Genomic DNA, 60,948 nt, shown 5'->3' with positions numbered 1-60,948 from the left:
ATGGGCCTGGGAATCAGCCACTGAGAAAGTGGGTCTCTTGGGTCCCTGAACTCTTTTTCTGAGTCCCTGCAGCAGTGAAAAAGACACAAAGGCACATAGAGAGTTAGAGAGAGAGAGAGAGAGAGAGACAAAGAGAGAGACAGAGAGAGAGGAGAGGCATGGGGCAGAATGAGAACAGATTCAGGAGTTAGAACTCCTGGGTTCTTTTAAAACAATTTTTCTTTTAAAGACAAGGTCTTGTTGTGTTGCCCAGGCTGGAGCACAGTGGCTATTCCTAGGCATAATCATGGTGCACTGCAGCCTTGAACTCCTGGGCTCAAGCGATCCTTCTATCTCAGTCTCCCAAGGACCTGGGACCATAGGCATGCACCACTGTGCCTGGGTTTTGCCTGGTTTGGAACTGAGACAGGATGACTTGAGCTCTTAGCCATTAATTGATGCTGTATCTCGTTAACTGAGGATTTGCTATGTGCTGGACACTGGGTTAATAGTGCCGAACATATTGTCATTTTTAATCTTCACAAACAAACAGTATTTGTATAAGAGTGTTTTCTTTTGTTTCTTTTTTTGAAACAGAGTCTCACTCTGCTGCCCAGGCTGGAGTGCAGTGGCTTGATCTTGGCTCACCGCAACCTCCGCCTCCCGGGTTCAAGTGATTCTCCTGCCTCAGCCTCTCAAGTACCTGCGATTACAGGCAAGCACCACCATGCCCAGCTAATTTTTCTATTTTTAGTAGCAACAAGGTTTCACCATGTTGGCCAGGCTGGTCTCGAACTCCTGACCTCAGGTGATCCACCCACCTTGGCCTCCCTAAGTGCCATGCCTGGCTATTTTTTTTTTTTTTTTTTTTTTTTTTTGAGATGGAGAGTCTTGCTCTGTCACCCAGGCTGGAGTGCAGTGACGCAATCTCGACTCAGTGCAAGCTCCGCCTCTTGGGTTGACGCCATTCTCCTGCCTTAGCCTCTGGAGTAGCTGGGACTACAGGCACTGGCCACCACGCCTGGCTAATTTTTTTGTATTTTTAGTTGAGATCAGGTTTCACCATATTAGCCAGGATGGTCTTGATCTCCTGAGCTCATGATCCGTCTGCCTCTGCCTCCCAAAGTTCTGGGATTACAGGCGCGTGCCACCGCGCCTGGCCTAATTTTGTATTTTTAGTAGAGATGGGGTTTCACCACATTGAACAAGCTGGTCTGCAACTGCCGACCTCCTATGATCCACCTGCCTCAGCCTTCCAAAGTGCTGGGATTACAGGCATGAGCCACCTCGCCCAGCCTGTATAGAAATATTATTATCCCCAGTTGACAGAGAAATAAACTGAGGTTTCAAATGATGAAGTTTAGCCAAATAGTGGAGGTGCAAGATTCAAACTCAGGTCGGCTAGAACCCAAAGTCTATTAATGGGTGGATGTGGAGGTAGAGGGAGGACTGGTAAAATGTTTGCTGAACGAATGAATGGGGTGTGTGTGAGTGAAGAGACATGGATTCAGAGCCCGGGGTTCAGAGGAGGAGGGAGAGGGAGAAGGAGGGAGCCCTGAAGGCTGAATCTGCTCAGGCGACAAATATTTATCAGGTGCCTACTATGTACCAAGCACTGTTTTAGGGCACTTGCAATTAGTGGTGAACAACACGGTCTCTACTCCAAGGGGCTCATATTCTTGTGCAGAAAACAGAAATGAACAAATAAACCCACAAGATCATTTCCCATGGTGGTGAGAGCTGGGATGAAAATAAAACAGCGTGGCAGGGAGGAGGCAAATGTGAGTCTGGAGGGTTCCTGGAGAATGGGGCCTGAGGCGTGACCACCCCCTTCCTCTCTGGGGGGACTGCCTGCCGCCCCCGCAGACACCCATGGTTCAGTGCCCTCCAGGCCCCTGCCTACCCCAGCATCCCCTGCGCGAAGCTGGGTGCCCCGAGGAGTCTGACCACCATGCCACCTCCTTGCCTCCTCTTCTTCCTCCTCTTCCTCACCCCCATGGAAGTCAGGCCCCAGGAACCTCTAGTGGTGAAGGTGGAAGGTATGTCCAAAGGGCAGAAAGGGAAGGGATGGAGGCTGGTAACTTGGGTTGTGGCTGGGTGTCCTTGGCTGAGTAACTTACCCTCTCTGAGCCTCCATTTTCTTATTTGTGAAATTCAGGGAGGGGTTGGAAGGACTCTGCCGGCTCCTCCACTCCCAGTTTTTGGAGTCCTCTGATCTATAACCTGGTGTGAGGAGTGGGGGGGCTTGGAGGTCCCTCCGTCATGCCCACACCTCTCTCCCTCTCTCTCCACAGAGGGAGATAACGCTGTGCTGCAGTGCCTCGGGGGGACCTCAGATGGCCCCACTCAGCAGCTGGTCTGGTGTCGGGACTCCCCGTTTGAACCCTTCTTAAATCTCAGCCTGGGGCTGCCAGGCATGGGAATCCGCATGGGGCCCCTGGGCATCTGGCTTTTAATCTTCAACGTCTCTAACCAGACGGGGGGCTTCTACCTATGCCAGCCGGGGCTCCCCTCTGAGAAGGCCTGGCAGCCTGGCTGGACAGTCAGTGTGGAGGGCAGCGGTGAGGGCCGGGCTGGCCGGGCTAGGGCAGGGGCAGGAGGAGAGAAGGGAGGCCACCATGGACAGAAGAGGTCCGCGGCCACAATGGAGCTGGAGAGAGGGGCTGGAGGGATTGAGGGCGAAACTCGGAGCTAGGTGGGCAGACTCCTGGGGCTTCGTGGCTTCAGCATGAGCTGCTTCCTGTCCCTCCACCTCTCACTGCCTTCTCTCTCTGTCTCTCTCTCTCTGAGTCTTTGTCTCTATTTATCTCTGCCTTTGAGTCTCTCTCTCCCTCTCCTGGGTGTCTCTGCATTTGGTTCTGGGTCTCTTCCCAGGGGAGCTGTTCCGGTGGAATGTTTCGGACTTAGGTGGCCTGGGCTGTGGCCTGAAGAACAGGTCCTCAGAGGGCCCCAGCTCCCCTTCTGGGAAACTCAGCAGCTCCCAGCTGTATGTGTGGGCCAAAGACAGACCTGAGATCTGGGAGGGAGAGCCTGTGTGTGGCCCACCGAGGGACAGCCTGAACCAGAGCCTGAGCCAGGGTAAGGTGATGACTGGGGAGGTGCCGGGAAATGGGGGTCCAGAGACGGAGGGGAGGGGAAACTGAAGAGGTGTGCGACCCTGAGGATCAGGCTTTCCTCGTCTTATCTCTCCCTGCCCCAGACCTCACCATGGCCCCTGGCTCCACACTCTGGCTGTCCTGTGGGGTACCCCCTGACTCTGTGTCCAGGGGCCCCCTCTCCTGGACCCATGTGCGCCCCAAGGGGCCTAAGTCCTCATTGTTGAGCCTAGAGCTGAAGGACGATCGCCCAGACAGAGATATGTGGGTAGTGGACACGGGTCTGTTGTTGACCCGGGCCACAGCTCAAGACGCTGGGAAGTATTATTGTCACCGTGGCAACTGGACCAAGTCATTCTACCTGGAGATCACTGCTCGGCCAGGTAGAGTTTCTCTCAACTGGGAGGCATCTGTGTGGGGGTACTGGCAAGAAGCGGAAGCCAGTCAATCTTAGGTTCCCCCAACCTGAGGGCTACTTCCAGCCTCACCCCAAACCCCAACTTCCACACAGAACATTGACTCCAAGTCTTTTTTTTTTTTGACAGAGTCTTGCTCTGTCGCCTAGGCTGGAGTGCAGTGGTGCCATCTTGTCTTGGCTCACTGCAACCTCCGCCTCCCAGGTTCAAGCGATTCTCCTGCCTCAGCCTCCTGAATAGCTGGGATTACAGGTGCCCACCACCATACCTGGCTAATTTTTTTTTTTGAGAGGAGTCTTTCACTGTCACCCAGGCTGGAGTGCAATGGTGCAATCTCAGCTCACTGCAACTTTCGCCTTCCAAGTTCAAGTGATTCTCCTGCCTCAGCCTCCCAAGTAGCTGGGATTACAGGCGCTCGCCACCACGCCTGGCTAATTTTTTGTATTTTTTTTTTTTTTTGAGACGGAGTCTTGCTCTGTCGCCCAGGCTGGAGTGCAGTGGCCGGATCTCAGCTCACTGCAAGCTCCGCCTCCCGGGTTTACGCCATTCTCCTGCCTCAGCCTCCCGAGTAGCTGGGACTATAGGCACCCGCCACCTCACCCGGCTAGTTTTTTGTATTTTTTAGTAGAGACGGCGTTTCACCGTGTTAGCCAGGATGGTCTCGATCTCCTGACCTCGTGATCTGCCCATCTCGGCCTCCCAAAGTGCTGGGATTACAGGCTTGAGCCACTGTGCCCGGCCAATTTTTTGTATTTTTAGTAGAGACGGGGTTTCATTATGTTGGCCAGGTTGGTCTCGAACTCCTGACCTCGTGATCCACCCGTCTCGGCCTCCCAAAGTGCTGGGATTACAGGCATGAGCCACAGGGCAGGGTCAGGCCTAATTTTTGTATTTTTAGTAGAGATGGGGTTTCTCCATGTTGGACCAGGCTGGTCTTGAACTCCTGACTTCAGGTGATCCGCCTGCCTTGGCCTCCCAAAGTACTGGGATTACAGGCGTGAGCCACCACACCTGGCCTAGACTTCAAGTCTTTCTTCCCTCGCTTCCAATACACTACTTTTCTGGGTCTTCATCTACCATTGCTTGTGCCTGCCCACCAGCTTGGGTGGAGTCTTCCTTCCTCCCCAACTCCTCACTCTTGGAGCCCTGGGCCCTCTTCTTATCCCTGTCTGCACGCTTTCCCATTTGACCTTGACTCCCAATGGCTTTTTGGGTCACTATGCCTTGGTGACTCTATTCCAGGCTCCATATTCAGCCGTCCCCTGTGCCATTTGATGTCCTATGGACACCTCAGGCTCAACAGATACAAAATCAAACTCAATGTCTTCCCCAAGTATAGTCTTCTTGGTGGCCCTGTGCAAGCAGAGGGCACCACCACCTGCTCCCTTGCCCAGGCTAAGAACCTGGGCATCCTTCCTTTTCCTCACCCTGTCCAGCAAACTGGTCACAGTGTTCTGCCAGTTCTCTCTCCTTCATACAATCCTATCATGCTATCCTAACCGCAATTTACAAACCCAACTCCAACTTTCACTCAAAACTTGATCCAAGCAATGTGCTGGATCCCAACTGTAACCTTGCAAACTCAACTCTGCCCTTCACTTTGACTGTGACTGTCCTTAATTGCAGCAGGAAACTGATCATTATGCTCTCCTCAATCCACACATTGCCTCTAAATACAGCCATGGTTTGTCTGTGATTTACTCAAAAGACACTGCCCCATGTCATGTGCCAGGCTCTGTGACAATCCCTGACCTCCTGGGACATGACTCCTTAGAGAGAGGAGAGCCTTTCTCACAGTTTGGGACTTTGAGTGTGTCTTTTTTTTTTTTTCTCTTGGGACAGAATTTCGCTCTTGTTGCCCAGGCTGGAGTGCAGTGATCTCTGCTCACTGAAATCTCCACTCCCGGGTTCAAGCGATTCTCCTGCCTCAGCCTCCCAAGTAGCTGGGATTACAGGCGCCCGCCACCATGCCTAGCTATTTTTCTTGTATTTTTAGTAGAGACAGGGTTTCACCATGTTGGCCAGGCTGGTCTCCAACTCCTGACCTCAGGTGATCCACCCGCCTTGGCCTCCCAAAGTGCTGGGATTACAGGCGTGGACCACCGCACCTCGCCAAGTCTGTGTCTTGCCTCTGTGCCCCAGACTTGTGGTTCTTTGAGATCTCGGGATTGGAACGTAAGATGCCAGCCTGGGGTCCTCATCTCATAGCCCCTTCCCCCTAGCACTATGGCACTGGCTGCTGAGGATTGGTGGCTGGAAGGTCCCAGCTGTGACTTTGACTTATCTGATCTTCTGCCTGTGCTCCCTTGTGGGCATTCTTCAACTTCAAAGAGGTGAGTCATGTCCCCAGTGGGTCTGTCCAAACCCTACTCCATCTTCCCCAGGATAAGCCGGCTTTGGCCAGTCTGACAACCATCTTTCTTTCCTCCCATCCCTCCCTGCAAGACCCCAGAATCCTGTTCCCCCCAGTCTTCCTCTAGCCTCCCTCAAACTTCCCAAGCCTCTTGCATTTTTTTTTTTTTTTTTTTTTTTGAGACAGGGTTTCATTCTGTCACCCCAGCTGGAGTGTAGTGGCACAATCTGAGCTCACTGTAACCTCTGCCTCCCAGGCTCAACTGATTCTTGTGCCTCAGCCTCCTGAGTATCTGGGACTACAAGTGTGTGCCACCGCGCCCAGCGATTTTTTATATTTTTAGTAGAGACAGGGTTTCGCCACGTTGCCCACGCTGGTCTTGAACTCCTGAGCTTAGGCAATTCGCTGGCCTCATCTTCCTAAAGTGCTGGGATTATAGGCGTGAGCTACAGCGCCTGGCTCCCTCAAACTTTTTTTTTTTTTTTTTGAGATGGAGTTTTTGCTCTGTTGCCCATGTTGGAGTGCAATGGCATGATCTCTGCTCACTGCAACCTCCACCTCCTGGGTTCAAGCGATTCTCTTGCCTCAGCCTCCCTAGTAGCTAGAATTACAGGCGCCCACCACCACGTCCGGCTAATTTTTATATTTTTAGTAAAGACGAGGTTTCACCATGTTGGCCAGGCTGGTCTCGAACTCTTGAGTTCAAATGATCCGCCCACCTCGGCCTCCCAAAGTGCTGGGGTTACAGGCACTAGCCACCGCGCCCGTCCCCCTTGCAATTTGAACTCCTGTCTTCTCTGTTGAACCAAGTGACCTCCGCAGTACCTGGCCCCACAAATCCTCACCCTGCCAAGCAGCGCCTCCTCTGATCACTCCCTTTAACTCCCACCAGCCCTGGTCCTGAGGAGGAAAAGAAAGCGAATGACTGACCCCACCAGGAGGTAATGCAACCAGTGCACCCCTCGGTAACACCCTCCACCTTCACTTTATGCCTTGCACTTACTGTTTCCTCTGCCCAGGGGTTCTTTGCTCCGTCTCTACTGTTTCAAATACTGCCCAACCTCAAAGCCCAGCTCCAAAGCTACCTCCTCTGTGAAGACCTCCTTGGAAATGATCATCTCAGACTCCTCTATTGGCTGCCCCAGCACAAGTGATCACGTTTAACCTCTGAAGGCCTGGACAGAATCTTGAGTGGGTCCGCCATTCCATTCCAAGTCGGCCCTCACCGTGCACTTCCCCTTCTCCCGCCAGGTTCTTCAAAGTGACGCCTCCCCCAGGAAGCGGGCCCCAGAACCAGTATGGGAACGTGCTATCTCTCCCCACACCCACCTCGGGCCTCGGTAAGAGGCACCGCCCCTCCAGCCTATAGCTCCGCCCCAGATCCAGGGCTCCACCCACACTGTCCTCATCCCTCCAATCCGCTGTGCGCCATGCCTTCTGGAGCTCCGAACTCCGCCACCGGGGAGGGCAGTCCCGCCCATCTATGAGCCCCACCCCTAGAACCAGGCCCCGCCTCCAGGGCTCAGAGCCACGCCCCCAGGACCCAGAGCCTGAAGTCCAAATCAGAAGCAGAACCTCGCCCCAGAACTGAAGGCCTAGGCCCTAGATTTAGATCCTACCCTATGGTTCAAGGCCAGGTTCCTAGACTCAGAGTCCATTCGCAGAGGCCAAAGCATTCTCTCCCCGTGCCCCGCCGCGCGGATCCTTAGCCTCGACCGCCCCCATCTCTTCTGACCCCGTATTACAACGCCCGCCCCTCTCGCCAGGACGCGCCCAGCGTTGGGCCGCAGGCCTGGGGGGCACCGCCCCGTCTTACGGAAATCCAAGCAGCGACGTCCAGGTGGATGGAGCCGTGGGGTCCCGGAGCCCTCCGGGAGCGGGTGAATGATTGCGGGAGGGAAGGGTCGTTCCCCACATGGAGGGGGTTGGAGCGGTCTATGGCCCAAATAGTGGACTGGGGCCTGGAGGAGAGGGGGCGTAACTCGGTTCCCCATCCCTATCCCGAAACCCCTAGGCCCAGAAGAAGAAGAAGGGGAGGGCTATGAGGAGCCCGACAGTGAGGAGGGCTCCGAGTTCTATGAGAACGACTCCAACTTTGGGCAGGACCAGCTCTCCCAGGGTAAGGCTGCCCTCCTCCGTGGCCCCCCACCTCTCTGCGGTGGCCTGTGGACTCCCATGGACACCCCTCCTTCTCCACCAGATGGCAGCGGCTATGAGAACCCTGAGGACGAGCCCCTGGGTCCTGAGGATGAAGACTCTTTCTCCAACGGTAACTTGGGGCCTTTGTGGGACCTCAGAGACTTAGGTGTAATTGCAGCGCTGTGACACCCCTAGAAGGGGTCCCTGGAGTTCTCTCTCTTCTGCCACAGCTGAGTCTTATGAGAACGAGGATGAAGAGCTGACCCAGCCGGTCGCCAGGACAATGGGTGTGTGTGAGGATGGCAACAGTCTAGGGGGGAGGTGGAGGACGCCTGGAGGCCAGGAGGAATAGTAACCTCCCTCTTCCCTTTCCAGACTTCCTGAGCCCCCATGGGTCAGCCTGGGACCCCAGCCGGGAAGCAACTTCCCTGGGTGAGAGATACTTTCGACCAGACTGCCTTACCCAGCTTGGGTGACCTGGCCTGAGCTCTGACACCAGACCCAACTTTGACCTGACCTTGACCCCAAACCCGAACCCAATCCTGACCTTGGATTTGACTCCTCTCACCTCAATACTAAGCCCCATCCCCCATCCTGACCCCCAATATTTACCCCCTCCCTAACTATGAATATCAACACCGATCCTGATCCAGTATCAACCTGGACTTGACCTCCACCTCACCTCAGCCCCTCAGTGCAGACCTCAACTTGGACCCCAGCTCACTCTGCAGCTTCTTCATGACTCTGACTCCTTCCAGTTTTTTCTTTTCTCTCTTTTTTTTTTTTTTTTTTTTTGAATTGGAGTCTCGCTCTGTCGCCCAGGCTGTAGTGCAGTTGCCACCTCTGCCTCCCAGGTTCAAGCAATTCTCATGCCTCAGCCTCCTGAGTAGCTGGGATTACAGATGCTTGCCACCACACCTGGCTAATTTTTGTATCTTCAGTAGAGACAGGGTTTCGCCATGTTGGCCAGACTGGTCTCAGACTCCTTACCTCTAATGATCTGCCCGCCTCGGCCTCCCAAAGTGCCGGGATTACAGGTGTGAGCCACCATGCCCAGCCCAGTTCTGTTCATGACCCCTTCTCTAGCCATAACCTAACCCATATCTAGCCGTGACTCTACAGCTAACCGGGGCCCCAAACCCGATGCTGACCGAATCACCCCTTCCCAGCACAGCATAGGTGATGCCCCTCACCTTCCTCTGCCCGTCATTCTTCCTCCTTACCATAGGCTGTACTTCCCGTGCCCTAGCCTCCAATTCTCCATCCCCCGCCCAAGCAGGGTCCCAGTCCTATGAGGATATGAGAGGGCTCCTGTATGCAGCCCCCCAGCTCCGCTCCATTCGGGGCCAGCCTGGACCCAATCATGAGGAAGGTGGGTGCTTCTGCCGCTGTCCCCTGCTGTCCCCTGGGCTGACTTTGCCTCCCAGCCTACTTCCAGTACCACCCGCGTTCTCCTCCCTGGTCCTATCCAGATGCAGACTCTTATGAGAATATGGATAATCCCGATGGGCCAGACCCAGCCTGGGGCGGAGGCGGCCGCATGGGCACCTGGAGTGCCAGGTGATCCTCAGGTGGCCAGGTGAGCTGGGACTGCCCCTAGGGAAAGGGGGGAGGGAGGGAGATAGGCACAAATGACAGTGGCTGCTGGCTCTCAGGGAGGGAGAGGGAACAGGGCTCCTAGGGCCTGGTGGGCAAGGGGAGGGCTGCTGGACCCCTCCCCATCACTGTTTCTTCTTCATAGCCTGGATCTCTTCAAGTCCCCAAGATCCACACCTGACTCTGAAATCTGAAGTCCTCGAGCAGATGATGCCAACCTCTGGAGCAATGTTGCTTAGGATGTGTGCATGTGTGTACGTGTGTGTGTGGGGGTATACATGCCAGTGACACTTCCAGTCCCTTTTGTATTCCTTAAATAAACTCAATGAGCTCTTCCAATCCTATGAAGTAGTGCCCTTGTGTGGGAAGGGAAGGAAAGGCGTCTTAAATCCCATGGAGGAGGGAGGGCTGCCTTCTGCATACAAAGGGCCTTTTCCTGGTGCGGTGGCCCACACTTGTAATCCCAGCACTTTGGGAGGCCAAGCAGGTGGATCATTTGAGGTCAGGAGTTCGAGACCAGCCTGGCCAACCTGGTGAAACCCTGTCTCTACTAAAAATACAAAAATTAGCCAGGTGTGGTGGCAAGCCTGTAGTCCCAGCTACTCAGAAGGCTGAGGTTGGAGAATCACTGGAACCTGGGAGGCGGAGGTTGCAGTGAGCGGAGATGGTGCCACTACACTTCAGCCTGGGCGACAGAGCGAGACTCCATCTCAACAAGAAAGGAAAAGAAGAAGAAAACAAAGGGGCTTTCCCTTTCCATGGCCTAGCCTTCACCTACTGCCCTCTTTTGCCCACTGCCAATGGATCCCTCACTATCAGCCCCCTCCTACCATCCAGCTACCCAATTATCATTCATTCAGCAGTTGCATGCTGGGTGCCCAGTGGAGGAAAAACAGCCCAGGAATTAGCAGTCTAGTTAGAAGATGCTATTCGTTGTCACTGAGTACTTACTTATTGAGCATCTATTATATATATATATATTTTGAGACAGACTCTCGCTTTGTTGCCCAGGCTGGAGTGCAGTGGTGCAATCATGGCTCACTGCAGCCTCGACCTCCCAGGCTCAAGAGTTTCTCTCACCTCAGTCTCCCAAGTAGCTGGGACTACAGGTGTGCAACACTATGCCCAGCTCTATCTTTTTTTTTTTTTTTTGAGATGGAGTCTCGTATTGTCCCCTGGGCTGGAGTTCAGTGGTGCAATCTCAGCTCACTGCAACCTCCACTTCCCAGGTTCAAGCAATTCTCCTGCCTCAGCCTCCCGAGTAGCTGGGGTTACAGGTGCCTGCCACCACGCCCAGCTAATTTTTCATATTTTTAGTAGAGACGGGGTTTCACTATGCTGGCCAGGCTGGTCTTGAATACCTGGGCTCCAGTGATCCTACCAACCTTGGCCTCCCAAAGTGCTGAGATTACAGGCGCCCACTACCACACCCAGCTAATTTTGTATTTTTAGTAGAGACGGGGTTTCCCCATGCTGGCCAGGTTGGTCTCGAACTCCTGACCTCAGGTGATCCACCTGCCTCAGCCTCCTAAAGTTCTGGGATTACAGGTGTGAGCCACAGAGTGCCCGACCTTACTATGTTCTAAGCACTAATATCAATGAGCAAATTTTATCCTTACAATAACTTCACAAAGATATTAAACACCTACTATGTGCCAGGATTGTATTCAAATATTTTATGTATATTTTATGGATATGTTATGTATGTCTGTGTATATTCATTCATTTTATCTTTACCAACCCTATGAGGTAGGTATACTATTAATATTATTTTCACCATTTCTTTTCTTTTTTTTTTTTTGAGACAGGGTCTCACTGTGTCACCCAGGCTGGAGTGGGTGGTGCCATCTCGGCTTACTGCAACCTCTGCCTCCTGGGTTCAAGCGATTCTCCTGCCTCAGTCTCCCAAGTAGCTGGAATTACAGGCCTGCGCTACCACGCCTGGCTAATATTTATATTTTTGGAAGAGATGGAGTTTCTCCATGTTGGCCAGGCTGGTCTCGATCTCCTGGTCCCCAGTTAACAGCCCCTGCCTCGGCCTCCCACCCTGTGTTTTTTTTTTTTTGAGACGGAGTCTGGCTCTGTCCCCCAGGCTGGAGTGCAGTGGTGTGATCTTGGCTTGCTGCAAGCTCCGTCCCCCGGGTTCACGCCATTCTCCTGCCTCAGCCCCCCGAGTAGCTGGGACTACAGGCACCTGCCACCACGCCTGGCTAATTTTTTGTATTTTTAGTAGAGATGGGTTTTCACCATGTTAGCCAGGATGGTGTCGATCTCCTGACCTCGTGATCCACCCGCCTCGGCCTCCCAAAGTGCTGGGATTACAGGCGTGAGCCACCGTGCCCGGCCCCCACCCTGTTTTTGTTGTAGAGATTTCTTCTTTATCTCAGCATGTAAAACTTACTTCATCTTTTTTTTTTTTTCTTTTTTTTTTGAGACAGAGTCTTGCTCTGTCACCCAGGCTGGAGTGCAGTGGCATCGTCTCGGCTCACTGCAACCTCTGTCTCCCCTATTCAAGCGATTCTCCTGCGTCTGCCTCCTGACTAGCTGGGATTATAGGCACGCGCCACCACACTTGGCTAATTTTTGTATGTTTAGTAGAGACATGGTTTCACCACGTTGGCCAGGCTGGTGTCGAACTCCTGACCTCAGGTGATCCGCCCGCCTCAGCCTCCCAAAGTGTTGGGATTACAGGCATGAGCCACTGCGCCTGGCCTATCTTTTTTTTTTTTTTTTTTTTGAAGACAGAGTCTTGTTCTGTCACCCAGGCTGGAGTGCAGTGGCTCGATCATAGCTCACTGCAACTCCTGGGCTCAAGCGATCTGCCTACCTTGGCCTCCCAGGGTGCTGGGATTACAGGCACCCAGCCCCTAAAACTTATTTTATCTGTATTAACATTACTACGATGTGCCAGGCATTGTACCATTCTCACTGGTGGCGACTCATTTTATTTTTACCACCGTCCTATGAGGAAAATACACTAAAATTATTATTATTTCACAGCTCAGGAGACTGGGGCACAGATAAATTAAATACATCAATTGCTAACTGACTTAAGGCAACTTAACCTGACCCTCCATGCCTCAGCTGTAAAATCCCATTAAGGCGGAGGCATGCTGTAGTTACTATTACCTTTACGTGGCGTGCAAAAGAAGTCAAAGAAACCTTCCATGGAGGCAGGGAGCAGTGGCTTATGTCTGTAATCCCAGCACTTTTGGAGGCCAAGGTGGGCGCGATCAACTGAGGTCAGGAGATCGAGACCAGTCTGGCCAACATGGTGAAACCCTGTCTCTACTAAAAATACAAAAATTAGCCAGGCGTGGTCGCACGTGCCTATAATTACAGCTACCTGGGAGGCTGAGGCAGGAGAATTGCTTGAATCTGGGAGGCGGAGGTTGCAGTGAGCCTGGGCAACAGAACAAGACTCCCTCTCAAAACAATAACAACAACAACAACAACAACAATCTTCCATAGTGACCCCATGAGCCATGAGAATGGAAGTCCCCATGGAAAGTTTCTTTGATTTCGCGGAAGATGTCTTTGACTTCTTTGTGTTTCTCCTGCCTGTGACCGCCTCATGGGTTCCTGGGGTCCTACTGACTACCCCTGGGGCCGGCTTGCTTTGGCTCCTGCCACAGTCTTACAGGCTGCACAAAATTCTGACCATTTTATCTATGAGTTCCTCAGAACAGGTTTCTGCACCAGAGGTTTGGGCTAACTCCAAGCCTATACTTTGGTCAGCCTTGGGGTTCTGAGTGTCTGAATGGCTTTTTCCATCCACTCTCAGGTGGCTCGCTTCTACATCGTGTGGCAGGGCCTGGTGGATGGATTTTTTTTTTTTTTTTTTTTTTTTAAGATGAAGTCTTGCTCTGTTGCCCAGGCTGGAATGCAGTGATGCGATCTCAGTTCACTGCAATCTCCACCACCTGGGTTCAAGCGAGTCTCCTGCCTCAGCCTCCTGAGTGGCTTGGATTACAGGTGCGTGCCACTACACCCATTAATTTTTCTATTTTTAGCAGAGACAGGGTTTCTCCATGTTGGTCAGGCTGGTCTCGAACTCTTGGCCTCAAGTGATCCACCCGTCTCAGCCTCCCAAAGCCCAAAGTGCTGGGATTACAGTCCAGGCTGGAGTGTAGTGGTATGATCTCGGCTCACTGCAACTTCTGCCTCCTGGGTTTAAGTGATTTTCCTGCCTCAGCCTCCTGAGTAGCTTGGATTACAGGTGCCTGCCACCATGCCTGGCTAATTTTTGTATTTTTAGGAGAGACAGGGGGTGGGGGTTTACACTATGTTGGCCAATCTGGTCTTGAACTCCTGACCTCCTGATCCACCCACCTTGGCCTCCCAAAGTGCTGGGATTACAGGCGTGAGCCACCTTGCCCGGCCCCTGTGTGGGTGTTAAAATGCCAGTCATAGGGGATTCCTGCATTCCCATAGACAGCTTGACTTCACTGTCCCCACTGCTCCCACCACTGTGGCTTTGATTTTCCTCCTTATTTCTGGAACCAATAAGATTCTGTCTTCCTTTTAAGCTTAGCTACCTATTAAAAAAAAAAGAAAAAAAAAAAAGCAGCACTCCTCATTGTATTTTGCTTAGTGTATGCATGCATTTGGAATACAAACCTCTAGCACTTCTTCATGCTTGCATCTTGAACACAAGTTTCTGAGACTCTAAAAAAAAAAAAAAAAAAAAAATTTTCCAGATCATGTGGTGCAGCATTGCTCTGCTCCCCACCAGCTGCTCGCATTGCCATAATCCCCTACCTTAACCTTCAGCTAAAATAAGCTCTCACATGGCTGTAATCCTTGCCGTTCCCTACTACCTTTCTCCCAGCCTGCTTCATTCATCTTGGTTTCCTGCCTGTCTGAAGCACCTGAGCCTGTGACTCTTGGTGAAAATATCCTGTTGGCCAGGCTTGGTGGCTCACGCCTGCGATCCCAGCACTTTGGGAGGCCGAGGCGGGTGGATCTTGAGGTCAGGAGTTCGAGATCAGCCTGGCCAACATGGTGAAACCCCGTCTCTACTAAAAATACAAAAATTAGCCAGGCATGGTGGCTTGCGCCTGTAGTCCCAGATACCTGGGAGGCTGAGGCATGAGAATTGCTCAAACACAGGAGGCGGAGGTTGCAGTGAGCCGAGATCGGGCCATTGCACTCTAGCTTGGGCAACAGAGGGAGACTCTGTCTCAAAAAATAGAGAACAAAAAGAACACATCCTGTCTTGCTGGGGTCAGATCCATGTCCAAGTCATCTCTGTGCCCCTGCTCCCCAGCTGGGGGATGAGAAGGGTCAGGGAATGAGTGGGGAAGGAGGAGGAGGAGTGAATGAAGGGCTGTGGGAAGTGCTGTGATGCGTGCTTTATGCATTCAGGGTGCAGAGGAAGGAGACACCCTCGTGAGCTCTGCCACTCTGGGGAGTCTCCCAGAAGTTGAGGTTGGAACAAAGGTGTGCTGCCTCCCACCAAGCGCCCTGGAATCAGACTAGCTGTTTGTTTTTTTTTTTTTTTTTGAGACGGAGTCTGGCTCTGTCGCCCAGGCTGGAGTACAGTGGTGCAATCTTGGCTCACTGCAACCTTTACTTCCCAGGTTCAAGCGATTCTCCTGCCTCAGCCTCCTGAGTAGCTGGGACTACAGGCACACACCACCATGTCCAGTTAGATTTTTTTTGTTTGTTTGTATTTTTAGTAGAGAGGGGGTTTCGTCATGTTGGCCAGACTGGTCTTGAACGCCTGACCTCAGATGATCTGGCTGCCTCAGCCTCCCAAAGTGGTGGGTTTACAGGCGTGAGCCACTGCGCCTGGCCCTGACTAGCTGGGTTTATGTGAATCCCGGCTCCACCCCTTTCCAGCTACATGACAAGCTCTCTGAACTGTAGTTTCCTGGTCTGTAAAATAGACCATGAAATAGTAATTCAGAAAATGAGGACGTTATTAATGAGTCTTAAATGACATGTAAAGCATACAACAATGTCTTAGCAAAGACTCAAACATGAGTTTTTATTATTTGACATCTTTTTTTTTTTTTTTTTTTTTTTGAGACAGGGTCTCACTAGGCTAGGCTAGGCCAGGTTAGAGGGTAATGGCACAATCATAGCCCACTGTAACTTTGAACTCCTGGACTCAAGTAATTCTCCCGCCCCAGCCTCCCGAGTAGCTGTTACTATAGGCGTGCACCACCACACCCAGTTGGCTAACTTCTGTATTTTTGGGTAGAGAAGGGGTTTTGCCCTGTTGCCCAGGCTGGTCTCAAGCTCTTGGCCTCAAGTGATCCTCCCACCTCGGCCTCCCAAAGGGCTGGGATTACAGTCGTGAGCCACTGCGCCTGGCCAAAAAATACTTCTTTTCTTTTTTTTTTTTTTTTAAAGAGATGAGGTCTCGACTGGGCACGGGGTAATCTTAGCACTTTGGGAGGCTGAGTGGGAGATAACGAAGTCAAGAGATCGAGACCATCCTGGCCAACATGGTGAAACCCCGCCTCTACTAAAAATATAAAAATTAGCTGGGCGTGGTGGCACACGCCTGTAGTCCCCAGCTACTTGAGAGGCTGAGGCAGGAGAATCGCTTGAACCCAGGAGGCGGAGGTTGCAGTGAGCCGAGATCACACCACTGTACTCTAGCCTGGCGACAGAGCAAGACTCTGTCTCAAACAAAAACCAAAACCAAAACCAGAGATGAGGTCTCTCTATGTTTGCCAGACTAGCCTTGAGCTCTTGGACTCAAGCAATCTTCCCATCTCACCGTTCCTAGTAGCTGGGACTTACAGGTGAACTTTCAGCTCTTGAGCAAGGTTTGGGGAAAGGAGACTTGAAAATTTCAGACTCTCAGGGTCACCTCCTGCTTGCAGTTTGCAGTGGCTTCCCGGGGGCGCCCAAGGTTGGCCTGCAGCCTGGCTACCGAGAGGGGGCTGAAGGCCTCCTGGGGCTGGGAAGTCGGTGGAATCCAGGAGCCTCCGTTCCCTGGAAAACAGCTCCACCTGCTGGCTGTTGTGCGCCTGCAGTCTTGACCTTGGCCGAGTTTGCACGGGGAAGGGAAATGCGTGCTGGTCCAGCTCGGGGGCGCATGGAGGAGACATCGGTGCCGCGGTTGGGATGGAGGCGTATGGGATGGGACGAGGGCAGAGGTCGACATGCCGTTCTGCGTGGATGTATGAGGCGCGAGTTTTGTGAGCACCGTGGGTGTGCGAGCAGCATGTGGTATTGGGTGTGTGCCGTGTGGGTATCCTGCGCGACGTATGGCGTAGGACGTAAGTGTGAGGCGGCAGGGGGTTATGCGGTTGGAGGCAAAGTGGGAAGCGTGAAGTGTTGAAGGGGCGTGTTTGTGTTGTGTTGGGATATATGTTGTGCAAGAGTTGCCAACGCTGTGGATGTGTGGAGGGCGTGTAGTCTCTGAGGTGCACAATATTGTTGGTAGGAGGTGTTGGGGAGTGTGTTCGGGAAATATAATTAAGAAACAAAATATCTCAACCCAACAAACTTCTCCACATAGTAGAGACAGAAAACAATTTTGTTATTATTTTTGATTAAAAAGTTGTGAAATGGGCCGGGCGTGGTGGCTCATGCCTGTAATCCCAGCACTTTGGGAGGTTGAGGCAGGCGGATCATCCGAGGTCGGGAGTTCTAGACCAGCCTGACCAACATGGAGAAACCCCGTCTCTACTAAAAGTACAAAAAATTAGCCAGGCATGGTGGAGCATGTCTGTAATCCCAGCTTCTCAGGAGGCTGAGGCAGGAGAATCACTTGAACCCGGGAGGTGGAGGTTGCAGTGATGCGAGATTTGCGCCACTGCACTCCAGCCTGGGCAACAAAAGCAAAACTCTATCTCAAAAAAAAAAAGGTTTTAAAATGTATTATTATTTTTCATACAGTTGGGGGTTTTACTATATTGCCCAGGCAGGTCTTAATGCTCAGCCTGAAGTGATCCTCCCACCTTGGCCTCCCAAAGTGCTGGGATTACAGATGTGAACCACTGTGCCTGGCCTTAAATTGTATGTATTTATTTATTTTTAGAGAGAGGGTCTTGCTCTGTTGCCCAGGCTAGAGTGCAGCGGTGAGATCATAGCTCACTGCAGCCTTGAACTCCTGGGCTCAATCAGCCTCCCAAGGACTACAGGTGTGCATCACCACACCCACTAATTATTATTACTTTTTGTAGAGACAGGGTCTTGCTATATTGCCCAGGCTGGCCTCGAACCCTAGACCTCTAGTGATCCTCCCACCTCAGGCTCCCAGTGCTGGGATTACAAGCATAAGCCACCGTGCCTGGGCTGGTTTTATTATTGAATAAGCATAATTTTTCTTTCTTTTTTGACATGGAGTTTCACTCTTGTTGCCCAGGCTGGAGTGCAATGGCACAATCTCAGCTCACTGGAACCTCCGCCTCCTGGGTTCAAGTGATCCTCCTGCCTCAGGCTCCCGAGTAGCTGGGATTACAGGTGCCAACCACAACGCCTGGCTAATTTTTTGTATTTTTAGTAGAAAAATACACCACCGGCTGGGCGCGGTGGCTCAAGCCTGTAATCCCAGCACTTTGGGAGGCCGAGACGGGTGGATCACGAGGTCAGAAGATCGAGACCATCCTGGCTAACACAGTGAAACCCCATCTCTAATAAAACTACAAAAAAAATAGCCGGGCGAGGTGGCGGGCGCCTGTAGTCCCAGCTACTCGGGAGGCTGAGGCAGGAGAATGGCATGAACCTGGGAGGCGGAGCTTGCAGTGAGCTGAGATCCGGCCACTGCACTCCAGCCTGGGTGACAGAGCAAGACTCCGTCTCAAAAAAAAAAAAAAAAAAAGAAAAAAAAAAAAGAAAAATACACCACCATATTGGCCAGGCTGGTGTCGAACTCCTGATCTCAGGCGATACACCCGCCTCAGCCTCCCAAAGTACTGGGATTACAGGCGTGAGCCACTGCGCCCAGCTTGAATAAACATTAAGTTAGAATCATCACTGGCAATCTGCTAAAAGATTGCAAAGGCAGAAAGAAATATCTCATCCTTCATTACAGCCAAGCAGGTATAAACCATTATCCTGTTTTCAAGATAAAATTTCAAATTCCATACTGTTACAGGAGTTGCAGGTTCACATGCCCACTGTGTAGTCACAGCTCTGTGACTCTGAGACCGTGGGGACGCAGCAGAGAGAGTTTAATGATCGCAGGGTGCCGAGCGAGGTGATGGGAGGAGACCCTCAAATCTCTCTCCAAGGAGTTCTGGGCTGGGGCTTTTAAGGGGTTTGTGGAGGGTGATAGGCTGGAAAATTGGGGTCATTGATTGGTTGGGAAGGCGGATGAAATCGTCAGGGTGTAGAAGCTGCATTTCGCGGGGAGTCAGCTCCTTGTGGGGTCCTTCATCTCAGCTGAGTCAGTAGTTCCATCAAGACCTGAAGGAATATCTCAAACGGAATACCTAACGTGATGTCCAAGCTGTGATTCGAGGGCAGTTAGGGGGAACTATAATCTTGTGACAGGAGCTATGTGACTGTGGGGCCACAGGCACCGGATGGCTTTGGGGAAGCAGGTCAGGGAGCAGCTGCCCTGAGATCAATGCTGAGTGCACCGCAAGCTTGGTTTCTTTACATTTCTCCTGCTTTCTTCTTCCCAAGTTTATAGGGGCGGTTGCAATACTATGTTTTCAAGATAAACAATGACTGGTCCTCAAGTAAGAGGACTTGACAACATCTTTAGTCAAACGTAGTTCAGCCTTTTTTTTTTTTTTTTTTTTTTGAGACGGAGTCTTGCTCTGTTGCCCAGGCTGGAGTGCAGTGGCGTGATCTCGGCTCAGTGGAAGCTCTGCCTCCTGGGTTCACGCCATTCTCCCGCCTCAGCCTCCCGAGTAGGTGGGACTATAGGTGCCTGCCACCTCACCTGGCTAATTTTTTGTATTTTTAGTAGAGAAGGGGTTTCACCGTGTTAGCCAGGACGGTCTTGATCTCCTGACCTCGTGATCTGCCCGCCTCAGCCTTCCAAAGTGCTGGGATTACAGGCGTGAGCCACCGCGCCTGGCCTTATTTATTTATTTTTTTTTTTTGAGGCGGAGTCTCGCTCTGTCGCCCAGGCTGGAGTGCAGTGGCCAGATCTCAGCTCACTGCAAGGTCCGCCTCCCGGGTTCCCGCCATTCTCCTGCCTCAGCCTCCCGAGTAGCTGGGACTACAGGCGCCCGCCACGTCGCCCGGCTAGATTTTTGTATTTTTTTTTAGTAGAGACGGGGTTTCACCGTGTTAACCAGGATGGTCTTGATCTCCTGACCTCGTGATCCGCCCGTCTCGGCCTCCCAAAGTGCTGGGATTACAGGCTTGAGCCACCGCGCCCGGCCTATTTATTTATTTATTTATTTATTTTTTTTATTTTTTGTGACAGAGTCTGGCTCTGTCACCAAGGCTGGAGGGCAGTGGCTCGATCTCAGGCCACTGACACCTCCACCTCCCGGGTTCAAGCGATCCTCCTGTCTCAGCCTCCCAAGTAGCTGGGAATACAGGAGCACACCACCATGCCCAGCTAATTTTTTTTTTTTTTTTTTTTTTTTTTTGCATTTTAGTAGAAATGGGGTTTCACCATGTTGGCCAGGCTGGTCTCGAACTCCTGACTTCAGGTGATCCGCCCGCCTCGGCCTCCCAAAGTGCTGGGATTAGAGGCGTGAGCCACCGCGCCCGGCCAGCCTTATTATTTCTTTAAAGCATTTTTGAGACAGGGTCTGGCTCTGTCACCCAGGCTGGGGTGCAGTGGTGCGATCTCCGCCTCCCGGGCTCCAGCGAAACTCCCACCTCAGCCTCCTGAGTAGTTGGGACCACAGAGGGGTGCCACCACGCCGGGTAATTTTTGCATTCTTAGTAGAGAAGCGGTTTCGCCACATTGGCCAGGCTGGTCTCAAACTCCTGAGCTCAATCAATCTGCCCGTCTCAGCCTCTCAAAGTACCGGGATTACAGGTGTGAGGCACCGCGCCTGGTTAAATCCGCGGTTTCCACAAGGAATTCCAGGCCAGTCTTCCTCCTCCCGGAAACCTTACCACTCGAGGACTACATTTCCCAGGATGCCCTGCCCCTAACCAAGCCGGAAGATGGGTGTCTTGGATGGGCGGGTCCGGGAGAGGCTAAGCTATGGAGAGGAGGCCCAGCCAATGGGTGAGGCCGACTGAATCGAAACCTATGGTGATTGCTCCGAGGTGATTGGAATCTTTGGCGCCTTGGTTTCAGAGGTGGGAGCATGATGAGCGGGTACAGAGACCAATGAAAAGGTGGGAAGGCGGATCCCGCGCGTGTGGGCGTGAAGAGGTGCTGACGAGCAGGCTGTTTGTCCAATGCAAGGCGAAAGTCGCTGAAGGGGGCAGGGCGAGGCGAGAGGAGGCGGGCGTGTGTTGTGGAGGAACGTGTGCTATGGCGGAGCCTGTGGGGAAGCGGGGCCGCTTGTCCCGAGGTAGCGGTGCGGGCCGAGGGGGTCGGGGCGGCTGGGGCGGTCGGGGCCGGCGTCCTCGGGCCCAGCGGTCTCCATCCCGGGGCACTCTGGACGTCGTGTCTGTGGACTTGGTCAGCGACAGCGATGAGGAAATTGTGGAGGTCACCAGTGCTCGCTGTGTCGCCGACGAGGTTGAGGTTGCACCCTCGGAGCCCCCGGGGCCGGTCGCGTCCCGGGATGACAGCGACAGTGACAGCGAAGGGGCGGACGCGCGGCCCGCAGGACCCCCGCGGGAGCCGGTCAGGCGGCGGCGGCGGCTGGTACTGGATCCCGGGGAGGCGCCGCTGGTTCCGGTGTACTCGGGGAAGGTGCGTCCGGTCCCGGAGAGGGGACAGGCGGAAGGGCCAGGGGCTTGGCCTCCGGGGAGGGTAGGGCTGTAGGGGTGTTGAGGCTAGGGTTCTGGGGCTGGTCTTGGGGGGCTAGGGTGTTGGAGGCAGGGAGAGGCAGGGCTCCGGGACTTTCTGCAGACCGGGGTGGTGAAGGAGGGTGGGATGCTTTGGAAGTTTAGGATTTCTAGGAGCTAGAGTCTTGGGGGCACAAGGAGGCTGAAGAACTGGCGTTCTTGAGGGTTTGGAGAGGGACTGGGAGGACCTGGGGCCGTTGGATTTCGAGGTTGGGGCCCGTGGCAAATGAAGCCAGGGAGCTGGGGTATTGGGGGTTGGAGTCCATGCGGGTTCAGAGAGGACTGGGCAGCTCCAGGAGGCTGGGGTCCCCCGATGGTCGCGTGAGCTAGGGGGCTGAGAATCCCTAAGAGTCTGGGGTAGAGGGGCGACTAGTAACCTAGTTAAAAAGGACAAGGAAACACACATCTTCAGAGTGTCTTAGGCAGATGGAGGAAAGGGTGAAGGGTACTTCCATTCTGAATCCTGGGGAAGCTGGATTCCTAGGTTGCCAGGAGAGGGCCAAGGTGTCCACGATCTTAGGGAGGATTTGGGAACTGGGTGTTAGGGAAGAATCACCCCCAGTTTTTTCCTTCTGTAAGGGGAGGACTTGGGTCTGACCCCTCTCCCTCCTTGTCTTTGCAGGTTAAAAGTAGCCTTTGCCTTATCCCAGATGACCTATCCCTCCTGAAACTCTACCCTCCAGGGGATGAGGAAGGTAAGGGAGGGCGTCCAGGGAGAGGCATGCAGTGCTGGCTTCTCTTAGGAGACTTCCTGTGGTTTATATTCCTGCAGTCAGTTGTCTCCTGAGGCTCAAGGGAAGGGTGTGGGAGAGGGGATTCCTGCATCCCAGCCACAGGAGCTGGATTGTTAACAAGCATAGAATGTATTAATGTATACATTTCTGGTGCCACCTAAAGAGATGCTGATTCCGTAGTCCTGGGCGGCGCAGGAGGCAGTGAGGTGTTGAGAATCTGTGACACCTTGTTACATCTATAGCAAGTTCCTTGGGAACACTGGAGCCAGCAGGGTGTTCTCTGAATCTTATCAGGGATGCCCTGTCTTTGTCCTCCCCCAGTGATGCATTTTTTGCAAACTCAAGGGCAGGGAATAGGAATCAAGTCTAAGAAGGAAATAATCCAGTGGGCAAATGGAGACCTTGGACCAAGACGTGTGCCATGAGGGAGTATGGTGGGGTGATTAAAAGCAGATAGGAGCCATCTGACCTGGGTTTGAATCTCAGCTCTTGCTCTCTTTTTTTTTTTTTTTTTTTTGAGACAGAGTTTCGCTCTTGTTGCCCAAGCTGGAGTGCAATGGCGTGATCTCTGCTTGCTGGGTTCAAGCAATTCTCCTGCCCCAGCCTTCCCAGTAGCTGGGATTACAGGCGCGCACCACCACACCTGGCTAATTTTTTGTATTTTTTAGTAGAGATGGAGTTTCACCATGTTGGCCTGGCTGGTCTTGAACTCCTGACCTCAGGTGATCCGCCCATCTTGGCCTCCCGAAGTGCTGAGATTACAGGCGTGAGCCACTGTGCCCAGCCTCAGCCCTATCTCTTAATAGCTGTGTGATCTTAGGCAAGTTTCTTTTTTCTTTTTTTTTTTTTTGAGACAGTCTCACTTTGTCACCCAGGCTGGAGTGTAGTGGCGCGATCTCAGCTCACTGCAACCTCCATCTCCCAGGGTCAAGCCATTCTCCTGCCCCTCAGCCTCCTGAGTAGCAGGGATTACAGGTGCCCACCACCATATCTGGCTAATTTTTGTATTTTTAGTAGAGATGGGGTTTCATCATGTTGGCCAGGCTGATCTCGAACTCCTGACCTTAGGTGATCTGTCTACCTTGGCCTCCCAAAGTGCTGGGATTATAGGCGTGAGCCACCATGCCCGGCCTGGGCAAGTTTCTTAATTTCTCAATGCTTCAATTTCCTCATTATGAAAGTGGAGATAATAGTAGACCCCATTTTGGTGCAGATTTTGGTGAGAATTAACAAAAGGGAATATAGGGAGAGCTGCCTCTTGGCTAGATATATGCTTTAGGACAGTACCTAGGACATAGAAGTGCTATGCAAAAGGTACCCCTATCCCTGATACTCAAAACGTCGGCCCAGCTTGCTAGAAATGCAGAATCAGCTGGGCGCAGTGGCTCAAAGTGCTGTAATCCCAGCACTTTGGGAGGCTGAGATGGGAGGATTGCTGGAGCCCAGGAGTTCGAGACCAGCCTGCGCAATATGATGAGACCCTGTTTCTACAGAAAAATAAAAAACCAGGCATGGTGATGTGTACTTGTACACATCTACCTAGTAGTACTACCTAGTAGTACTCAGCTACTCAGGAGGCTGAGGTGGGAGAATCACCTGAGCTCAGGAAGTCGAGGCTGCAGTGAGCCATGATCATGCCACTGCACTCCATCCTGGGTGACACAGTAAGATCCGGTCTCAAAAAAGAAAAGAAAAAAAGAAATGTAGAATCACAGGCCTCTCGCAGCTGCTATATTTAGTTAGGACAGGATTTCACGACTTCAGCATTACTGGCATTTTTTGGACTGGAAAATTCTTTGGTGTTAGAAGCTGTCCTGTACATTGTAGAAAGTTTAGCGGCATCCTGACTTCCATCCCTGGGAAGTATTATACCTCAGCCCCCTCGCCCTCCACATTTTGATAACCAATATTGTCTCTAGACATTGCTACATGTCCCCTCAGAGGCAAAATTGTCCCTGGTTGAGAGCCACCGATCTAGGGTTTCTTATCATTTTTTAATTTTCACAGTATTTATTTTCGTGGTTTGTGATGATCTTTTATTGACAGTGGGCAAATAGAAATTTCTGTATTATAGAAAATAATACCTGGTTTCCTTTCATGAGAAATTTAAGTTAATTTTAAGTTAATATCAGCTATCTTTATACTAAATAGCAGTCTCATCCCCTGCCCCCTTTCCCAGTATTATCGTGTGGCCCTGTGTGTGCCAGGGGCTCCGTGGTCTCCTCCCTTCCTGGGATCTTCTTGAAGCCTCTGACTTGTTTCTTCTTGGACTTCGCTGGCCTCCCTTGGATAACCTCCTTCTACCTTCTCTTCCTTTGCCCCCAGAGGTGGAGCTGGCAGATTCGAGTGGTCTCTACCATGAGGGCTCGCCATCACCAGGCTCTCCCTGGAAGACAAAGCTGAGGACTAAGGATAAAGAAGAGAAGAAAAAGACAGAGATTCTGTGAGTGAGGCCAGGGCCCTTGGGCCCTGGGAGCAGGAAGTGAGTTGGAGGGGTAAGCGAAGGCAGGTAGGACCCTTGGGTGGCTCCTGAAAGGGTAAGAAGAAGGGATAGAAGGACTGTTGAGGTTCATGTGGGAAATGAAGTGCTTGGGAAAAGAGGTGGCTTACCCCGGGAGGTGACAATGAACCCTTCAGGACCACCCTTGGGTGTGGATTCTGAGACCCTAGTAATGCGAGCTTAAGGTGTGGTTCCAATCTGGCTTCCCTGTCCTCTCCATGCTTCTCTTTCTTCATCTGTAAAACCCCGTTTTACAGCCTGGGAAACAGAGAGAGACCCTGTCTCTATAAAAAGTAAAATAAAAATTAGCCTGGCGTGGTGGCATACTCCTGTAATCCCAGCTGCTCGGGAGGCTGAGGTGGGAAGATCACTTGATCCCAGGAGTTGGAGGCTGCAGTAAGCCATGATCGTGCCACTATACTCCAGCCTGGGTGACAGAGTGAGACCCTGTCTCTAAAAAGCAAACAAACAGACAGACAAAAAAACCCCCCAAACCTGGGAATAATAGTGGCACTTGTGTCAATGAATTGCTGAGTCAATCAAGAGTTAACACTTGACTGGGCACAATGGTTCTTGCCTGTAATCCCAGCACTTTGGGAGGCCAAGGGGAGTGAATCACCTGAGCCCAGGAGTTCAAGACCAGCCTGGGCAACACTGGACATATAGTAAGTACTTGCCGTCTGTCAGATATTATTGGACATTTTCCTGGGAAGTGACAATCTCAAAAGTGAGGCATTTTCTTCGCTAATATTCAGGTCATATAAATATAAAAATGATGCCTCAGTCTTTCCCTCTCCCCTACCCCTGCCTTCCAGTGAAATGGGGGTTATTGGAAGCTGCTCCCTCTTTATTTTTTAAATGTATTTTTACATTTTTAGAGATAGAGCCTCACTCCATTGCCCAGGCTGGAGTACGGTGGTGTGATCATAGCTTATTGCAGCCTCAAATTCCTGGGTTCAAGTGACCCTCCCACCTCAGCCTCCTGAGTAGCTGGGACTACAGCTGTGTTCCACTATGCCTGGCTAATTATGTAGAAATAGGGTCTCCCCATCTTGCGTAGCCTGGTCTTGGACTCCTGGGCTCGAGTGATTCTCCTGGCTCAGCCTCCCAAAGTGCTGGGATTACAGGTGTGATCCATTGTGTCCGACCGTGCTTCCTCTTGAGTGTCCAAGAATCTGGTTTTTAGGGATTTGTGGGGCCAGACTCCCTCCACTGCCTCCGTCCTACCGTCTCTTGCTTCTACAGGGATCTGGACAACTCTCCTCTGTCCCCACCTTCACCAAGGACCAAAAGCAGAAAGCATACTCGGGCACTCAAGAAATTAAGGTGCCAAGTGCAGGGGCTCTGGCTGGGATGGAAGAGGGCAATCCGGGAGGGTGGCTAACTCCAGTTGACCCAGAGTCCTGTCTGCACTGCAGTGAGGTGAACAAGCGCCTCCAGGATCTCCGTTCCTGCCTGAGCCCCAAGCCACCTCAGGGCCAAGAGCAGCAGGGCCAAGAGGACGAAGTGGTCTTGGTGGAAGGGCCCACCCTCCCAGAGACCCCCCGACTCTTCCCGCTCAAAATCCGTTGCCGGGCTGACCTGGTCAGATTGCCCCTCAGAATGGTGAGTGCCTGAGGCCCATGGGAGAAGGACCCAGGAGCTGCTTCTGGAGAGATGGTCGTGTCCAGCAGGGGTGTCCTGGCAGAAGGGACTGTCATCCTTTTCCCATCCTGCTCTCTGGAGCTGCCCATCATTCTTTTCAGTCTGTCCTGCTTTCACACTTTCTGTTTCCTCTGTCTGCATTTTCCCAATGCTCCCCTCTCTTTCTGGCAAACTTTCTACCCATTCTTCAAGGGTCCTCATAAGCATCCTGTGTTTGTTTTTTTTTTTTTTCCCTTCAAAAAGTGATCTCACTGTGTCCAGGCTGGTTCCAAAATTGTCCCCAAAGTGCTGAGATTCCAGGTGTGAAGCATCCTGTCAGTTCTCAGAAGCTTTTTTTGGGAGTCTCTCTTACCTTCCTCCCTAGGAACCTGGGCTTCCCTCTTGGACTTGCTCTCACTGCCCTGGACACAGCAGATGTCACTCAGTAACCCTGAGCTCCCCCAGCTTCCTGGCAAAGCCTGATACTTTTGTAGGGATAAACCTGTTTAAACACCAGGAATGATAACAGACGTTACCATTACTAATGCACTGTGCATCAGTCAAGCAACTAAGGCAGAGGTTGCAGACTGGCAGCCCATGGCTTTTTCAACCATATGTCTGCTTTCTTTGCCCTGTAGACTTATTTTATTTTATTTTATCATTTTTTATTATTTTTATTTTTTGAGACAGAGTCTCACTCTGTTGCCTAGGCTGGAGTGCAGTGGCACGATCTTGGCTCACTGAAAACTTCACCTCCCAGGTTCAAGCGATTCTCCCACCTCAGCCTCCTAAGTAGCTGGGACTACAGGTGCCCGCCACCATGCCCAACTAATTTTTGTATTTTTAGTAGAGGCAGGGCTTCACCATATTGGCCAGGCTGGTCTTGAACTCCTGATCTCAAGTGATCCCCTGAGTCGGCCTCCCAAAGTGTTGGTATTAGAGGCATAAGCCACTGTGCCTAGCCTATTTTATTTTTTAAACATAGAGATGGGGGCCAGGGATGGTGGCTCACTCCTGTAATCCCAGCACTTTGGAAGGCCAAGGTGAGAGGATCACTTAGAGGCCAGGAGTTCAAGACCAGCCTGGGCAAAATAGTGAGACCTTGTCTCTACTAAAAATAAAAAAATTAACCAGGCATGGTGGTGCAGACCTGTAGTCCCAGCAACTTGGGAGGCTGATGCAGGAGGATCTTCTGAGTCCAGGAGTTGAAGGCTACAGTGAGCTGTGATTGTGCCACTGCACTGCAGCCTGGGTGACAGAGCAAGACCCTGTCTCTAAAAAAAAAAAATGGAGGTGGGATCTTGCTTTGTTGCTCAGGCTGATCTTGAACTCCTGACCCCAAGCAAGCCTCCCGCCTTGGCCTCTCAAAATGCCGAGATTATAGATGTGAGCCACCATGCCTGACCAAGTGCTTTAAAAATATACAAGTTTGTTGTCACCTTTGTGATGGGTGATTTCATACAAAGGTCCAGATTTCTGGCTGGGTGCGGTGCCTCACGCCTGTAATCTCAGCACTTTTGGGAGGCCAAGGCAGGCAGATCACCTGAGGTCAGGAGTTTGAGACCAGCCTGGCCAACGTGATGAAACCCCATCTCTACTAAAAATACAAAAATTAGCTGGGCGTGGTGGTGGGTGCGTGTAATTTCAGCAACTCGGAGGCTGAGGCAGGAGAATCACTGGAACCCAGGGGGAGGAGGTTTCAGTGAGCCAAGATTGCGCCACTACCCTCCAGCCTGGGTGAAAGAGCAAGACTCTGCCTCAGATCTCACTTGAGATCAGGAGTTCAAGACCAGTCTGGCCAATATGGTGAAGCCCGTCTCTACTAAAATTATACAAAGAAAGGGAAAAAAAAAAAAAGGTCCAGATTTCTGGCTTCTCTTAAAAAATAGGAAGATGCGGCCAGGTGTGGTGGCTTACACCTGTAATCCCTGTACTTTGGGAGGCCAAGGCAGGTTGATCACCTGAATTCAAGAGTTCGAGACCAGCCTGGCAGGAGAATCACTTGAACCCGGGAGGCGGAGGTTGCAGTGAGCCGAGATTGCGCCTCTACACTCCAACCTGGTTAACAAGAGTGAAACTCCCTCTTAAAAAAAAAGAAAAAAAATAGGACGATGTCACACTGGCCCACGTTCCCACGCAGTGCCAATCAACTGGAGCTGTGTAACAGCCACCCTATCTAGGTGGCATGTGAGTTCCAGTTTGCTACAATCCCCCTCACCCCTTTCTTTGTCCTAACCCATGGCTGCTATATTTCTTTGTGTTACTTGCCTGTACCCCTTGCTGACACGATTTTATTCTATACCTTACTAGGTAAATATGATGAAACTCACAGCTGAGGAGCTTAGCAAGTAGCTAAGGCCAGAGCTTGTGTTTGGGTGGTGTGGGGGGCGGGTGTGTGGATTTCAAGGCAGGAAGACCTCTTTTGCTTCTTGTCCCCATCCCTAGTCGGAGCCCCTGCAGAGTGTGGTGGACCACATGGCCACCCACCTTGGGGTGTCCCCAAGCAGGATCCTTTTGCTTTTTGGAGAGACAGAGCTATCACCTACTGCCACTCCCAGGACCCTAAAGCTCGGAGTGGCTGACATCATTGGTGAGAGGAAGGCAGGGAGGTGGGGCCTTGAGGCATTTGCCAGGGGAAGGGGATACAGGGAGAGGTTCAGCACGGGCCCTGCTTCCAAGCCCCCATTTAGCCCTGGCTTCCTGATTCTGCCTCCCACAGACTGTGTGGTACTGGCAAGTTCTCCAGAGGCCACAGAGACATCCCGACAGCTCCAGCTCCGGGTGCAGGGAAAGGAGAAACACCAGACACTGGAAGTCTCACTGTCTCGAGTGAGTGGGAGAGATGGCTCTCCATGCCCTTCACCCTGTCCTCTGCTGCCTCTCGTCTCTCTTGTCAGTTAATGGAGGATGGATTCCCCTAATCTTGACTTGCAGGAGACACTGCCCTCCATGTTCTTGGGTTCCCAGCCATCCTAGGTAGTGGGAAAACCCATCGTTCAGCTTCCCTCCTCGGTACTGCTGGTACCGTCTGCCCTAGTCTGGGTGCCCCCTCGGTCTCCTGACTCCTTCTGATTAAAACAGAAAGGACCCTTGGATGGTAATCAGTAAAACCCATCAAAATAACAAGGCCACATGGCTAAGTGCCAGTCCCTGTGCCGAGGATAATTTCCTCACGTTCAGGATCTTATTTAATTTCACAACAATCTGATGTGGGAAAGCACTGTTATCCTCATTTGGCAATAAGAAGACTGAGTTCTAGAGAGGTGGAATAAGCAACTTGGTGCAGTCACTTTTTTTTTTTTTTTTTTTTTTGAGAGTCTCAGTCTGTCGCCCAGGCTGGAGTCTGGCACGATCTTGGCTCACTGCAGCCTCCGCCTTCCGAGTTTCAAGTGATTCTCCTGCCTCAGCCTCCCGAGTAGCTGGGATTACAGATGCACGTGCTGGGCTAATTTTTGTATTTTTAGTAGAGATGGGGTTTCACCATGTTGGCCAGGCTGGTCTCGAACTCCTGACCTCAAGTGATCCACCCGCCTTCGCCTCCCAAAGTGTTGGGATTACAGGTGTGAGCCACCACGCCTGGCCTGCTGCATTCATTTCTTAAGTCTACTGTAATAAAATACACAAACTGGGTGGCTTAAAACAATAGAAACCTATTCCCTTACACTTCTGGAGGCTAGAAGTCTGAATTGAAGGTGTTGGCAGGGCCTGGTTCCATCTGAGAATCTGGGTGGAAACCTTCCTTACCTGTTTCTAGCTTCTGCTGGTGGCCAGAGTTCCTTGGCTTGCAGCTGTGTCACTCCAGTCTCTCCCTCTGTGATCACATGGTGTTCTCCGTGTGTCTCTGTGTTCATCTCTCTTCTTGGAAAGACATAGGTCATGTTGGGCTAGCCCCACCCTAACCAAGCACAACCTCATCTCAACTTGATTATATCTGCAAAGTCCCTACTTTCAAATAAGGTTACATTCATATTTACTAGGGGTTAGGACCGCAAAGTACCTTTTCAGGAGAATACAGTTCAATCCTTAATGCACTGTTCTGTAGCCCCCATCAAATTCATGGCCTTCCCATCTGCAAAATATATACATCCCATTCCAGTATCCCTGCAAGTCTTAACCCATCCCAGCATCAACTCTTAAGCCCAAAATCTCATTTAAATATAATCAATTCAAGAAGTCCTAATTTTATTTTCTAAATCATTAAATCAGTTTTGGATGAGACTTGGTATGGTCCATTCTAGGACAAAATTCCTCTCTCTCTGTGGACCCATGAAATCTAGAAAATAAGTCATTCACTTCTAAAATACAGTAATGGGACAGACTTAGGATACACATTCCCATTTTAAAAGGGAGAAATTGGGCCAGGTGCGGTGGCTCACACCTGTAATCCCAACTCCTGTAGTCCTAGCTCCCCAGGTGGCTGAGGCAGGAGGATTGCTTGAGCCTGGGAGATCGAGGTTGTAGTGAGCCATGATTGCACCACCTTTATCGGAAAGTTTTATTCCAGTTACCAATAACATATTCCTCATTTCCTCCAGAGACCTCACCAGAAACACCTTTAATATTCATACTTCTAGCAGCCTTCTGTTCATAACAATATATGCATCCTCTTAAGATTATAGGAGCTTTCTCTGCACCTCTCCTCTTTGTGAGTCTGCAGGGACATTCCCTTTAATGTCCATATTTCTACCAGCAGTTTCTTCAAGGCAGTCTAGGTTTTTTCTTTTTTTTTTTTTTTTTTGAGACGGAGTCTTGCTCTGTAGCCCGGGCTGGACTGCAGTGGCCGGATCTCAGCTCACTGCAAGCTCCGCCTCCCGGGTTTACGCCATTCTCCTGCCTCAGCCTCCGGAGTAGCTGGGACTACAGGCGCCCGCCACCTCGCCCGGCTAGTTTTTTTTTTGTATTTTTAGTAGAGACGGGGTTTCACCGTGTTAGCCAGGATGGTCTCGATCTCCTGACCTCGTGATCCACCCGTCTCGGCCTCCCAAAGTGCTGGGATTACAGGCTTGAGCCACCGCGCCCGGCCCAGTCTAGGTTTTTTCTAACATGCATCTCAGAATTCTTCCAGCTTCAGCCAGGTGGGTGCCTCACCTTTGTAATCCTAACACTTTGAGAGGCCAACATGGACAGATTGCTTGAGCTCAGGAGTTCAAGACTGGCCCGGGCAACATAGTGAAACCCTGCCTCTACAAAAAATACAAAAATTAGCCCAGCATGCTGGCGCATACCTGTAGTTCCAGCTACCCAGGAGGCTGAGGTGTGAGGATCACTTGTGCCTAGGAGATTGAGGCTGCAGTGAGCCAAGACTGGGCCACTGCACTCCAGCCTGGGAGACAGAGCAAGACCCTAGCTCAAAAAAAAAAAAAAAAAAAAAAAAAAAAAAAATTCTTCCAGCCTTGATCCAATTCTAAATCCACTGTTACATTTAACTATTTATTCCAGCAGCACCCCACTTTTGTATTTTGGCTGTTGTAACAAAGTACCACAAATTGGGTAGGTTAAAACAACACAAATTTATTCTCTCATTGTTCTGGAGGGTAGAAGTCTGAAATCAAGGTGTTAGCTGAGCCAGGGTCTCTGAAGATATGGGGGAAAAAACAAACTCAGGATTTTTTTCTTTTTTTTTTTTAAAAGGTATGTGTGCACCTGTAGTCCCAGCTACTCAGGAGACTGAGGCAGAAGAATCACTTGAACCCGGGAGGCAGAGGTTGCAATGTGCCAAGATCAAGCCACTGCACTCCAGCCTGGGCGACAAAACTAGACTTTGTCTCAACAAAAAAGAAAGAGAGAGAGCCAGGGTCTTGCTCTGTTGCCTGGGCTGGAGTACAGTGGTGTGATCTTGGCTTACCACAGCCTCAAACTCCTGGGCTCAAGTGATCCTTCCACCTCAGCCTCCTGAGTAGCTGGGACTACAGGTGTGTGCCACTACCTTTGGTTAATTTTTTAATTTTTTTGTGTAGATGGGGTCTCACTGTGTTGCCCAGGCTGGACTCAAACTCCTGGACTCGGCCCAGCATGGTGGGTCACGCCTGTAATCCCAGCACTTTGGGAGGCCGAGTCGGGTGGATCATGAGGTCAGGAGATCGAGACCATCCTGGCTAACATGGTGAAACCCTTTCTCTACTGAAAATACAAAAAATTAGCCAGGTGTGATGGCAGGCACCTGTAGTCCCAGCTACTCGGGAGGCTGAGGCAGGAGAATGGCGTGAACCAGGGAAGCGGAGCTTGCAGTGAGCCGAAATAGAGCCACTGCACTCCAGCCTGGACAACAAAGCGAGACTCCATCTCAAAAAAAAAAAAAAGAATAAAAAAAAACTTCTGGGCTCAACCGATCCTCCCACCTCGGCCTCCAAAAGTGTTGGGATTACAGGCATGAGCCACTGTACCTGGTCCCCTCTTTGGGTTTAATTTGCTAGAGCAGCTTACAGAACTCAGGGAGACACTTGCATTTACTGGTTTATTATAAAGGATGTTAACAAAGGATACAGATGAAGAGATGTGTAGGGCACAGCATGGGAAAAGGGTGCAGAGCTTCCATACCTTCCCTGGGCATCATTCTCCAGGAATCACCACATGTTCAACTATTGGGAAGTTCTCCAAACCTTGTCCTCTGGATTTTTATGGAAGCTTTGTTATATAGGCATGACTGATTAAACCACGGACTACTGGTGGTAGCTCAACCTTCACTCTCTCCCTCCTTCTTGGAGGTTGGGGGGTGGGGAAAAAGTCCCAACTCTCTTATCCTACCTTGGTCTTTCTAGTGACCATCACCGTTCCTGAAGCTCTTTAGGGGCTGCCAGCCACCAGTCAACTAATTAGCATGCAAAAAGATACTTAACTCTTTCCCAGGGATTTTAGGAATTTTATACCAGGAAACATACAAAGACCAAATATATATTTGACAACATCACACAGTCCCTTGGGGTCTCTCTGTGGAACCTGCCCTGTCTCCTCCTGGCTCCTGCCAGTGGCCCGCAGCCCTTGGTGTTCTTGCTCTGTCATCATGTGTGCTCTCCCCTCATGTCTGTTTCTGTGTCTGTTTCGTGAGCATACCAGTCCCAGGCTGGGCGCAGGGGCTCACGCCTGTCATCCCAGCACTTTGGGAGGCCAAAGTGGGTAGATCATCTGAACTCAGGAAGTTTGAGACCAGCCTGGGCAACATAGAGAAACTCTGTCTCTACCAAAAATACAAAAACTTAACTGGGTGTGGTGGCCTGTGCCTATAGTCACAGCTACTCAGGAGGCTGAGGCGGGAGAATTGCTTGAACCCAGGAGGCAGAGGTTGCAATGAGCTGTCTACCAGTCCCACAGCGTTAGCACTCATTCTAATCCAGTACAATCTCAACTTGATTGCATCTGCAAAGGCCCCATCTCCAAATCAGATCACATTCACACTTAACCAGGGGTTAAGACCACAAGGTGTCTTCTCTGGGGGACATAACCTGTAACATTTTTTTAAGGTCACACATCTAATAGGTGCGAGAGCCTGGACTCCAGCTTGGCTCATCCTTACTCTAGAATCTGGGCTCTCTTAGTCATTGGTACACACTTCCGTTTCATAGGGGAGGAGGCCGAGGCTGGGAGGACTTGCCTGACTCAGAGCCTACACCCCTAAGCCTTGGGCTTGTGGCCCTCACCCTCTACCTGAGCAACTTGGAGCCCAGAGGGATGACAGGATTTGTCCCAGCTCCCAGAGGAGCCCGGCTGGGCTGGCTTCTTTGTCCTCTCTCCTTTCCCCACATGGGGCCCTGACTTTATTGTTTCCGCCCCTTCCCCTGTCCTCCGTGTCCCAAGTTCCCTGTCTGTCCCTACAGGATCCCCACCCCCTTTCATGTTCTGATGTCCATTTTCATTTCTTTCCATCCAGGATTCCCCTCTAAAGACCCTCATGTCCCACTATGAGGAGGCCATGGGACTGTCGGGACGGAAGCTCTCCTTCTTCTTTGATGGGACAAAGCTTTCAGGCAGGGAGCTGCCAGCTGACCTGGGCATGGAATCTGGGGACCTCATTGAGGTCTGGGGCTGACACCCCACTCCCTGTTTGATGGCCCAGCCTGGACTTGGGGAGAATGACTCCCCGTTTTTTGCCCCATAAGGGCTAGCAGAAGCTGAGGTAGAACTTATCTTTAAGCTGCAGCAAAATCAAGGAGTGACTTTTGTCCCCTCCTGTTGACCCTGGTTTAGAGCCGTTAACCACTTGGTGAGTTGTGTGGGTGTTGTTGCCCTGGATGGCCTGTGGCTCCGTCCACAAGTCATGCTGAGTTCTGCAGCCTCTGTGACATGGAGATGTCCCCTCACCCCTCCCCTTTCACCATCATCCTCTTTTCCTCATGGAAATGTCTGCTCTATGAAACTATGCACATATTGAAAGTGAACTGAAACAAATGAGGGTTGGGTGGGAGCTTCCAGGCCTGGGACTTACACCATGCCTAGCCTAGCAGAGGCCTTAGTCCCATTTGGGGCTTGGGAGTGACATTTACTTGAGGCTTATACACTGGTGTGGTTGCCTGGTTTGCAGGAAATGACCAAGCTCACACCTGCTGGCTGAAGCGTAAGCAGACAACTGGGGTACTCTTTTGAAGGATGAAGGTGGTGGATTCTCAACCCTGGGGGTCTTCCTCACCCGAGGACCCTTCAGAGCCACCCTTTCTAGTTTACGTTTCCTGGTGCACACATTTAAGGCATAACAGCACATTCATCCCTTTGGTTTGGGATCTCAGGAATACAGTCCCATGCAAAGATTCTCTGGTTTTATGGCTTTTTTCCCTTTCTTTACACCATCCTCTCCCATAAGCACCCACATGTCTTTGAATATGAATGTATTTGTAAAATACCACATTTCATGTGTGAATATATGCTTTTACTGTACATAGTGCTATTGTGCAATACGTCTTACGCCGTTTTCATTCAATGTGTGCTAAGATCTAGCCCCATTGCCTCTTCTAGAAATGCAGTATTGCTTTGACCTGCCACGTGGCACTCCACAATGTCAATTGCCACTTACACACATTGCCTCAAGTGGGGGACACCTGGGTGCCTCTGACCCCTCGGCACTGGATACAGGCCACGATAAACATCCTTTCGTGTGTTCCCTTCTGTGCCTGTGTGGCATATGTACCCAGGGTGGGCTTATAGGTCACAGAGGTCAGTTTCTCTGTGGTTTTCCAGATTTTCTTTAGAATGGTGACTGACCCCCCTACTTGAGGCCACCCTTTTCTCCTTATCCTTGCCAGCACTTGTATTGCCAGACTACCTAATTTTTGCCAGTCTGATAGGTGGATAGTGGTGCTGTGCTTTAATATACATTCATCTGATCAGCATTTGGGGAATTTTTTCATTTAGCCTTTCTGGTTTCCTTTCCTGTGCATTGCCCATTTTCTCATGGAGTTTCTTACCTTTTTTGGTTTATTCTCAGGAGTTGCTTGTACATTCCTGGGCAATTGCAAATAATTCCAAGAATGCACATTTGGGCTGGGTATGGAGGTTCACCAGTAATCCCAACAATTTGGGAGGCTGAGGCAGAAAGATCGCTTCAGCCCAGGAGTTCGAGACCAGCCCGGGCAACATAGCGAGACCTCGTTTCTACAAAAAAAAATTAAAAAGGGGACTTTGGGAGGCCAAGGCGGGTAGATCACAAGGTCAGGAGATTGAGACCATCCTGGCCAACAAAATTAGCTGGTCATGGTGGCACATACCCTGTAGTCCCAGCTACTCTGGAGGCTGAGGCAGGGGAATCGCTTAAATTCTGGAGGTGGAGATTGCAGTGAGCCAAGGTTCTACCACTGCACTCCAGCCTGGCGACAGAGCAAGGCTCCATCTCAAAAAAAAAAAAAAAATTTAAAGGTGAAAAAATTGAAATTTTCTTTGTATCTAGAGGTATACTTCACTGAACAGAAATTCTTAATTTTGGCTAGGCGTGATGGCTCACGTCTGTAATCTCAGCACTTTTGGTGGCTGAGGTGGGTGAATCACTTGGGGCCAGGAGTTCAAGACCACCCTGACCAACTTGGTGAAATCCCATCTCTACTAAAAATACAAAAATTAGCTGGGCGTGGTGGTGCATGCTTGTAATCCCAGCTACTCGGGAGGCAGAGGCAGGAGAATCACTTGAACCCGGGAGGTGGAGGTTGCAATGAGCCGAGACAGCGCCACTGCACTTCAGCCTGAGTGACAGAGAGAGACTCTATCTCAAAAAAAAAAAAGAAAATTTTAATTTTAGTGTAGACAGTATTATGAACTATCTTGTTCTGCAGTTGGTTGCTTTTTAATTGCTTATTTGATAGAGTTGTTAAGATATTTTACATTTTCTCCTGTTAGCTGTTTAGCTTTTCCTTTCATATTGAGAACACTACACAGTGCTGAAGTTCAGCTGGTACACACAGGGGTGGTACCTTGGCTGCATCTGTTCTCAACAGTCAGACACTTCTGATTGGTTAATGCTGGGCTGTACGGGTTGCTAAATATTGAACATCATTTTAAAACTATTTGAGATGCACTTTTGTACTCAGGAGGCAAAGGTAGGAGGATTGCTTGAGCCCAGAAGTTTGAGACCAGCCTGGGTAACACAGTGAGACCTTGTCTCTTAAAAAAAAGAAAGAAAGAAATCAGCTGGGCATAGTTTCTTATGCCTTTAATCCCAGCACTTTGGGAGGCTGAGGCGGTGGATCACCGGAGGATGGGAGTTGAAGACCAGCCTGGCCAACATGGTGACACCTTGTCTCTACTGAAAATACAAAAAAAAAAAAAACCACCAAAAAACAAAAAACCTAAGTGTGGTGGCACGCGCCTTTAATCCCAGCTACGTCGGGAGGCTGAGGCAGGAGAATTGCTTGAACCCAGGAGGCAGAGGTTGCAGTGAGTCGAGATCGCGCCATTGCACTCCAGCCTGGGCGACAAGAGTGAAACTCTGTCTGAAAAAAAAAAAAAAAAAATCCAGTGAAATACACCTTTGTATATGAGATCCAAGTTTCACTTTTTGTGATACAATAAGCCGTTTTTTCAGTAATGTCTACTAAAAAAAAAAAGCCATTAACCTTTCTCTGACATTTGCATGATTTTAACAAAAGTATGTCAACTTCTTAAAATGTTTTGTTGGAATGTGGCATTCCTTTAAATTTTATGACATTAAAAGAATCCACGACATGGTACAGCTCTCCACTTTTTCAGCTTTTTAAATGTCCATTAATAAGTTTGAATATGTTAAAATTATACATTTAACCTCAACAGAATAAATGGCAATATGTTCAACTTGTGTATACTGGAGGATTTTTGTCTTTGTGACCCTCATGTGACCCCCCACTAAGACCCTTGTGACAGAAACTGTTAGTCCTTCACATCCATTTTTCCTCCTTCTGCGGTACTAGAACCCATGGTTTTTAGCAAGGCACAGAGACACTCAGAATAAAAACAGTGGCCGGGCATGGGGGTGCACACCTGGAATCCTACCTAGCACCCTGGGAGGCTGAGGTGGGAGGATCGCTTGAACCCAGGAGGTTGAGGTTGCAATGAGCTACGGTTGTGCCAACCCACTCCAGCCTGGGCAACAATCAAGATCCTGTCTCAAAAAAAAAAAAAAAAAAATTAAGACAGTACTTCCTGGCTTCCATTGTAGCTAGATGTAGCCAAGTGCCAATACAGGCTCCTGGGGTATAAGTGGAATGGAGTATCACTTCCCAGAAGCGTGCATAGCGGGCAGCTTGTCCCCTCTCCTCTTGCCTCCTGCCTGCTTACCGGAAGTGGAGCAGCCCTGCTGACTTTAGGTGACCTCTGGAACAGAAGCCACATGGGCCAGGATGGTGAGAGAAGGCGCCTGGATCACAGCATCCATGTGGCACCTCATTGGCCTGGCAGTGCTGACCTCTGGGCTTTCACATGAAAGAGGGACTGCTGCCTCACTTTAAATCACTTATTTTAGGGTTTCTATCACTTATAACCAAACCTAGTTCTAATTCCAGCATGTCGCTATTGCAAGCAATGTAGTGTTCCCTTTGGGGTACCTGTGTGGGATTTTTCTCGGGGGCTTCCATCTGAGAGTGGAATCACTCTCAGATGGAATTCTTGAATACTATCAGATTGCTAATTCTTGAATACTATCAGATTGCTAACTAAAGTGCATGTACCTTTTTACGTGTGCCCTAGCAAGTGCTGGAAGTCTCCAGTTTCCTCATGCCTTCCCCGACTTAATCTGGGAAGGATATGGGAAAGAGTACTTACTCATTGTAAAAGACTGCATTTCTTTATCTTTTATGATGAGAGTGTTCATCCTTTTACATGTCTAAAAGAATATCTAGGGTGATGTTTCCTTCTTTCTTTTTCTTTTCTTTTTTTTTAATAGGGTCTTGTTCTATCACCAGGCTGGAGTGCAGTGGTGTGATCTTGGCTCACTGCAACCTCTGCTGCCCGGGCTCAAGTGATCCTGCCACCTCAGCCTCCTGATTAGCTGGGACCACAGGTGCATGCCAACATGCCCACCTAATTTTTTTGTATCTTTTGTAGAGGGGGGATCTCACTATGTTGCCCAGGCTGATCTTGAACTGCTGAGCTCAAGCAGTCTGCCTCTGCCTCCCAAAGTGCTGGGATTATAGGTGTGAGCCATCGTTCTCTGCCTTGTTTTGTTTTCTTGAGATAGGGTCTTCTCTGTCACCTAGGCTGGAGTGTAGTGGTGCTATCATAGCTCACTGCAGCCTCGATCTTGTGGACTCAAGCAATCCTCCCACCTCAGTCTCCTGAGTAGCTGGGACTACAGGTGCATGACATCACACCTGCTAGTTGTTAAATTTTTGTGTAGAGATGGAATCTCCCTGGGTTTCCCAAGCTGGTCTGGAACTCCTGGCCTCAATCAATTTTCCTGCCTTGGCCTCCCAAAGGGCTGGGATTATAGGCGTGAACCACTGCACCTGGCTCTGGATGAGCTTCCTCAAACTCTCCTGATTAGAGACCTTGAAACTTTAATGCGCCTTTACTCAGTGCCACATACCAACCTTGGCTCTTTTTATAACCTCATTCATCCTCAGAGCAATCCTGTGAGGTAGGTGTTCTTATTCCCATTTTACAGAAGAAAAACAGAAGCTTAGGGCCGGGCACAGTGGCTCATGCCTGTAATCCCAGCACTTTGGGAGGCTGAAGCGGATGGATCATTTGAGGTCAGAAGTTCGAGACCACCCTGGCCAACATGGTGAACCCCTAGCTCTACGAAAAAATAAAAATAACCAGATGTAGTGAGGCACACCTGTAATCCCAGCTACTCAGGAGGCTAAGGCAGGATAATCGCTTGAACCCGGGAGGTGGAGGTTGCAGTGAGCTGAGATTGTGCCACTGCACTCCAGCCTGGGCGACAGAGTGAGACTCTGTCTCAAAAAAGAAAAGAAAAGAAAAACAGAAGCTTAGAAAGATGAATGAACCTGCTCCAGACCACAGGGCCTCCCATTGCACAGCCCAGTGTAGATGCAGGTGGGTCTGATGTATGGCTCAAAATTCTCAAGGAGACCAGAGACTCTCTTGTCAGTGTGCACACAGGTTGTCTGGGGACTTTGTTAGTGTGCAGATGCTGGATCAGCAGCTGGGGTGGGGCGTGAGATGCTGCATTTCCAGCAAGGTCCCAAGTGATGTGAGGCAGCTGATCACACTTGAAGTAGCAAGATACCATTTTGCCTTTTTTCTCTATGCCTTTACAGTTTCCTACCTCCCTACCCCTGTGACCCCCTCCAACTCAGGGTCAGTTCCTCCATAAGGCTCCTCATAGGACTGGTCACATCGTCTTGTGTGTGTCCCACCTCTGCTTGGACTCTGGCTTGGTACACCCATCCACGCATCCAGGTTTTGCTCCCCTATGGGACTATAAGCTCCCTGAAAAATAAACTCTTGTTCTTAAAAATCTCTTGGCTGGGCCGCAGTGGCTAACACCTGTAATCCCAGCACTTCAGGGGGCTGAGGTGGGAGGATCACTTGAGGCCAGGAGTTCCAGACCAGCCTGGGCAATCTAGCGAGACCCCATCTCTACAAACATAAACAAATTAGCCAAGAGTGTGGCGCATGCCTGTAGTTCCAGCTACTCAGGAGGCTGAGGCAGGAGGATCGCTTGAGCCCAGGAGTTTGAGGCTGCAGTGAGCTGTGATTGTGCCACTGCACACCAGCCTGAGCAACAGAGCAAGACCCCCATCTCAAAAAGGTTTCTTGCTTGGTGTCTGACACCTTGACACAGTAGAATCCTAACAAATGTTTGCTGAATGATTGAACTCCTGTCTCAAAGAATCCTAGCACCATCCATCTCTGCATGAGCCAGAAAAGCTTCATTCTTGATCCCTCTTCATCCCCCACACCACTGCATCACCCATTCAACTTAACAGCCCAGCTCCCTCCCAAATCAGCTCCCTCTGCCCCTCTCGATGCTGTCCTAGGCCAACCCACCACTGCCTGCAGCCTAGGCTAGTGCCACAGTTGCTTCACGAGTGGCTGTTTTCCCTCTGGCTTCTCAAAGCCATCTTCCTTGCTGCAGCCAGAATGATATTTTCTTTTCTTTTCTTTTTTGAGACGGAGTCTCAGTCTGTTGTCCAGGCTGGAGTGCAGTGGTACAATCTTGGCTCACTGCAACCTCTGCAGTGAGGTTCAAGCGATTTTCCTGCCTCAGCCTCCCAAGTAGTTAGGATTACAGGTGTTCACCACCACGCCTGGCTAATGTTTGTATTTTTAGTAGAGACAGGATTTCCCCATGTTGGCCAGGCTGGTCTCGAACTCCTGAACTCAAGTGAGCCACCACTCCTGGCCTATTGTAGTTTAATTAGTATACCTAAATATTGACTCATTTTAAACATACAGTTAAGTGAATTTTTTCAAAAAATTATTTATGTAGAGACAGGGTCTTGCTGTGTCACCCAGGCTGGCGTGCAGTGGTGCAATCATCGCTCACTGCAGCATCAAACTCCTGACCTCAAACAGTCTTCCCATTTCAACCTCCCTAAGCGCTGGAATTACAGGTGTGAGCCACCATGCCTGGTCTTCAGTGAGTTTTGGTAGATGTACACAGTTGTGCAAAAGTTTCCTTTTCTTGCCCCTGACCCCAGGCAACCCCTAATCTGCTTTCTATCACCTTACTTTTGCCTTCTCTGGATGTTCATATAAATGAATAACACAGTATGCAGTGTTTTGTGTCTGGCTTCTTTCACTTAATACAATGTTTCTGAGTTTGTATCAGTAGTTCTGTTACAGGACGGGGTCCCAATCCAGACCCCAAGTGAAGGTTCTTGGATCTTTTTTGTTGTTGTTGTTGAGACAGAGTCTCGCTTTGTCGCCAAGACTGGAGTGCAGTGGCCGGATCTCAGCTCACTGCAAGCTCCGCCTCCTGGGTTCAGGCCATTCTCCTGCCTCAGCCTCCCAAGTAGCTGGGACTACAGACGCCCACCACCTCGCCTGGCTAGGTTTTTGTATTTTTTAATAGAGACGGGGTTTCACCGGGTTAGCCAGGATGGTCTCAATCTCCTGACCTCGTGATCCGCCCGTCTTGGCCTCCCAAAGTGCTGGAATTACAGGCTTGAGCCACCGCGCCCAGCCAGGTTCTTGGATCTTGCACAAGAAGGAATTCGGGGCTAGTCCGCAGTGTGAAGTAAAAGCAAGTTTATTAAGAAAGTAAACTGGGCCAGGCGCAGTGGCTAACGCCTGTAATCCTACCACTTTGGGAGGCCGAGGTGGGCTTATCACCTGAGGTCAGGAGTTCAAGACCAGCCTGGCCAACATGGTGAAACCCCGTCTTTACTAAAAATACAAAAATTAGCTGGGCGAGGTGGTGGGGGACTATAATGCCAGCTACTTGGGAGGCTGAGGCAGGAGACTCACTTGAACCCGGGAGGCAGAGGTTACAGTGAGCTGAGGTCATGCCATTGCACTGCAACCCATTGCACTGGGCTACACAGTGAGACTCCATCTCAAAAAAAAAAAAAAAAGTAAACTGGTGAAAGTACAGCTACTCCATAGACAGAGTAGGACATTCCTGGAAGTAAGAGGAGGAAGGTGTCCACCTTATGTACAAGACTCATACGTATGGGGAGATGTGCTCTGCTACAGGGGTTTGTGATAAAAGGATTTTTTTTGTGTGTGTGATGGAGTCTTGCTCTGTTGACCAGACTGGAGTGCAGTGGCGCGATCTCGGCTCACTGCAACCTCCGCCTCCTGGGTCCCGATTCAAGCAGTTCTCCTGCCTCAGCCTCCCAAGTAGCTGGGATTACAGGAACACCATGCCCAACTAATTTTTGTATTTTTAGTAGAGACAGGAGTTTCACCATGTTGGCCAGGCTGGTCTTGAACTCCTGACCTCGTCATCCGCCCGCCTTGACCTCCCAAAGTGCTGAGATTACAGGCATGAGCCACTGCGCCCGGCTAATTTTCTTAATTACTATATTTAGCAAGAATCAATATTGTTATCTTTAAAGCAAAATTAGGAATGCCTTTGTTCTCCATATATCGGGATATCTGGACACTCCCAAGTCTGGGTCTGTTTAGTAAACATTATTATATTATTATTATGTGAGATGCAGCTTTACTCTTGTTGCCTGGGCTGGAGTGCAATGGTGCTCTCTCAGCTCACTGCAACCTCCGCCTCCCAGGTTCAAGTGATTCTTCTGCCTCAGCCTCCTGAGTAGTTGGGATTATAGGTGTGTGCCACCATGCTCGGCTAATTTTTGTTTTTTTTTTTTTGAGTCTCACACGGTTGCCCAGGCTGGAGTGCAGTGGCGTGATCTCGGCTCACTGTAGCCTCTGCCTCCTGGGTTCAAACAATTCTGTGCCTCAGCCTCCCAAGTAGCTGGGATTACAGGCACCCACCACCACGTCCGGCTAATTTTTTTTTTTTTTTTTTTTTTTTGTATTTTTAGTAGAGATGGGGTTTCACCATCTTGACCAGGCTGGTCTTGAACTCCTGACCTCGTGATCCACCCGCCTCAGCCTCCCAAAGTGTTGGGATTACAGGCGTGAGCCACCGCCCCCGGCTTAGTAAACGTTATTAATTTGTTCCCTTAACCATAAACATCTCGAGTCTAGGAATGCCTTACTTTCTGGAATTCAGTCCAGCAAGTCCCAGCCTTATTTTCCTAGCCCTCACTCAAAATGGAGTCACTCTGGTTCGAATGTCTCTGACAGTTCATTCCTTTTCATTGCTAAGCTATTCCCATTGTATGACTAGATTATGCCCCATTGATGGACATGTGGATTCTTTTCATTTTGGGGCTATTATGAATAATGCATTTATGAATATTCATATACAGGTTTTTGTTTGGACACGTTTTCATTTCTCATTGATAGTTACCTAGGAGTGGAATTGCTGAGTCATATGGAAAATGTATATTTAATTTTTATTTTTTTAGTTTTTTGTAGAGATGAGTCTCGCTTTGTTGCCCAGGCTGATCTTGAACTCCTGGGTTGAAGTGATCCTCCCACCTCAGCTTCCCAAAGTGCTAGGATTACAGGCGTGGGCCACTGTGCCTGGCCAAAAACACAATTTTTAAAATGGACAAAAGAGCCAGGTGCAGTGGTTCACACCTATAGTCCTAGTATTTTGGGAGGATGAGGCAGGAGGATTGCTTGAGTTCAGGAGTTCCAGACTAGCCTGGACAACAGAGTGAGAACTCATCTCTACAAACATAAAAATTAAAATGACATGGGGCATGGTGGCTCACCCTGTAATCCCAGCATGGTGGGAGGCCAAGGCGGGCAGATCACTTGAGGTCAGGAGTTCAAGACCAGCCTGGCCAACCTGGTGAAACCCCATCTCTACCAAAAATACAAAAAATTACCCGAGCGTGGTGGCGTGTGCCTGTTATCCCAGCTACTTGGGAGGCTGAGGCACAAGAATCGCTTGGACCCGGGAGGTGGAGGTTGCAGTGAGCCGAGATCCTGCCACTACACTCCAGCTCCAGCCTGGGTGACAGAGCAAGCCTCTGTCTCAAAAAAAAAAAAAAAAAAAAAAAAAAAAAAAGTTCTTTACATGGATGTAAGTCCTTTGGCAGATAGATGCTTTGTGAGTATCTTCATTCAACCTGTGGCTTGCCCTTTCACTTCACAGGTGCAATTTACAACGTGTATCACTCTCTAGATATGCTCCACCAGGGAAGCGAGTAAGTCTGCCTTTCCCTGAAACCTGGTAAAATGCCAGGTATGTAGATGTTCAATAATATTTTGTTGAGGGAATTAAATGGCTGCAACAACCTGAAGTTCCTGTCTGCCAGGGGAAACCAAGCTTAAGGTTCTGAAACACGAGGCACCTAATATGGGGGGCAAAGCCGATTATGGGTATTCGGACTCGAAATAGTTTCTAATAAGGCGTTTTTTGGGGGGGGGGATGCTCTCCCCACGAGATTCCAGAATTTCAGTAGAGGGGCTTCAAGGGCTGGTTGAAAGCTGGGTCTTCAAGCTGTATTTGCACAGAACTATACTAATTTTATTTAGAGTGCCTGTTTATTAGATGTACCTTGGAGATTATAGGGTGCCACTAAAGAATCACTCCAAGTTATCCCTTTGACCCCAGTCCTGTAGCGGGAGTCTCCTTAGGCTCGGAGTCCCTGCCTGCCCTACAAAAGCCCACCGGAGGCTCCGCTGAAGGGCTGCAATCCTGACTGGAGTGAGGAAAAACATGCTCCAGGAGGGGCGGGTGGAGACGCTTCCTTTAATAGGTATTTAAGTGTCCACGGTAAAGGCTCAGGAGTTTACAAGGCTAGCAGGGTTGGAGAATCTCAACAAAGGGCGGGGCGCTGCTCAAGCTCCGTCAGTCCCTCCATCCCTCCATCCCTCCATCCATCGCGCTGCTCAAGCTTCATCCATCCATCTATCCATCCATCCATCCTTTACTGGGCGTAAAAAGCCTCCAACCAGACCCTGGGAGGAAGAGAGGATGGTTCCCGAGAACTAGGGCTGCTCCTTGGTTTTTAGAGGTATCTACTGCTTCCAAAACCTTTTGAGACCCCATTATCCCGTTTGATGAAGAAGGAGTCTGCCACGTGGGGGTTCCAGATAAGACAGCTGAAATTCGGAAGGGCAGGCGACTCCACCAAGTCACCGAGACGCCCTTTTTGACGCTGCAGGGACCGCAGGATCTGGGAAGACTTCTGGTTACTCCGGCGACCGGTCGGCCGCCACAGGACGTGTGAGGCCGGGCGGAACGCCCAAGAAGCTTCCGTAGTCGGATGGCAGGTCACGTGTCGAGGGCTTGCCCGTGGGGACCCCTCCACCCGGGCTCCCGCGTCACATGACCGGCTTTGAGCAACATGGCGGCTGCCGTGGTGCAGCGCCGGGGCTGAGCGACAGCAAGTGCAGCGGGCTCCTATCCCGGGTGAGGGGTGGCCTCAGCGCGGGATCGTGCCCTCCTCAGCCCGCTCCTGTCCCCAGCTTCACGTGTATTCCGCACGTCCCCTCCGCGCTGTGTGTCTGAGACGGGGAGGCGTGAAAGGGCCCGGGTCCCTTCTCAGTCGTGCTCTGTGCTTCGGGGCAAGCTCCCCGTCTCCGGGCGCACTTCCCTCGCCTGGGTTCAGTCTATCCTCCTTTCTCCAGCCTCCTCCCCTCGCAGGTGGGATCGTCGGTGGGACCGGAGCGCGGGCGGGCGCGGCCCCCCGGGACCATGGCCGGGTCCGACACCGCGCCCTTCCTCAGCCAGGCGGATGACCCGGACGACGGGCCAGTGCCTGGCAACCCGGGGTTGCCAGGGTCCATGGGGAACCCGAAGTCCGAGGAGCCCGAGGTCCCGGACCAGGAGGGGCTGCAGCGCATCACCGGCCTGTCTCCTGGCCATTCGGCTCTCATAGTGGCGGTGCTGTGCTACATCAATCTCCTGAACTACATGGACCGCTTCACCGTGGCTGGTAGGGACTTACTTCTGGGAGGAAGGTAGTCTAGGAGAGGGGAGCCAGGGTCCCGAGGGTGGCGCTGCTTTGCCGGACCATCCTGAATTTTTTCCTTCTCAGGCGTCCTTCCCGATATCGAGCAGTTCTTCAACATCGGGGACAGTAGCTCTGGGCTTATCCAGACTGGTGAGTGGGGACACCTCCTGGTCACACAGCCGCTCCTCTTTCTGTTCTGTCCCAACTGGGACCACATGCTTTCCTGCCTGGGGGCTCATTAATGGAGGTTTTGTGGCCAGTGAGGGGAGGTGATGGCCCTGATGTCGCTTGGGGATCAGCTGGGGCACTACATTTAAAGAGGGAGTCAGTTTAGTATAACTAAGTATAACTTGACCCAGGTGAAGACAGACCTGGGTTTAAATCTCAGCTCTTCCACTTCTTGTGTGATGGTAGGCAAGGCACTCAACCTCTCTAAGCCTCATTTTCCTTGTCTATAAGATGGAACGAGTAATAACACAAATCATCTTTTAGGACTGATGTGAAGATTAACTGAAAGATTGCCTGTGGGCCGGGCGCGGTGGCTCAAGCCTGTAATCCCAGCACTTTGGGAGGCCAAGACGGGCGGATCACGAGGTCAGGAGATCGAGACCATCCTGGCTAACCCGGTGAAACCCCGTCTCTACTAAAAAATACAAAAAACTAGCCAGGCGAGGTGGCGGGCGCCTGTAGTCCCAGCTACTCGGGAGGCTGAGGCAGGAGAATGGCGTAAACCCGGGAGGCGGAGCTTGCAGTGAGCTGAGATCCGGCCACTGCACTCCAGCCTGGGCGACAGAGCAAGACTCCGTCTCAAAAAAAAAAAAAAAAGATTGCCCGTGAAGGGCCTAGTGCAGTGTTTGGCAGATAGTAAATACCCAGTAAATAATGGCAGGAGGGTAGGGTGCGGTGACTCACGCCTGTAGTCCCAGCACTTTGGGAGGCCAAGATGAGTGGATCACTTGAAGTTAGGAGTTCAAGACCAGCCTGGCCAACATGACGAAACCCTATCTCTACTAAAAATACAAAAATTAGCCGGGCTTGGTGGCGGGCGCCTGTAATCCCAGCTACTTGGGAGGCTGAGGCATGAGAATTACTTGAACCCAGGAAGCAGAGGTTGCAGTGAGCCTAGATCGCACCACTGCACTCCAGCCTGGGTGACAGAGCGAGACTCCATCTCATAAATAAATAAAGGCAGGAGAGGGTGTCTGGAATGGGGAGAGGTGCGTTTTACTTGTTCACAACTCTGGGGCTTGTGGGAGAGGCAAAGCTAGAGTCAAGCCCTCTTTTTCTTCCTTCCTTCCTTCCTTCATTTCTCAACCATTTCTGAGTACTCATTGTGTGCCAGGCCTGGAGGAAGTGATGATTACATCTGTAGGACTTTGCTAAGAACTTTTATGCTCCTTGTCTTCTAATCCTTCCATCAGCCAAAAACAGGTATTATTGTTCCTATTTTATAGAGGAAGTAGGTAGTGATATCTACAGCTTATAAAGAAACTGAGGCTTGGAGAAGAGTTAAGACTTGCCCAGGGTCACACCACCAGTTGGAGGCAGAACAGGAATTTGAAACCAGGTCTTGCAGTGTTCTTTTCTTTACTCCAGGCCAATGAGGAACTGGAGGTATTTGAGGCGAAGTCTGGAGCAATGAGAATGGGATCATAGGGCAAAGTCTTCAAATCTCTGAAGAAGTGTTGAGTTAGAGCAGCAGCTCTTTCTAGGCAGCTGCATTTATTCACTTTTTAATTCAGCACATGCTTATTGAGCACCTATTTTGCACTAGGCTGTGTGTTAAATGAGTGAAAGAAGCACAGCCATGGCCAATACAGGCAAGGACCTTGCCTTGGGAGCTGATGGTATGCTATGCATGAGGGAGCAACAGTCAGTAAAACCCTAAACTAAAGTGGGACAGTTTTCCCATAGGGATAAGTATTATGTAACAGAAAATAGTCCAGGCACTGTGGCTCATGCCTGTAATCCCAGCACTTTGGGAGGCTGAGGCTGGCGGATCATGAGATCAGGAGATTGAGACCATCCTGACCAACATGGTAAAACATCATCTCTACTAAAAATACAAAAATTAGCTGGGCCTGGTGGCATGCCCCTGTAGTCCCAGCTGCTTGGGAGGATGAGGCAGGAGAATCGCTTGAACCCAGGAGGCGGAGGTTGCAGTGAGCCGAGATCGCGCCACAGCACTCCAGCTTGGCAACAGAGCGAGACTTTGTCTAAAAAACACAAGAGAAAACAGTAAATGTGAGAGTCAGGGACTGGATGTATGCTCACCTGGGCATGCTTGACCCTTGGCCCTGGGCAAGTGTCTGAGCTGGAACCTGAAGGAACTATGCTCTGTGAAGTTTCAGGGGAGAGGAGAGAATGTCCTTGATAGAGGAGACAGCAGGTGCGCAAACCCCTAGTGGTATTGGCCTTGACAATTGGGCCATTGGGATGCAGAGAGAGGAAGGGAAAAAGGCTGACCATGAGTTTGGAGAGGTAGGAGGGGCTAGATCGGACGGGGGCATTGTGAGCCATGGTATATATGGAGTTTGGAGCTTGTCTTGGCTAGGTGGGAGGAATTGACAAGTAGTGGGATCATCCATGTACAATGGGAAATTTGGAAAGGTGTTCAGGATGGAGCTGGAGTGTCCACCTGGCAGGAAGCTCTGACGGGCTTCAGGCTGGGATGTGGGGGTGTTGTGAATTCCGTGAGGAGAAGGTGGGCATCTCTTGTGCTTTAGTGGTTCCAGCTGGGGTGGGAGTGGGAGGTAGGGGTACCTGGACTGAGCTGTGACTCTCTCCTTCCCCCTAGTGTTCATCTCCAGTTACATGGTGTTGGCACCTGTGTTTGGCTACCTGGGTGACAGGTACAATCGGAAGTATCTCATGTGCGGGGGCATTGCCTTCTGGTCCCTGGTGACACTGGGGTCATCCTTCATCCCCGGAGAGGTGAGGCCCCGAGCTGGCTCCCGCTTCTGCCCACACCCACTCCCTGTCAGTCTCTGCCGCTGCTCCTTGGAGCCATGGCAGACTGGGCCTCAGGGACTCCTGCAGTTTCCCTGGTCCATGCCATTTGATACCCTTCCTTGCCTGAGTTAACCTGCCCTACCCCATCCTCTCCCCTTTTCTTCCAGAGCGTTCTCTGTCCATCATCCCCTCTTCCCTTGACCACTGACTCCTTCTACTCCATACCTGAACACTCCAAACCCCACCTGGCCTGCCCTCTCTCCCTCCTCTCCTTCCTGATCAGACTTCCTGAAGGCCCCAAGAGCGTGGCGCCAGTGTGGGTGAAAGAGCGGCCGGGGAGATGCTGTCACTGCCCGCACTTCCTCACGCCTGCTCACCCCTCGAGCGCTGCCGCTAACTTCTACTCCCACCACTCCATGGACCCTGCTCTTGCCAAAGTCAGCAGTGGCCTCCTGGTTGCTAAACACAGCTCCAACTTCCTGGTCCTGTTCGTGCTAGGTCCCCTGGCAGCTTCTGGCGCTGTTGACCCATTCTTCCTTCCTGAAACTCTCTCCTACCTTTGCGATGCCACACTTTTCTGGTTTTCCTCCTGCCTCCCTGGCTGTTGCTTCTTTGTTCCTTTGAAGTCTCCTCTGCCTGTTCTCACTCCATCCTGGAACTCTGTCCTCAGTCCCAGGACCTACGTCCTTTCCTTGGGTGACTGGACCCGTCCTTAGCTTCAGGTGTCTTTGGTAGACACATAAACTCCCATCTAAGGTCATTATTCATTTAAAAAAATTTAAAAACTTTCCCCTACCAGGCAAGCAGGGGTTGTCTTACTTAGACCTTTTATTGTCTAGTCCCTGCAATAGCTCTGTGAAAAGTTGTTGTTATCCTCCTTTTGCAGATGAGGAAACTGAGGCTCAGAGAGGTTAAGTTATTTTCCCCAAATCGCAGCTAGTAAGTGGTGGAGCCAGGATGCAAGCTCAGGTCTGTGTGATTCTAAAACCCAGGCGTCTCCCGCCATCCCTGCTGCCTCTTGGGAGCGGGCTGGTGAGGTAGCCCGGAGTCTGGCTGCAGGCTGGGGTGCCACCTCTCCCCGGTCTCTCTCCCCAGCATTTCTGGCTGCTCCTCCTGACCCGGGGCCTGGTGGGGGTCGGGGAGGCCAGTTATTCCACCATTGCGCCCACTCTCATTGCCGACCTCTTTGTGGCCGACCAGCGGAGCCGGATGCTCAGCATCTTCTACTTTGCCATTCCGGTGGGCAGGTGAGCAGGCCTGGGGCCTGGGGGAAGGCAGAAGGGCCTGGTGTGGGGGACTGGACTGACTGGCTGTCCCCCCTTTTTCCCTTCTCTCCCTCCCATAGTGGCCTGGGCTACATTGCAGGCTCCAAAGTGAAGGATATGGCTGGGGACTGGCACTGGGCTCTGAGGGTGAGTCTGGTCTTGGCCTGGGGGTAGGTCAGTGACATTCTCACTGATCCCCGTTTCCTACCTTCGAACCCCTTCCCACTGCCCATTTTTCTTTTAAGAGACAGGGTCTTGTTGTGTCATCCAGGCTGCAGTGCAGTGGTGCAATCATAGCTCACTGCAGCCTGGAACTCCTGAGCTCAAGTGATCCTCCCACTTCAGCCTCCCAAGTAGCTGGGACTATAGGTGCCCGCCACCATGCCTGGCTAATTAAAAAAACTTTTTCTTTTTGTAGGCTGGGTGTGGTGGCTAACACCTGTATCCCAGCACTTTGGGAGGCTGACGCAGGTGGATTACTTGAGGTCAGGAATTCAAGACCAGCCTAGCCAACACGGTGAAACCCTGTCTCTACTAAAAATACAAAAATTAGCTGGGTGTGGTAGTGCATGCCTGTAATCCCAGCTACTCAGGGGGCTGAGACAGGAGAATCACTTGAACCCAGGAGGCAGAGGTTGCAGTGAGCTGAGATTGCACCACTGCACTCCAGCCTGGGCGACAGTGTGAGACTCCGTCTCAAAAAAAAAAATTTTGCCAGGTGTGGTGACTTGCGCCTGTAATCCCAGCACTTTGGGAGGCTGAGGTGGGTGGATTCCCTGAGGTCAGGAGTTTGAGACCAGCTTGACCAACATGGCGAAACCCTGTCTCATCTAAAAATGCATAATTAGCCGGGCATGGTGACGCATGCCTGTAGTCCCAGCTACCCGGGAGGCTGAGGCAGGAGAATCACTTGAACCTGGGAGGCAGAGGTTGTAGTGAGCAGAGATCATGTCATTACACACACACACACACACATTTTTTTTTTGTTGTAGAGACGGAGTCTTTGTATGTTGCCCAGTTCAAGGTTGGTCTTGAACTCCTGGCCTCAAGCAATCCTCTTGCTTCAGCCTCCTAAAGTGCTGGGCTTACGGGTGTGAGCCATGCGCCTGGCTCCAAACACCCCTTTTTTGAGGCAGCACTCATTCTGCTGAGCCTGCAGGAGGCTGGCTGCCCTTACCTGGAAGCCATGTGCTAGACAGAATTCTTGCGTGCGGGTGACGGAAGCCCATTGTAAAACTGTAAGCCCCCTAAAGGGGCTGTCTTGACTTTCTTCCTGAAAGTCCCAGGTGAGCTTCAGTCCGGTAAAGCTGGATCCAGGGCTCCTACACTGCCCTTCTCTTCTGAGCTTTACTTTCCTCTGTGTTAACATCATTCTTAAGGACATGAGAGCTCCAGATGGTTATCTTTCCATTTGGCAACACTGGCACCTTGGACCCTGGGGCCGTGTTTCCAGGGTAGTGTCTGACTAGATGAACGTGTGTCACGTACCTCTGCAGAATCTGTCACCGAGGCTGGGGTGGTTAACAGTCTTCTTGTTGGCCAAGCCTGGGAACCTATTTAAACCAAGTGGATTGAGAGAAGTAGGGGTACTGGTTTCCCACAAGAAAATTACCAAAAAGGAAGCAAGGCTAGGCTTGCAAAAATAGGATGAACCCTAGTGGCAGCCCCCTTCCCCCAAATTGCAGGTTTGGCTTCTTGGAGCAGGCACTTAACTGGGTATTTTAGGTCTCAGGCTGGAGTTATTGCACCCCACACTCTCCCCCAGCCCAGGGCTTAAGTGTGTCTCTGCCTGTGCCTATCCTGAAGCCCTCTGTCTCCCAGGTGACACCGGGTCTAGGAGTGGTGGCCGTTCTGCTGCTGTTCCTGGTAGTGCGGGAGCCGCCAAGGGGAGCTGTGGAGCGCCACTCAGATTCGCCACCCCTGAACCCCACCTCGTGGTGGGCAGATCTGAGGGCTCTGGCAAGAAAGTGAGTTTATTCCCACCCTAGACCACCATCTGAGGCCCTCCTGGCGTCAGGTTTGAAGTTTAAGTGGGGATGTTCCTGTTCCTGCCCACACCCCAAGGCCAGGAATTCGGTCGTTACTGCCCCCTTGTGGCAGCTGCTTGAATTACAGGCCCAGATCCTGGGAGCCGGAACCGCCTCTGCACATGGTGGTGTGACCTTACTAAAATAAGCCAGGAAGGGAGAAGAGAGGTCCCCTCCGCCCTCGACACCTCCATGGGGTCTTACTCTCTCCCTCCCAACTATCTGCAGTCCTAGTTTCGTCCTGTCTTCCCTGGGCTTCACTGCTGTGGCCTTTGTCACGGGCTCCCTGGCTCTGTGGGCTCCGGCATTCCTGCTGCGTTCCCGCGTGGTCCTTGGGGAGACCCCACCCTGCCTTCCCGGAGACTCCTGCTCTTCCTCTGACAGGTGCCCAGATGGGGCTATGCCGGGGGGCCTGCGGGTGGCAGGGCTGGAGTGAAGAGCATCTGTGGCTCAGACCCAGGCAGGGAGTTTGACTCCTGACTTCACAAGCTGCCTGCTCTCCTGGAATCTCCTATTTCCTGGTCTGGGAAATAAGTGATGGGATGATGTCTGCCACTTAGGGCTATGCGAACCATGTGTCTGTAGGGACCTTGGTTGTGAGGGTGGCTAGGATGGACAGCGTAGGGGGCTTGGCAGGCAGAGAGACAAACCCCCATTGCCTTCCCTCACCCTCAGCCTCATCTTTGGGCTCATCACCTGCCTGACCGGAGTCCTGGGCGTGGGCCTGGGCGTGGAGATCAGCCGCCGGCTCCGCCACTCCAATCCTCGGGCTGATCCCCTGGTCTGTGCCGCTGGCCTCCTGGGCTCTGCACCCTTCCTCTTCTTGTCCCTTGCCTGCGCCCGTGGTAGCATCGTGGCCACTTATGTGAGTAGCCAGCAGGTGTCAAGGGGGATGGCGTGGGTCCAGGGTGGAGGAGCAGTCAGTGTAATGGCCACTCGAGGTGGAATGCCTGGTTTTGAATCACAGCTTTGGCGCTTCCCAGCTGTGTGACATTGGACAAGTAACTTAACCTCTCTGTGCTCAGTTTCGTCATGTGTAAAATGGGAATATCAGTAGCACCTGTCTCACTGGGGTGTTGTGAGGATTAAATTAGTTAATAGATGAGCTGGGAACATAGTCAACTTTCCATGTGTTTGCCCTTACTGCCATGAACCCCCCACCCTCTCTCCACAGATTTTCATCTTCATTGGAGAGACCCTCCTGTCCATGAACTGGGCCATCGTGGCCGACATTCTGCTGGTGAGTCGCTGGGCAGCTCCAGTGTCAGCCCAGAGGCCGATGAGAGCAGGGTTGGGGTCAGGAGTGTTGCCTTTACCCCTCAAAGCCCAGCCTCAACCTACCTTCTACAAAAAATAACATCTGTGGCAGACCCCTGGCCTGCCCTGTGACTTCAACCCCAGGCACACCTCTGACCCCAGCTTAGGCGGACCCTTGGTGGTCTCCTGCCCCCTGGAGCCCAGAGCACCCACTGAGCTCCACCAACTCCTCCATAGTACGTGGTGATCCCTACCCGACGCTCCACCGCCGAGGCCTTCCAGATCGTGCTGTCCCACCTGCTGGGCGACGCTGGGAGCCCCTACCTCATTGGTCTGGTGAGCATTGTTTCTTGGCTGGCACAGGGTAGGGGAACTTACATTTCCAGACCTGGCTGGTGGCCTGAGCCTGGGCTGGATCAGACAGCCTGGCCCTAGTGAAGTATCTGTGTCCTGTGCGCTGGGCACTTCTCACCTTCCATTGTCAACTGGAGGAGAAAGATTTTGTCTTTGAATATTTCTACCAGTAAGGCCAGGGACCTCACCCTGGTGGTCCAAACTCCTCCTTTCTTTTTTCTTTTTTTCCTGAGACAAGACCTCACTCTGTTGCCCAGGCTGCAGTGTAGTGGCACGATCACGGCTCACTGCAGCCTTGACCTCCTGGGCTCGAGCGATCCTCCTACCTCAGCCTCCCGAGTAGCTGGGATGATAGGCATGAGCCACTGCGTCTGGCTCAAACCTCCTTCCCTTTCCTGGGCTCCACTTGTCTTTCTCCCTGGAGCTCAGGGGCGCGCCCTCCCTGGCTCATCTGTGAGGCTGACCTCCCAGGCTTTCCTGTCTCCTCTCCCTGCAGATCTCTGACCGCCTGCGCCGGAACTGGCCACCCTCCTTCTTGTCCGAGTTCCGGGCCCTGCAGTTCTCGCTCATGCTCTGCGCGTTTGTTGGGGCACTGGGTGGCGCAGCCTTCCTGGGCACCGCCATCTTCATTGAGGGCGACCGCCGGCGGGCGCAGCTGCATGTGCAGGGTCAGTTAGGAGCTGTGCCCAGGCCAGCTTCTTGGTCTGCCTGTCCATCTGTCTGCCCACTCCTGTGCACCTGGCAGCTAAGTCCACAGCTCTCGCCTTGTTTGGCCTCCAGTCTGCATCCACCCCTCGGGTGGCTCTGTGACTGCCCCATCCATTTCCCGCTGCCTGTTTGCCCTTCTCTGGCTTTATCTGTCTGTCCATCCAGCTCACCCTGGCTCTGACCCTCCCCCGGCAGGCCTGCTGCATGAAGCAGGGCCCACAGACGACCAGATTGTGGTGCCCCAGCGGGGCCGCTCCACCCGCGTGCCCGTGGCCAGCGTGCTCATCTGAGAGGCCGCCGCTCACCTGCCTGCACATCTGCTGCAGCTGGCCCTGGGCCCACCCCACGAAGGGCCTGGGCCTAACCTCTTGGCCTGGCCCAGCTTCCAGAGGGACCCTGGGCTATGTCCCAGCTCCCAGACACTACATGGGCAGCTCAGGGGAGAAGGTGGGGGTCCAGGAGGGGGATCCCCCTCCACAGGGGCAGCCCCAGGGGCTCGGTGCTATTTGTATCGGAATAAAATTTGTAGCCAGACCCCAGGTGCCTGCTCTCGTCTTTCGCTGGGTGGCCTCTGATCTTGCACCCCGTCTTCACCCCAGGGCTCCCGAAGATTGTGGGTCATTCCTTGGGGCTCTGGGTGAGTCTCTGCCCTTCTAGGCTGAGTGACTGAGATGGGGGACTGCTCTCCTCCCAGTGAGCTGGCTCAGTGTGACTGTGAGTCACGCCCCTGCTTCTCTGGAGCCTGTCCCTTGCCCCGCAGTCCTGGCTGAGGTGGGGGTGGGCACTGCCCTTTGTACCCCAGAATTCCCGCTGTCAGGGCCTCCCTGCTTGCTGCCTCCCCGGGTTCTGGATGTGAAGGCCACGACTGCCAGCTGGCAGGTGGCTGTCCCCATCCGAGGGGGCCAGCAGACCCTTGGTGAGTGCCTGGGGTGGCTCCCGGGCCTCCTCCTGCCCCCTCCCCACTGGTGGGGTGGGGTGGGAAGGGGGCGGGTGCAGCCGGCTGAGAGCTCGATGATTTCCTGCCCTCGCCCGGCGCTCACCACAGCTTCCTGCCGCAGGCGGGTGGGAGGGCGGGCACAGGGAGAGGCAGGCGCCGAGGAGGGGCAGGTAGGGCTGGGACGCAGGGGTGGCTGGATCCCCCGACTTCAGCGCAGGCCCTGGTCTGACCACCCTGGGAGCAGGGACTTTCCACAGCCAGCTGGACGCCCACTCAACCCAGTAAAAGAGGGGACCCATCCTGGGAGCCCTGGGGAGGGCACAGCCGCCTCCTCCTGGGCTCCCCCATCACCTAGTGCCTACCTTCCCCCTGCCCCCTGCTGGGCCTGGTCCTCACCCGGTCCTCACCCCATCTTTGTCTGGCCTTGGCTCTGCCCTTGAGGGGCCTGGGGGTGCAGCCGGCTTGCTCCGAGCTCCCCTGCAGATGGAGGAGGCCATCCTTGTCCCCTGCGTGCTGGGGCTCCTGCTGCTGCCCATCCTGGCCGTGTTGATGGCACTGTGTGTGCACTGCCACAGATTGCCAGGTGAGTGGGAAACTGGTGGGGGTACCTGGGGCCCAGGCACACCGATGGGATCCTCATCCACTCCCAGCCCCTGTGTCTGTCCTGGCTCTGTCCCTGCCTCCGTCCTGATCCCAGCACGTCTGAGAGTCCCTGGACCCCAGCACCTTCTGCCCTAAGCACCCCCTGTTCCTGCCTCACCAGCCCTGTCTTTCCCAGGCTCCTATGACAGCGCATCCTCAGATAGGTGAGTCCACCCTGGCCGCCCTGGGTCTCCCTCCACACCCCATGGCGGGGCAGGGCTGGGGCTTCTCCCAGCCCCATCCCCAAGCTGTGTCTCCTTTACCAGTTTGTATCCAAGGGGCATCCAGATCAAACGGCCTCGTGAGTACAAGGAGGATCCCCTACCTCAGGTTCCAGGGAGAGGGTCCTCTGGTGTGGGAGTGAGCGTGAACCTTCAGCCTTCCCCCACCACCCTGGGGCTGCCCACATGGCCTTGACCTGAGCTGGGAGGAGGGGAGATGGCTCCCCCAGGCCTGTCCAGGGTGCGGGGGTTTCAGGAGCTTAGTCTGTTCTTTGAGGCCTTGACGATGTCTGGAGTCCTTCTTTCAACTTGGTTCTGTGTCCTCAGACACAGTCGCCCCCTGGCCACCTGCCTACCCGCCTGTCACCTCCTACCCACCCCTGAACCAGCCAGACCTGCTCCCCATCCCGTGAGTAGCTGCTCAGCCCTTATCCCTCCAAACTCTACCCTCCACCCCCTCACTTTTTTGGATTGGGGGCCCCTTTCCCTTTTGCAACTGCTGTTGCCCCCTGAGTCCCACCTCAGGCATGACCCCTCACCTTTGACTCCCAGAAGATCCCCGCAGCCCCTTGGGGCCTCCCACCGGACGCCATCTTCCAGGCGGGATTCCGATGGTGGTAAGTGTGGGGAAGCACTCAGGAGGCCGGGGCTGGGCAGAAGACAGGCCTGGCCTAAGCTGACTCAGTCTCCCTCTCGCCCTTTCTTTGAAGCCAACAGTGTGGCGAGCTACGAGAACGAGGGTGCGTCTGGGATCCGAGGTGCCTGGGTTGGGTGGGGAGGCTGGGGCCCATCCTGGGCTAGGCTGACCCTGTGTTGTTACCCCCAGAACCAGCCTGTGAGGATGCGGATGAGGATGAGGATGAGGACGACTATCACAATCCGGGCTACCTGTGAGTGGCCAGGTGGGAGGTGGGAGGTTAGGGCTAAGGCTGTGCATCCCCCCTCGCTCACCGGCTCTTTTCACTTCTTTTCAGGGTGGTGCTTCCCGACAGCACTCCGGCCGCTAGCACTGCCGCCCCATCAGCTCCTGCACTCAGCACCCCTGGCCTCCGAGACAGTGCCTTCTCCAGTGAGTCAGGCATTTGTTTTTATTATTTAATTTTTTTAGGGATAGGCTGGAGTGCAGCGGTGCCATCGTAGCTCGCTGCAGCCTTGAACTCCTAGGCTCCAGTGATCCTCCCAAGTCGGCTACTCAGCCTCAGCCTCCCAAGTAACTGAGATCACAGGTGCCTGCCACCACATCTAGCTTATTTAAAACATTTTTTTGTAGAGACGGGATCTCACTATGTTGCCCAGGCTGGCCTTAAACTCCTGGGCTCAAGTGATCCTCCCACCTTGGCCTCCCAAAGTGCTGGGATTACAGGTGTGAGCCACCATGCCCGGCCCTGTTCTGATTTTCTTAACTTTCTCTCCTTTCCTATCTCTGTATCCTTTCCTTTTATCATCTGGGAAATTTCCTTAACTTTATTCTTCAACCCTTCCACTGCAATTTTATTTCTGCTATCCAGAAGCTCTTTCTTGTTCTCTGACTGTTCTTTTTTTATAGCCTCTGTTCTTGTTTCATGGAGGCAATACCATCTTGTACATCTCTAAGGATATTAATTAGAGGCTGTCTTGTGTGTCTGTGTGTGTTTGTCAGTTTTCTTCTGCTTCCTGCACTGCCGTGTTTCCTTTGAGCTGCTTTTTCACCCTTCCTTATGGTCTCATCCTGCCTGGTCACATCCTCTGGGCTTTCCCCAATATCTGACATTCTTAGATTTCTGTTGCTTTGTTCTCTCTGTGTATACTTGTCCTGGGCTATCACTTCTACACCCTGGCTTTGTTTGCCATCCAAATTCCCAGTTTTCTCTCTCCTGAGCTCCCGACTGTCTATCCAAGTACTTCTTTTCATTCATTCATTCATTCATTCATTCATTCATTCATTCATTCATGTAGCGTTTACTGTGTGCCTCTGCTGGGCTAATGCTATGGATATAACAGTTAAGGAGGCAGACTGTCCTGATAAAATAGCTGGCTGGGCACGGTGGCTCACTCCTGTAATCCCAGCACTTTGGGAGGCCGAGGCGGGAGGATTGCTTGAGTCCAGGAGTTCAAGACCAGCCTGAGCAACATGGTTAAACCTCATCTTTACAAAACATAAAAAAAAATTAACCAAGCATGGTGGCACATGCCTGTAGTCCCAGCTGCTCAGGAGACTGAGATGGGCAGATCACCTGAGCCCGGGAGGCGGAAGTTGCAGTGAGCCGAGATCATGCCACTGTACTCCAGCCTGGGTAACAGAGTGAGACCTTGTGTTTAAAAAAAAAAAAAAGATAAAATAGCTAAGATTCACCGAGGGCCTCCTGCATGCCTTGCTAAGAGTCTGACATGTGTTCACTCACTAACCTCACCGCCCTGGAGCTCCCGGGCCTGCCCTCGCCCTCCTGTGCTCCAGTTGTCCCCCTTTGTGTGATGCAGGGTTTATCTGTTTAATAGCACTGTTGTGTCACAGGCCCTATTTTACAGAGGAGAAAACTAGGCGACAGAGAGGTAAGGTCCCTTGGCTGAGGTTATGTGGTTGGGTTAGTACTGGAGCTGGGATTGAACTGGGGCGGTCTTCAAAAACAAACATGAGAAACATAAGAGAACCAAATAGGCTGGGCATGGTGGCTCACGCCTGTAATCCCAGCACTTTGGGAGGTGGGTGGATCACCTGAGGTCAGGAGTTCAAGACCGACCTGGCCAACATGGTGAAACCCCGTCTCTACTAAAAATACCAAAATTAGCAGGGCGTGGTGGCGGGCGCCTGTAATCCCAGCTACTCAGGAGGCTGAGGCAGGAGAATTGCTTGAACCGGGAGGCAGAGGTTGCAGTGAGCCAAGATCACACCACTGCCCTCCAGCCCTCTGGGCAACAGAGGGAGACTCCATCTCAAAAACAAATAAATAAATAAAATAAAAGAACCAAATAACCAGGCATGGTAGCTGATACCTGTGATCCCAGGACTTTGGGAGGCTGAGGAGGGTGGGTCACTTGAACCCAGGAGTTCAAGACAAGCCTGGGCAGCATAAGGAGACCCTGTCTCTACAAAAAATCCAAAATTTAGCCTGGCCTGGTAGGAGCTGAGGTGGGATGATCATCAGAGTCCGGGAGGTCAAGGCTGCGGTGAGCCGAGATTGCGCCACTGCGTTCCAGCCTGGGCAACAGAGTGAGACCCTGTCTCAAGAAAAACAAAAACAAACAAAAAACCCCCAAATAACATGGATGGTGACAGGCGCTATGAGGGGCTGACATGGGAGCAGGACACAGGCAGTGGCTGGCAGGGGGCGGGCGGGGATGGGGGTCAGGGAGGAGGAGGTTCCTGCTGGGCCGAGTGTGTCACGTCCCCTCCACACATGCCACCAAACTCCTACTGCTCCGAGCCATACTCCGTCCCTGTTCCCCAGCCTAGGGGCTGTACTGGGGCCTGACCCTTCGTGAACCCTCCTCAGTCCCGGTCAAGTGGACCTCCTCCCCTGCTCTCCACAGCCGTTGCCCTTGTCTAGGCCACCATCACCATCACCAACACCATCCTTGCCAGCCTGGAGTGCCCTCTCTCCATTCTGTGGGGCTAATGGGGGTGGCTGTGTGGGGAGCCTCTGGGGTCTACTGTTGGGGAGCTCTGCATGACTGAAGTTGGGGGTTCTCTGGGAACCTGTGGCCAAGGGTCTCTGGTCACAGTGCTGAGGTGGGGCTGGCTTTCCCACAGTGGAGTCCATTGATGATTACGTGAACGTTCCGGAGAGCGGGGAGAGCGCAGAAGCATCTCTAGGTGAGTGACCGGTGCTCCTCGGTGCCTGCCCCTGCACCCTGCCGCCCTACCATGCTCTCAATGTGACCAGACCCCACCCTGGGACTGCCCACACCCTCTGCCCCCTCTGTCTGGGCCACCCCCTGCTCTCTTGCCCTCCTGACCCCTTTGCATGGCTGCCCCTCCTTCTGATCTGTCTCCACAGATGGCAGCCGGGAGTATGTGAATGTGTCCCAGGAGCTGCATCCCGGAGCGGCTAAGACTGAGCCTGGTGTGTGCTGCGGGAGGCACAGGAGCTGGGGTAGCTGCCTTGGGCTTAGGGGGATAACTTGCAAGCTGGAAACCAACCTCCCCTCCCCTGCAGCCGCCCTGAGTTCCCAGAAGGCGGAGGAAGTGGAGGAAGAGGGGGCTCCAGATTACGAGAATCTGCAGGAGCTGAACTGAGGGCCTGGGTGAGAGGCCTGCCCTGTCCCCACCCTGTCCTGGGCCCGCAGCCTCTATTCCCTCCCTCCAGGACCCCTGCCCAACCCTACCTCCGGCTTGTTCCTTTGTCTCTGGGTACCTGCAGATCCCCATCAGCCTCCTGATCCATATCCCTCCCTGCCCTGGTGTGTTTCAGTGGAGGCCGAGCCTGTCCTGGAACCAAGCTTGTCTGGGACGGCTGGAGCTGGACAGCTGGAAGTG

The 60,948-nt window shown here is 52.0% G+C and overlaps 4 protein-coding genes across 15 annotated transcripts in view; all 4 read left to right on the top strand.

Annotated features, from left to right (window-relative positions):
• The first annotated feature begins 1,361 nt into the window (after window positions 1-1,361).
• On the top strand, window positions 1,362-9,917 carry CD19 (CD19 molecule). Of its 6 annotated transcripts, none has more exons than XM_073015267.1 (15): window positions 1,363-2,018; window positions 2,274-2,540; window positions 2,854-3,057; window positions 3,179-3,457; window positions 5,713-5,823; window positions 6,736-6,784; window positions 7,095-7,183; window positions 7,610-7,723; window positions 7,858-7,962; window positions 8,044-8,112; window positions 8,213-8,269; window positions 8,358-8,414; window positions 9,259-9,354; window positions 9,455-9,561; window positions 9,724-9,917. In XM_073015267.1, exons 1-14 carry the CDS (start codon window positions 1,931-1,933, stop codon window positions 9,544-9,546), a joined length of 1,677 nt encoding a protein of 558 aa, XP_072871368.1. In that variant the 5' UTR covers window positions 1,363-1,930; the 3' UTR covers window positions 9,547-9,561; window positions 9,724-9,917. The 6 variants fall into 6 exon arrangements, 3 of the variants coding, with proteins under 3 accessions (XP_072871368.1, XP_072871367.1, XP_037845637.2); XM_073015266.1 differs by having other exon boundaries at window positions 9,211-9,354; XM_037989709.2 differs by having other exon boundaries at window positions 1,365-2,018; window positions 9,262-9,354.
• Window positions 9,918-20,517: 10,600 nt separating this feature from the next.
• NFATC2IP (nuclear factor of activated T cells 2 interacting protein) lies at window positions 20,518-37,523 on the top strand. 3 transcript variants are annotated; one of them, XM_007988819.3, is made up of 8 exons: window positions 20,537-21,327; window positions 22,045-22,117; window positions 24,482-24,599; window positions 25,902-25,982; window positions 26,075-26,261; window positions 28,725-28,869; window positions 28,999-29,108; window positions 34,144-37,523. In XM_007988819.3, exons 1-8 carry the CDS (start codon window positions 20,794-20,796, stop codon window positions 34,300-34,302), a joined length of 1,407 nt encoding a protein of 468 aa, XP_007987010.1. In that variant the 5' UTR covers window positions 20,537-20,793; the 3' UTR covers window positions 34,303-37,523. The 3 variants fall into 3 exon arrangements, with proteins under 3 accessions (XP_037845639.1, XP_007987020.1, XP_007987010.1); XM_007988829.3 differs by lacking the exon at window positions 25,902-25,982 and having other exon boundaries at window positions 20,529-21,327; XM_037989711.2 differs by lacking the exons at window positions 28,725-28,869; window positions 28,999-29,108 and having other exon boundaries at window positions 20,518-21,327.
• A 7,965-nt stretch (window positions 37,524-45,488) lies between these two features.
• Window positions 45,489-55,438, top strand: SPNS1 (SPNS lysolipid transporter 1, lysophospholipid). Of its 3 annotated transcripts, none has more exons than XM_073015264.1 (13): window positions 45,489-45,588; window positions 45,823-46,114; window positions 46,217-46,282; window positions 48,930-49,066; window positions 50,180-50,331; window positions 50,430-50,496; window positions 52,171-52,316; window positions 52,605-52,760; window positions 53,052-53,241; window positions 53,551-53,616; window positions 53,871-53,969; window positions 54,891-55,142; window positions 55,295-55,438. In XM_073015264.1, the coding sequence occupies exons 1-13, from the start codon at window positions 45,505-45,507 to the stop codon at window positions 55,334-55,336; spliced, it is 1,749 nt and encodes a 582-aa protein (XP_072871365.1). In that variant the 5' UTR covers window positions 45,489-45,504; the 3' UTR covers window positions 55,337-55,438. The 3 variants fall into 3 exon arrangements, with proteins under 3 accessions (XP_072871365.1, XP_007986980.2, XP_007986969.2); XM_007988778.3 differs by lacking the exon at window positions 55,295-55,438 and adding an exon at window positions 54,484-54,655 and having other exon boundaries at window positions 45,490-45,588; window positions 54,891-55,229; XM_007988789.3 differs by lacking the exons at window positions 52,605-52,760; window positions 55,295-55,438 and adding an exon at window positions 54,484-54,655 and having other exon boundaries at window positions 54,891-55,229.
• Window positions 55,425-60,948, top strand: part of LAT (linker for activation of T cells) — a 6,091-nt gene continuing 567 nt past the window's right edge. The window contains exons 1-13 of one of the 3 annotated variants that reach the window (XM_073015265.1): window positions 55,425-55,611; window positions 56,074-56,215; window positions 56,411-56,438; window positions 56,541-56,575; window positions 56,823-56,904; window positions 57,051-57,112; window positions 57,206-57,235; window positions 57,322-57,385; window positions 57,470-57,564; window positions 60,223-60,285; window positions 60,470-60,535; window positions 60,629-60,716; window positions 60,884-60,948. The exon at window positions 60,884-60,948 is cut by the window's right edge and continues 567 nt beyond it. In XM_073015265.1, the coding sequence (XP_072871366.1) occupies window positions 56,116-56,215; window positions 56,411-56,438; window positions 56,541-56,575; window positions 56,823-56,904; window positions 57,051-57,112; window positions 57,206-57,235; window positions 57,322-57,385; window positions 57,470-57,564; window positions 60,223-60,285; window positions 60,470-60,535; window positions 60,629-60,708 (705 nt within the window). In that variant the 5' untranslated portion in view covers window positions 55,425-55,611; window positions 56,074-56,115 and the 3' untranslated portion in view covers window positions 60,709-60,716; window positions 60,884-60,948. Of the gene's footprint in view, window positions 55,612-55,771; window positions 56,216-56,410; window positions 56,439-56,540; window positions 56,576-56,822; window positions 56,905-57,047; window positions 57,113-57,205; window positions 57,236-57,321; window positions 57,386-57,469; window positions 57,565-60,222; window positions 60,286-60,469; window positions 60,536-60,628; window positions 60,717-60,883 lie in introns of those variants that run through there. The other 2 variants (XM_037989717.2, XM_007988805.3) reach the window with 2 other exon arrangements.

Source organism: Chlorocebus sabaeus, chromosome 5, assembly GCF_047675955.1.
Source record: "Chlorocebus sabaeus isolate Y175 chromosome 5, mChlSab1.0.hap1, whole genome shotgun sequence".
Taxonomy (NCBI): Eukaryota; Metazoa; Chordata; class Mammalia; order Primates; family Cercopithecidae; genus Chlorocebus; species Chlorocebus sabaeus.
Note: the sequence above shows the minus strand (reverse complement) of the source record. Positions and strands in the feature narration are given on the sequence as shown.

What these genes read in the sequence shown, in the direction of transcription:
- CD19 (XM_073015266.1), top strand. Translation starts at nt 1,931, where the DNA reads ATGCCACCTCCTTGCCTCCTCTTCTTCCTCCTCTTCCTCACCCCCATG. An exon ending in CCGGAGCCCTCCGGGAGCGG is followed by an intron (nt 7,724 to 7,857) that starts GTGAATGATTGC and finishes CGAAACCCCTAG; the next exon opens with GCCCAGAAGAAGAAGAAGGG. An exon ending in TGGACCCAATCATGAGGAAG is followed by an intron (nt 9,355 to 9,454) that starts GTGGGTGCTTCT and finishes GGTCCTATCCAG; the next exon opens with ATGCAGACTCTTATGAGAAT.
- SPNS1 (XM_073015264.1), top strand. Translation starts at nt 45,505, where the DNA reads ATGACCGGCTTTGAGCAACATGGCGGCTGCCGTGGTGCAGCGCCGGGG. An exon ending in CTCTGGGCTTATCCAGACTG is followed by an intron (nt 46,283 to 48,929) that starts GTGAGTGGGGAC and finishes CCTTCCCCCTAG; the next exon opens with TGTTCATCTCCAGTTACATG. An exon ending in TGGGCAGCTCAGGGGAGAAG is followed by an intron (nt 55,143 to 55,294) that starts GTGGGGGTCCAG and finishes TCTTCACCCCAG; the next exon opens with GGCTCCCGAAGATTGTGGGT.
- NFATC2IP (XM_007988819.3), top strand. Translation starts at nt 20,794, where the DNA reads ATGAAAAGGTGGGAAGGCGGATCCCGCGCGTGTGGGCGTGAAGAGGTG. An exon ending in CGGGCACTCAAGAAATTAAG is followed by an intron (nt 25,983 to 26,074) that starts GTGCCAAGTGCA and finishes TCTGCACTGCAG; the next exon opens with TGAGGTGAACAAGCGCCTCC. An exon ending in CGGAGTGGCTGACATCATTG is followed by an intron (nt 28,870 to 28,998) that starts GTGAGAGGAAGG and finishes TGCCTCCCACAG; the next exon opens with ACTGTGTGGTACTGGCAAGT.